This window comes from Rhinopithecus roxellana, chromosome 7, assembly GCF_007565055.1.
Source record: "Rhinopithecus roxellana isolate Shanxi Qingling chromosome 7, ASM756505v1, whole genome shotgun sequence".
NCBI classification, from domain to species: Eukaryota; Metazoa; Chordata; class Mammalia; order Primates; family Cercopithecidae; genus Rhinopithecus; species Rhinopithecus roxellana.
In genome coordinates, this window is record NC_044555.1 from 153,375,320 (window position 1) to 153,447,408 (window position 72,089).

General features: G+C 37.2%; 1 protein-coding gene across 1 annotated transcript; it reads right to left on the reverse strand.

Annotated features, from left to right (window-relative positions):
- Positions 1-25,205: 25,205 nt before the first annotated feature.
- GPR174 (G protein-coupled receptor 174) lies at positions 25,206-54,916 on the reverse strand. Its single transcript, XM_030934325.1, has 3 exons — positions 54,391-54,916; positions 42,765-42,861; positions 25,206-30,090 (listed from the first exon to the last, which is right to left on the reverse strand). Exon 3 carries the CDS (start codon positions 29,533-29,535, stop codon positions 28,534-28,536), a length of 1,002 nt encoding a protein of 333 aa, XP_030790185.1. The 5' UTR covers positions 29,536-30,090; positions 42,765-42,861; positions 54,391-54,916; the 3' UTR covers positions 25,206-28,533.
- Positions 54,917-72,089: the final 17,173 nt, after the last annotated feature.

Here is a 72,089-nt window from a genome sequence, read left to right on the forward strand (position 1 = left end):
TTTTTTGCATCTTTTTCAGTTTGCCCACTGTTGGCATATAGAAATGCTACTGATTTGTGTATGCTGATTTTGTATCCTGCAACTTTACTAAATATTTTATTTCTAATAGTTTTTGTAGTGGAGTCTTCAGGTTTTTCTAATGTAAGAGTATATCAGCTGAAAACAAGCATTATTTTACTTTTTCCTCTCCAATTTGGATGCTCTTTATTTTGTTCTCTTGTCTGATTGCTCTTGCTAGGATTTCCAGTACTGGGCTAAATAACAGTAGTGAAAGTGGGTATCCTTGTTTGGTTTCAGATCTTAGAGAAAAGATTTCCATTTTTACCCCATTCAATATGATATTAGCTGTGGGTCTGTCATATATGGGTTTTATTATGTTCAGTTATGTTCCTTCTATCACCAGGTTTTTTTAGGGGTTTTTCACGAATTATGATAAGTTTTTTTTTTTTTTTTTTTTTTTTTTTTTTTTGAGAGAGAGGATAGGGGACAATTCTGCAGTTTTATTTTTATTTTTTATTATACTTTAAGTTCAAGGGTACGTGTGCATAACGTGCAGGTTTGTTACATATGTATACTTATGCCATGTTGGTGTGCTGCACCCATCAACTCGTCAGCACCCATCAATTCATCATTTATATCATGTATAACTCCCCAATGCAATCCCTCACTCCTCCCCCCTCCCCATGATAGGCCCCAGTGTGTGATGTTCCCCTTCCCGAGTCCAAGTGATCTCATTGTTCAGTTCCCACCTATGAGTGAGAACATGCGGTGTTTGGTTTTCTCTTCTTGTGATAGTTTGCTAAGAATGATGGTTTCCAGCTGCATCCATGTCCCTACAAAAGACTCAAACTCATCCTTTTTATGGCTGCATAGTATTCCATGGTGTATATGTGCCACATTTTCTTAATCCAGTCTGTCACAGATGGACATTTGGGTTGATTCCAAGTCTTTGCTATTGTGAATAGTGCCGCAATAAACATACGTGTGCATGTGTCTTTGTAGTAGAATAATTTATAATCCTTTGGGTATATACCCAGTAGTGGGATGGCTGGGTCATATGGTACATCTAGTTCTAGATCCTTGAGGAATTGCCATACTGTTTTCCATAATGGTTGAACTAGTTTACAATCCCACCAACAGTGTAAAAGTGTTCCTATTTCTCCACATCCTCTCCAACACCTGTTGTTTCCTGACTTCTTAATGATTGCCATTCTCACTGCTGTGAGATGGTATCTCATTGTGGTTTTGATTTGCATTTCTCTGATGGCGAGTGATGATGAGCATTTTTTCATGTGTCTGTTGGCTGTATGAATGTCTTCTTTTGAGAAATGTCTGTTCATATCCTTTCGCCACTTTTTGATGGGGTTGTTTGTTTTTTTCTTGTATATTTGTTTGACTTCTTTGTAGATTCTGGATATTAGCCCTTTGTCAGATGAGTAGGTTGCAAAAATTTTCTCCCATTCTGTAGGTTGCCTGTTGACTCTGATGGTAGTTTCTTTTGCTGTGCAAAAGCTCTTTAGTTTAATGAGATCCCATTTGTCAATTTTGGCTTTTGCTGCCGTTGCTTTTGGTGTTTTAGACATGAAGTCCTTGCCCATGCCTATGTCCTGAATGGTACTACCTAGATTTTCTTCTAGGGTTTTTATGGTATTAGGTCTAACATTTAAGTCTCTAATCCATCTTGAATTAATCTTCGTATAAGGGGTAAGGAAAGGAACCAGTTTCAGCTTTCTACTTATGGCTAGCCAATTTTCCCAGCACCATTTATTAAATAGGGAATCCTTTCCTCATTTCTTGTTTCTCTCAGGTTTGTCAAAGATCAGATGGCTGTAGATGTGCGGTATTATTTCTGAGGACTCTGTTCTGTTCCATTGGTCTATATCTCTGTCTTGGTACCAGTATCATGTTGTTTTGGTTACTGTAGCCTTGTAGTATAGTTTGAAGTCAGGTAGCGTGATGCCTCCAGCTTTGTCCTTTTGACTTAGGATTGCCTTGGCAATGCGGGCTCTTTTTTGGTTCCATATGAACTTTAAAGCAGTTTTTCCAATTCTGTGAATAAACTCATTGGTAGCTTGATGGGGATGGCATTGAATCTATAAATAACCTTGGGCAGTATGGCCATTTTCACGATATTGATTCTTCCTATCCATGAGCATGGTATGTTCTTCCATTTGTTTGTGTCCTCTTTGATTTCACTGAGCAGTGGTTTGTAGTTCTCCTTGAAGAGGTCCTTTACATCATTTGTAAGCTGGATTCCTAGGTATTTTATTCTCTTTGAAGCAATTGTGAATGGAAGTTCATTCCTGATTTGGCTCTCTGCTTGTCTGTTACTGGTGTATAAGAATGCTTGTGATTTTTGCACATTAATTTTGTATCCTGAGACTTTGCTGAAGTTGCTTATCAGGTTAAGGAGATTTTGGGCTGAGACCATGGGGTTTTCTAAATATACAATCATGTCATCTGCAAACAGGGACAATTTGACTTCTTCATTTCCTAACTGGATACCCTTGATTTCTTTCTCTTGCCTGATTGCCCTAGCCAGAACATCCAAGACTATGTTGAATAGGAGTGGTGAGAGAGGGCATCCCTGTCTTGTGCCAGTTTTCAAAGGGAATTTTTCCAGTTTTTGCCGATTCAGAATGATATTAGCTGTGGGTTTGTCATAAATAGCTCTTATTATTTTGAGGTACGTTCCATCAATACCGAATTTATTGAGCGTTTTTAGCATGAAGGGCTGTTGAATTTTGTCAAAAGGCTTTTCTGCATCTATTGAGATAATCATGTGGTTCTTGTCTTTGGTTCTGTTTATATACTGGATTACGTTTACTGATTTGCGAATATTGAACCAGCCTTGCATCCCAGGGATGAAGCCCACTTGATCATGGTGGATAAGCTTTTTGATGTGCTGCTGAATCCGGTTTGCCAGTATTTTATTGAGGATTTTTGCATCAATGTTCATTAGGGATATTGGTCTAAAATTCTCTTTTTTTGTTGTGTCTCTGCCAGGCTTTGGTATCAGGATGATGTTGGCCTGATAAAATGAGTTAAGGAGGATTCCCTCTTTTTCTATTGATTGGAATAGTTTCAGAAGGAATGGTACCAGCTCCTCCTTTTACCTCTGGTAGAATTCAGCTGTGAATCCATCTGGTCCTGGACTTTTTTTGGTGGGTAGGCTATTAATTGTTGCCTCAATTTCAGAGCCTGCTATTGGTCTATTCAGGGATTCAACTTCTTCGTGGTTTAGCCTTGGGGGAGTGTAAGTGTCCAGGAAATTATCCATTTCTTCTAGATTTTCTAGTTGATTTGCATAGAGGCGTTTATAGTATTCTCTGATGGTTGTTTGTATTTCTGTGGGGTCAGTGGTGATATCCCCTTTATCATTTTTTATTGCATCTATTTGATTCCTCTCTCTTTTCTTCTTTATTAGCCTTGCTAGTGGTCTGTCAATTTTGTTGATGTTTTCAAAAAACCAACTCCTGGATTCATTGATTTTTTGGAGGGTTTTTTTGTGTCTCTATCTCTTTCAGTTCTGCTCTGATCTTAGTTATTTCTTGCCTTCTGCTCGCTTTTGAATGTGTTTGCTCTTGCCTCTCTAGTTCTTTTAATTGTGATGTTAGAGTGTCAATTTTAGATCTTTTCTGCTTTCTCTTGTGGGCATTTAGTGCTATAAATTTCCCTCTACACACTGCTTTAAATGTGTCCAAGAGATTCTGATATGTTGTATCTTTGTTCTCATTGGTTTCAAAGAACATCTTTATTTCCACTTTCATTTCGTTATGTGCCCAGTAGTCATTCAGGAGCAGGTTGTTCAGTTTCCATGTAGTTGAGCGGTTTTGATTGAGTTTCTTAGTCCTGAGTTCTAGTTTGATTGAACTGTGTTCTGAGACACAGTTTGTTATAACTTCTGTTCTTTTACATTTGCTGAGGAGTGCTTTACTTCCAATTATGTGGTCAATTTTGGAATAAGTGTGGTGTGGTGCTGAGAAGAATGTATATTCTGTTGATTTTGGGTGGAGAGTTCTATAGATGTCTATTAGGTCCGCTTGGTGCAGAGATGAGTTCAATTCCTGGATATCCTTGTTAACTTTCTGTCTCGTTGATCTGTCTAATGTTGACAGTGGAGTGTTGAAGTCTCCCATTATTATTGTATGGGAGTCTAAGTCTCTTTGTAAGTCTCTAAGGACTTGCTTTATGAATCTGGGTGCTCCTGTATTGGGTGCATATATATTTAGGAGAGTTAGCTCTTGCTGTTGAATTGATCCCTTTAGCATTATGTAATGGCCTTCTTTGTCTCTTTTGATCTCTGATGGTTTAAAGTCTGTTTTATCAGAGACTAGGATTGCAACCCCTGCTTTTTTTTTGTTCTCCATTTGCTTGGTAGATCTTCCTCCATCCCTTTATTTTGAGCCTATGTATGTCTCTGCATGTGAGATGGGTCTCCTGAATACAGCAGACTGATGGGTCTTGACTCTTTATCCAGTTTGCCAGTCTGTGTATTTTAATTGGAGCATTTAGTCCATTAACATTTAAGGTTAATATTGTTATGTGTGAACTTGAACCTGCCATTATGATATTAACTGGTTATTTTGCTCGTTAGTTGATGCAGTTTCTTCCACTCTTTTTTCAAGATTTTTAGTTTCTTTGTGCTGGGTACGTAATTCCTCCTTTAGCTCTGAGAAGTTTGATGTACTGAAGCCTTCTTCTCTCATCTCGTCAAAGTCATTCTCTGACCAGCTTTGATCCATTGCTGGCGATGGGCTGCGCTCCTTTGCAAGGGGAGATGCACTCTTATTTTTTGAATTTCCAGCTTTTTTGCCCTGCTTCTTCCCCATCTTTGTGGTTTTATCTGTCTCTGGTCTTTGATGATGGTGACGTACTGATGGGGTTTTGGTATAGGTGTCCCTCCTGTTTGATAGTTTTCCTTCTGACAGTCAGAAGGACTGTCTGTTGGTCTGTTGGAGATTGCTTGAGGTCCACTCCAGACCCTGTTTGCCTGGGTATCAGCAGCAGAGGTTGCCAAAGATAGAATATTACTGAACAGCGAGTGTACCTGTCTGATTCTTCCTTTGGAAGATTCCTCTCACGGGTGTACTCCACCATGTGAGTTGTGGGATGTCAGACTGCCCCTAGTGGGGGATGTCTCCCAGCTAGGCTACTCAGGGGTCAGGGACCCACCTGAGTAGGCAGTCTGTCCATTCTCAGATCTCAACCTCCGTGTTGTGAGATCCACGGCTCTCCCCAAATCTGTCAGACAGAGTCGTTCGCGTCTGCACCGGTCCCCGCTGCTTCCCCTGTTGGTCTTCAGCTGTGCCCTGTCCCCAGAGTTGGGGTCTACAGAGACAGGCAGGCTTCCTTGGGCTGCTATGAGCTCCACCCAGTTCGAGCTTCTCAGCGGCTTTGTTTACCTACTTAAGCCTCAGCAATGGCGGGCGCCCCTCCCCCAGCCTCGCTGCTGTCTTGAGGATAGATCGCCGCAGACTGCTGTGTTAGCAGTGAGGGAGGCTCCGTGGGCGTGGGACCCTCCCGGCCAGGTGTGGGATATATTCTCCTGGTGTGCCTGTTTGCTTAAAGTACAGTATTGGGGTGGGAGTTACCCGATTTTCCAGGTGTTGTGTGTCTCAGTTCCCCTGGCTAGGAAAACGGATTCCCTTCCCCCTTGTGCTTCCAGGTGAGGCGATTCCTCACCCTGCTTCAGCTCTCGCTGGTCAGGCTGCAGCAGCTGACCAGCACCGATTGTCCGGCACTCCCTAGTGAGATGACCCCAGTACCTCAGTTGAAAATGCAGAAATCACCGGTCTTCTGTGTCGCTTGCACTGGGAGTTGGAGACTGGAGCTCTTCCTATTCGGCCATGTTTCTCTGCCCCTATGTTAAGTTTTATAAAATGCTTTTTTTAGGATCAGTTGAAGTCATCATGTGGTTTTTGTTCTTCTTTCTGTTGACGTGATGTATCACACTGATTGATTTACATATGTTGAGCCATTATTGCATCCTAGAGATAAATCCTAGTTGGTCATGATGAATAATCTTTCTAATGTATTGCTGAATTCAGTTTGCAAGTATTTTGTCAAGGATTTTTGCAAAAATATTCATCAGAGATGTTTACCTGAAGTTTTATTTTTTTTCAATATGTCTTTGTCTGGATTTGGTATCAGGTTAATTCTGGTCTCATAGAATGAGTTTTGGACTATTTCCTCCAATATTGTTCAGAAAAGTTTGAGTAGGATTGGTTTAAGCACTTCTTTAAATGTTTGGTAGAACTCAGCGGTGAAGCCATCACATTCCTCTCATTACTGGGAGACATCTCATTATGGCTCCAACCTCATTATTTGTTATTAGTGTGCTCAGGTTTTGGATTTCTTGTTGGTTCGATTTTGGTAGGTTGTATGTGTCTAGGAATTCATACATTTCTTCTAGGTTTTCCAATGATTTGGAAAATAGTTACTCATAGGAGTAGTGATATTTTGCATTTCTGCAGTATAAAAAGTAATGTCTCCTTTTCCTTTTTCTTTCTTTTTTTTTTTTTTTATTATACTTTAAGTTCTAGGGTACATGTGCATAACGTGCAGGTTTGTTACATATGTATACTTGTGCCATGTTGGTGTGCTGCACCCATCAACTTGTCAGCACCCATCAACTCATCATTTACATCAGGTATAACTCCCAATGCCATCCCTCCCCCCTCCCGCCTCCCCATAATAGTCCCTGGTGTGTGATGTTCCCCTTCCAGAGTCCAAGTGATCTCATTGTTCAATTCCCACGTATGAGTGAGAACATGCGGTGTTTGATTTTCTGTTCTTGTGATAGTTTGCTGAGAATGATGGTTTCCAGCTGCATCCATGGCCCTACAAAGGACATGAACTCATCCTTTTTTATGGCTGCATAGTATTCCAAGGTGTATATGTACCACATTTTCTTAATCCAATCTGTCACTGATGGACATTTGGGTAGATTTCAAGTCTTTGCTATTGTGAATAGTGTTGCAATAAACGTACATATGCATGTGTCTTTACAGCAGCATGATTTATAATCATTTGTGTATATATCCAGTAATGGGATGGCTGGGTCATATGGCATTTCTAGTACTAGATCCTTGAGGAATCGCCATACTGTTTGCCACAATGGTTGAACCAGTTTACAATCCCACCAACAGTGTAAAAGTGTTGCTGTTTCTCCACATCCTCTTCAGCACCTATTGTTTCCTGACTTTCTAATGATTGCCATTCTAACTGGTGTGAGATGCTATCTCATTGTGGTTTTGATTTGCATTTCTCTGATGGCGAGTGATGACGAGCATTTTTTCATGTGTGTTGGCTGCATAAATGTCTTCTTTTGAGAAATTTCTGTTCATATCCTTTGCCCACTTCTTGATGGGGTTGTTTTTTCTTGAAAATTTGTTTGTAGGTTCTGGATATTAGCCCTTTGTCAGATGAGTAGTTTGCAACAATTTTCTCCCATTCTGTAGGTTTCCTGTTCACTCTGATGGTAGTTTCTTTTGCTGTGCAGAAGCTCTTTAGTTTACTTAGATCTCATTTGTCAATTTTGGCCTTTGTTGCCATTGCTTTTGGTGTTTTAGACGTGAAGTCCTTGCCCATGACTATGTACTTAATGCTACTACCTAGGTTTTCTTCTAGGGTTTTTATGGTTTTAGGTCTAACATTTAAGTCTCTAATCCATCTTGAATTAATTTTCGTATAAGCTGGAAGGAAAGAAACAAATTTCAGCTTTCTACGTATGGCTAGCCAATTTTCCCAGCACCATTTATTAAATAGGGAATCCTTTCCCCATTTCTTGTTTCTCTCAGGTTTGTCAAAGATCAGATGGCTGTAGATGTGTGGTATTATTTCTGAGGGCTCTGTTCTGTTCCATTGGTCTATATCTCTGTTTTGGTACCAGTACCATGCTGTTTTGGTTACTGTAGCCTTGTAGTAGAGTTTGAAGTCAGGTAGCGTGATGCCTCCAGCTTTGTTCTTTTGGCTTAGTATTGTCTTGGCAATGCAGTATTTTTTGGTTTAAAGTTTATACTTTAAAGCAGTTTTGTTTCCAATTCTGTGAAGAAAGTCATTGGTAGCTTAATGGGGATAGCATTGAATCTATAAATTACCTTGGGCAGTAAGGCCATTTTCACAATATTGATTCTTCCTACCTATGAGCATGGTATGTTCTTCCATTTGTTTGTGTCCTCTTTTATTTCACTGAGCAGTGGTTTGTAGTTCTCCTTGAAGAGGTCCTTTACATCCCTTGTAAGTTCGTTTCCTAGTTATTTTATTCTCTTTGAAGCTACTGTGAATTGGAGTTCATTCATGATTTGGCTCTCTGTTTGTCTGTTACTGGTGTATAAGAATGTTTGTGATTTTTGCACATTGATATTGAATCCTGAAACTTTGCTGAAGTTGCTTATCAGCTTATGGAGACTTTGGGCTGAGACAATGGGGTTTTCTAAATATATTGTCATGTCATCTGCAAACAGGGACAATTTGACTTCTTGTTTTCCTAACAGAATACTCTTTATTTCTTTCTCTTGCCTGATTGCCCTAGCCAGAACTCCCAACTATGTTGAATAGGAGTGATGAGAGAGGGCATCCCTGTCTTGTGCCAGTTTTCAAAGGGAATGCTTCCAGTTTTTGCCCATTCAGTATGATATTGACTGTGGGTTTGCCATAAATAGCTCTTATTATTTTGAGACATGTTCCATCAATACCGAATATATTGAGAGTTTTTAGCATGAAAGGCTGTTGAATTTTGTCAAGGACTTTTATGCATCTATTGAGATAATCATGTGATTTCTGTCTTTGGTTCTGTTTATATGCTGGATTACGTTTATTGATTTGGGTATGTTGAACTAGCCTTGCATCCCAGGGATGAAGCCCACTTGATCACGCTGGATAAGTTTTTTGATGTGCTGCTGGATTCGGTTTGCCAGTATTTTATTGAGGATTTTTGCATCGATGTTCATCAGGGATATTGGTGTAAAATTCTCTTTTTTTTTTTTTTTATTTGTATCTCTGTCAGGCTTTGGTATCAGGATGATGTTGACCTCGTAAAATGAGTTAGGGAGGATTCCCTCTTTTTCTATTGATTGGAATAGTTTCAGAAGGAATGTTACCAACTCCTCTTTGTACCTCTGTTAGTATTCAGCTTTGAATCCGTCTGGCCCTGGACTGTTTTTGGTTGGTAGGCTATTAATTGTTGCCTCAATTTCAGAGCCTACTATTGGTCTATTCAGGGATTCAGCTTCTTCCTAGTTTAGTCTTGTGAGAGTGTAAGAGTCCAGGAAATTATCCATTTCTTCTAGGTTTTCTTGTTTATTTGCATAGAGTTGTTTATAATATTCTCTGATGGTAGTTTGTATTTCTGTGGGGTCAGTGGTGATATCCCCTTTATCATTTTTTATTGCATCTATTTGATTCTTCTCTCTTTTCTTCTTTTTTAGTCTTGCTAGCAGTCCTTTAATTTTGTTGTTCTTTTCAAAACACCAGCTCCTGAATTCATTGATTTTTTGGAGGGGTTTTGTGTCTCTATCTCCTTCAGTTCTGCTCTGATCTTACTTTTTTCTTGCCTTCTGCTAGCTTTTGAATGTTTTTTGCTCTTGCTTCTCTAGTTCTTTTAATTATGATGTTAGGGTGTCAACTTTAAATCTTTCCTGCTTTCTCTTTTGGGCATTTAGTGCTATAAATTTCCCTCTACAAACTGCTTTCAATGTATCCCAGAGATTCTGGTATGTTGTATTTTGGTCTCATTGGTTTCAAAGAACATCTTTATTTCTGCCTTCATTTCATTATGTACCCAGTAGTCATTCAGGAGCAGGTTGTTCAGTTTCCATGTAGTTGAGTGATTTTGATTGAGTTTCTTAGTCTTGAGTTCTAGTTTGATTGCACTGTGGTCTGAGAGAGAGTTTTTTTTTTTTTTTTTTTTTTTTTATAATTTCTGTTCTCTTACATTTGCTGAAGAGTGCTTTGCTTCCAACTATGTGTTCAATTTTGGAATAAGTGCGACGTGGTGCTGAGAAGAATATATAATCTGTTGATTTGGGGTGGAGAGTTCTGTGTCTATTAGATCCGCTTGTTGCAGAGTTGAGTTCAATTCCTGGATATCCTTGTTAACTTTCTGTCTCGTTGATCTGTCTTATGTTGACAGTGTGGTGTTAAAGTCTCCCATTATTATTGTATGGGAGTCTAACTCTTTTTGTAAGTCTCTAAGGACTTGCTTTATGAGTCTAGGTGCTCCTGTTTTGGATGCATGTATATTTAGGAGAGTTAGCTCTTCCTGATAAATTGATCCCTTTACTATTATGTAATGGCCTTCTTTGTCTCTTTTGATCTTTGATGGTTTAATGTCTGTTTTATCAGAGACTAGGATTGCAACCCCTGCTTTTTTTTTTTTTTTTTTTTTTTTTTTTTTTTTTTTTTTTTTTTTTTTTGCTTGCTAGATCTTCCTCCATCCCTTTATTTTCAGCCTATGTGTGTCTCTGTATGTGAGATGGGTCTCCTGAATACAGCAAACTGATGCGTCTTGACTCTTTATCCAATTTACCGATCGGTTTAGTGCTTCCTTCAGGATCTCTTGTAGGGCAGGCCTGGTGGTGACAAAATCTCTCAGCATTTGCTTGTATGTAAAGGATTTTATTTCTCCTTCACTGATGAAATTTAGATTGGCTGGTAATGAAATTCTGGGTTGAAAATTCTTTTCTTTAAGAATGTTGAATATTGGCCCCCACTCTCTTGTGGATTCGAGAGTTTCTGCAGAGAGATCTGCTGTTAGTCTAATGGGCTTCCCTTTGTGGGTAACCCGACCTTTCTCTCTGGCTGCCCTTAGCATTTTTTCCTTCATTTCAACTTTGGTGAATCTGACAATTATGTGTCTTGGAGTTCCTTTTCTCGAGGAGTACTTTGTGGTGTTCTCTGTATTTCCTGAATTTGAATGTTGGCCTGCCTTACTAGGTTGGAGAAGTTGTCCTGGATGATATCCTGCACAATGTTTTCCAACTTGGTTCCATTTTCCCCGTCACTTTCAGGCACCCCAATCAGACGTTGTTTTGGTCTTTTCACATAATCCGGTATTTCTTGGAGGCTTTGTTCATTTATTTTTCCTCTTTTTTCTCTACACTTCTTGCTTCATTTCATTCACTTGATCTTCAATCACTGATACTCATTCTTCCAGTTGATTGAGTTGTTTACTGAAGCTTGTGCATTTGTTATGTAGTTCTTGTGTTATGGTTTTCATCTCTATCAGTTCTTTTAAGGTCTTCTCTGCGTTGATTATTCTAGTTACCCATTCATCCATTATTCTAGTTATCCATTCATCCATTCTTTTTTGAAGGTTTTCGGTTTTTTTGAGCTGGTTACTTAGTTCCTCCTTTAGCTCTGAGAAGTTTGATTGACTGAAGCCTTCTTCTCTCAACTCATTAAAGTTATTCTCTGTCCAGCTTTGTTCTGTTGCTGTCAGTGAGCTGTGTTCCTTTGGAGGTGGAGATGCACCCCAGATTTTTTGAATTTCCAACTTTTCTGCACTGCATTTTCCCCATCTTTGTGGTTTTATCTGCCTTTGGTCTTTGATGATGGTGCCAGACTGATGGGGTTTTGGTGTGGGTGTCCTTTCTGTTTGTTAGTTTTCCTTCTAATGGTCAGGACCCTCAGCTGTAGGTCTGTTGGAGTTTGCTTGAGGTCCACTTCAGACCCTGTTTGTCTGGGTATCAGCAGCGGAGGCTGCAGAAGATAGAACATTGCTCAACAGTGAGTGTTGCTGTCTGATTCTTGCTCTGGAAGCTTCATCTCAGGGGTGTACCTTGCCGTGTGAGGTGTGAGGTGTCAGTCTCCCAGTTAGGCTACTCAGGGGTCAGGGACCCACTTGAGCAGGCTCTCTGTCCATTCTCAGATCTCAGCCTCTGTGCTGGGAGATCCACTGTTCTCTTGAAAGCTGTCAGACAGGGGCATTTACCTCTGCCGAGGTTTCTGCTGCTTTTTGTTTAGCTATTCCCTGTCCCAGAGGAGGAGTCCACAGAGTAGGGTGACCTCCTTGAGCTGTGGTGGGCTCCACCCAATTCGAGCTTCCAGGCAGCATTGCTTACCTACTTATGCCTCAGCAATTTTGGTCACCCCTCCCCAGGCCTCACTGCTGCCTTGCAGTTAGATCTCAGACGGCTGTGCTAGCAATGAGGGAGGCTCCATGGGCATGGGACCCTCTCAGCCAGGTGTGGGATATAATCTCCTGGTGTGCCATTTGCTAAGACCCTTGGTAAAGTGCAGTATTAGGGTGGGAGTTACCCAATATTCCAGGTGTTGTGTGTTTCAATTTCCTCTGCCTAGGAAAAGGAATTCCCTTCCCCCTTGTGCTTCCCAAGTGAGACGATGCCTAGCCCTGCCTCAGCTCTCGCTGGTCAGGCTGCGCCCGCAGACCAGCGCCAACTGTCCAGCATGCCCCAGTGAGATGAACCTGGTACCTCAGTTTTAAATGCAGAAATCACCCATCTTCTGTGTCACTCACACTGGGACCTGGAGGCTGGAGCTGTTCCTATTCGGCCATCATGGGCATGCCCTCTTTAGTTAGTTTCTCAATCCTGAGTTCTAATTTGATTCCACTATGGTCTAAGAAGCTGTTATGATTTCTCTTCTTTTCCATTTCCTGAGGGATGTTTTACTTCCAATTGTGTGGTCAACTTTAGAATGAGTGTGATATGGTGCTGAGAAGAATGTATATTCTGTTTATTTGGGGTGAAGAGTTCTGTAGATGTCTATTTGTTGCACTTGTTCCAGAACTGAGTTCAAGTCCCTAATATCCTTGTTAGTTTTCTGTCTCATTGATCTGTCTAATATTGATAGTGGGGTGCTATAGCCTCCCACTATTATAGTGTGGGGGTCTAAGACTCTTTGTAAGTCTCTAAGAACTAGCTTTGTGAATCTGGGTGCTCCTGTACTGAGTGCATGTATATTTAGGATAGATAGCTCTTCTTGTTTCATTGATCCTGTTACCATTACATAGTGCCCTTCTTTGAGGTTATGTATACACACACACACACACACACACACACACATACATACATATATCTATACATATATGTTGGTTTAAAGTCTTTTTTGTCAGAGACTAGTATTGCAACTGTACTTTTTTTATGCTTTCCATTTGCTTGGTAAATCTTCCTCCATTCCTTTATTTTGAGCTTATGTGTGTCTTTGCATGTGAGATGGGTCTCCTGAGTACAGCACACCAGTGGGTTGTGACTTTTTATAAAATTTGTCAGTCTTTGTCTTTTAATTGGGACATTTAGCCCCTTTACATTTAAGGCTAATCTTGTTATGTGTGAATTTGATCCTGTCATTATGATGCTAGCTGATTATTTTGTCCATTAGTTGATGCAGTTTCTTCATAGTGTCAATGGTCTTTACAATTTGTTATGTTTTTGCAGTGTCTGTTACTGGTTTTTCCTTTCCATATTTAGTGATTCCTTCAGGAGCTCTTGTAAGGCAGGCATGGTTTTGACAAAATCTCTCATCATTTGCTTGTCTGTAAAGGATTTTATTTCTCTTTGCTTATGAAGCTTTGTTTGGCTGGATCTAAAATTCTGGGTTGAAAATTCTTTTCTTTGAGAGTGTTGAATATTGGCCTTCACTCTCTTCTGGCTTTTAGGATTTCTGCAGGGAGATCCACTGTTAGTCTGATGGGCTTCTTTTTGTGGGTAACCCTACCTTTCTCTCTGGCTGCCCTTAACATTTCTTTCTTCCTTTCAACCTTGGTGAATCTGACAATTATATGTCTTGGGGTTGCTCATCTTGAGGAGTGTCTTTGTGGTGTTCTCTGTGTTTCCTAAATGTGAATGTCAGCCTGTCTTGGTAGGTTGGGGAAGTTCTTCTGGATGATACCCTGAAGAGTGTTTTCCATCTTGGTTCCATTCTTCCCATCAATTTCATGTACATCAATCAAACGTAGGCTTTGTCTTTTCACATAGTCCCATATTTCCTGGAGGCTTTCTTCTTTCCTTTTCACTCTTTTATTCCTAATCTTGTCGTCACACTTTATTTAATTAAATTGATATTCATCTCTGATATCCTTTTTCTGCTTGATGTATTCACCTCTTGATACTTTTATATGCTTCACAAAATTCTCGTGCTGTGTTTTTCAGCTCCATCATGTCATTTATGTTTTTCTCTGGAATGTCTATCTCTTCTTCAGGTTTGAAGGGTATTATTGCAGGATATACTATTTTAGGGTAAAAGTGTTTTTTAATTTGATTTTTTTTCCTCCTCCAACAGTTTAAATATATCATGCCACTCTCTTCTGGTCTGTAAGGTTGTCACTGAAAAGTCTGTTGTCAGGTGTTTTAAATCTTCCTTGTGCAGTATTTGTTTCTTTGATGTTGCTACTTTTAGGATCATTTCTTTACCCTTGTTTTTTGGATGTTTCATTATAAACACTTTGAGGTAGTCTTATTTGGGTTAAACTTACTTGATGTCTTACGACCTTCTTGTACTTGGCTATTGATATCATTCTCTAGGTTTATGAAGTTCTCTGTTATTATCCCTTGGAATAAACTTTCTACCCTATGTCTTTCTCTATGTCCTCTTTAAGGCCAATTACTCTTAGCTTTGCTCTTTTGAGCCTATTTTCTTTCTTTGTTTTTTTTTTATTTTTTTAATCTTTTTATTTTTTATTATTATACTTTAAGTTCTAGGGTACATGTGCATAACGTGCAGGTTTGTCACATATGTATACTTGTGCCATGTTGGTGTGTTGCACCCATCAACTCATCAGCACCCATCAATTCATCATTTATATCAGGTATAACTCCCAATGCAATCCCTCCTCCCTCCTCCCTCCCCATGATAGGCCCCGGTTTGTGATGCTCCCCTTCCCGAGTCCAGGTGATGTCATTGTTCAGTTCCCACCTATGAGTGAGAACATGCGGTGTTTGGTTTTCTGTTCTTGTGATAGTTTGCTAAGAATGATGGTTTCCAGCTGCATCCATGTCCCTACAAAGGATGCAAACTCATCCTTTTTTATGGCTGCATAGTATTCCATGGTGTATACGTGCCACATTTTCTTAATCCAGTCTGTCACAGATGGACATTTGGGTTGATTCCAAGTCTTTGCTATTGTGAATAGTGCCGCAATAAACATACGTCTGCATGTGTCTTTATAGCAGCATGATTTATAATCCTTTGGGTATATACCCAGTGGTGGGATGGCTGGGTCATATGGTACATCTAGTTCTAGATCCTTGAGGAATTGCCGTACTCTTTTCCATAATGGTTGAACTAGTTTACAATCCCACCAACAGTGTAAAGTGTTCCTATTTCTCCACATAGTGTGCAGCACCTGCTGTTTCCTGACTTCTTAATGATTGCCATTCTAACTGGTGTGAGATGGTATCTCATTGTGGTTTTGATTTGCATTTCTCTGATGGCGAGTGATGATGAGCATTTTTTCATGTGTCTGTTGGCTGTATGAATGTCTTCTTTTGAGAAATGTCTGTTCATATCCTTTGCCCACTTTTTGATGGGGTTGTTTGTTTTTTTCTTGTACATTTGTTTGAGTTCTTTGTAGGTTCTGGATATCAGCCTTTGTCAGATGAGTAGATTGCAAAAATTTTCTCCCATTCTGTAGGTTGCCTGTTCACTCTGATGGTAGTTTCTTTTGCTGTACAGAAGCTCTTTAGTTTAATTAGATCCCATTTGTCAATTTTGGCTTTTGTTGCCGTTGCTTTTGGTGTTTTAGACATGAAGTCCTTGCCCATGCCTATGTCTTGAATGGTACTACCTAGGTTTTCTTCTAGGGTTTTTATGGTATTAGGTCTAACATTTAAGTCTCTAATCCATCTTGAATTAATTTTTGTATAAGGAGTAAGGAAAGGATCCAGTTTCAGCTTTCTACTTATGGCTAGCCAATTTTCCCAGCACCATTTATTAAATAGGGAATCCTTTCCCCACTTCTTGTTTTTGTCAGGTTTGTCAAAGATCAGATGGCTGTAGATGTGTGGTATTATTTCTGAGGGCTCTGTTCTGTTCCATTGGTTTATATTTCTGTTTTGGTACCAGTACCATGCTGTTTTGGTTACTGTAGCCTGTTTTTTACTACAATGATCCAGATAACTGGTGCAAATCTGTTAGACTAGACTCAGGCTTGAAATAAGAGATAGAAAGGGATAAAACTCCTAAGACAACTTACCCTCAGGATTATAGACTCAAGACCCACTTTAATAACATCTTTCTTAACTTCATTTTAACCTTTATGTAACTTCTTTAATAAACAGATGAAAATAGTCTTACATCCCTCTTTAATGCCATTTATAGTTTTAAAATAGATTAAGCTGGACACTGTGGAGCATGCCTGTAATCCCAGCACTTTTGGAAGCCGAGGTAGGTGGATCACCTGAGGTCAGGAGTTCGACACCAGCTGACCAAAATGGTGAAACCCTGTCTCTACCAAAAATACAAAAATTAGCCGGGCATGGTGGCGGGTGCCTGTAGTCCCAGCTACTCAGGTGGCTGAGACAGGAGAATTGCTCAAACCTGGGAGGCTGAGGTTGCAGTAAGCTGAGATCAAGCCACTGCACACTCTAGCCTGGGCAACAGAGTGAGACTTGGTCTCAAAAAAAAAAAAAAAAAAAAAAAAAAAGAATAAATATCATGACTAGAAATGAATAAAAGTAATAGCAATTTTAGAAAAAAAATTGTTTTTACCTTAAAATATAAATGCATATATAAATATAAATATAGTCTTCTCTTGGTATCCATGGACAATTAGTTCCAGGACCTCCCCCCAGTGCCAAAAACCAAGGACACTTAAGTGCCTTATATAAAATGGCATAGCATTTCATATAACCCACACACATTTTTCCATATATTTTAAATCATCTCTATATACTTGCAGTACCTATTATAAGGTAAGTACTATGTAAATAGTTATACTGTATTTTTATTTGTCTTAATTTTTACTGTTATATTGTTATTTTTACTGCTTTTTTCCTCAAATATGATCAACACATGTTTGGTTGAAACCAAGGATGCAGAAACCACAGATACAGAAGGTCAATTGTATAATTAAGTTTGACCCTGTGTAATATAGATGGCAAGCTCCCAGTACCTAACTAGTACTTGCCATTAACTGATGCTCAAAAATATTTGTTTATGGATGAATGAAAAATACATGAAACTGTGACAGAAAGGCCAGATTAACGTGTGCTGAGAAGTAAATGCGATGTAAAGAAGCAGAGACAGCCTAATTAGGCAAGTTCTGTAGTTATTATCTTTACATCCTGTTGCCTAACACAAACCATGTTACATGGTACTTATTTAGTATTTAACTATTTGAGTAATTAACTAATAAGAAGAGTGGACATCAGCAACTTTTTCTATCGTAGTTAATGTTGAAAATAGAACATAATGTAGTTTATCATAAATATGAAGTCTATTGCTTAGTTACTAAGCATTCCTTTTCTAAATATTTGTATTTCTCTAGCAGTTTTAATGATCCTCTCTCTCTCTCTAGTCTCCCAAACACACATTTCTGCACCCATCTTTTTCACACACCCATTTTAGAGGAATCAGCTTAGTCATTCCCAGAGGTGTCTCTAACTGAAAATCTAAAATACAGTCAGTGACACAGGTTGTGATGAGGTTAACCAGCAGACAAGGAAACTGAAAAGGGCTTAAGCCTCAATCTCATCCTATTCTGACTATATTTGCTTTCCCAAACCTCTCTTTAGGTGTGAACTCCTCATTATACTGCTAAGTAAAATTCAAATTATCTTTTCAGAGCTGTTACATACAAGCTACTGATTTGGGGTTAACTATCTCATTAGATGATTTGTTAGCAAATGATCACCATGTTTAACTCAGAGGCTGAACTGGGCAGTGGCATTGCTAGTGGTGAGAATTTCCTTGTCCCCATCAGGTCAGGTTCAGGCCTTAAACCCTGTAATACAGTTGGTAACAGGAGAAAAACTGAAGTATTTTGTACTCACTCAGAAATAAGGGGTTAGAATTAAAGTTGGTAAAGAACAACCTAGACTGTCATTTAATTTCTACCTTACATCCAGCATTGACTGGATTTTTTTGTAATGATTTTTACATGCTTTTGGCTAGGTCCCATTGGAACAATAACCAGGCTGGATGGATTGGTAAGGAAGTAATAAATTTCTCTCCTGGGCAATACCTTCGAGAAAACCAATTTTCTCTTTCTGTTTGGGTTTCTGTGTAATATTGGCAGGTAAATCATGATGATTTTCCTAAGCTGATTCCCCAGAACACAATTTTGGCTCAGGTACGGGCTTTAATGAAATCATGCTTAGACAGTTTTAAAATACAAACACATGTGACAGCTTAAGACCAAGACAAATGACTCATTTTCATTAAGGGGATAATACATTTTTAAGGTACACAAAAGTCAAGTATGTTTCTCGTTTGAAAGGCTAGTATTTTCATCCAGAGCTGTGCCTTTTGCAAAGAAAATCAAATTTTGTTTCTTAGCACTGAATCAACTGGTAGAATTTACTTAGACTACTAGTTACTGGTTAAACTACCAGTTTCATCATATTTGCTTCATCCATTGACTTCAATAATCTACTGGCAATGGCAATGATCAAATAAATTAACTCTTTTAATTTTTGCTCCCTGTGTTAAAAAGACTGTTTACCTAAGAAAGAATATAGAAGTTTATTTATAACAACCTCTTTCCTGGCTTTAACCCACAGATAAATGGGGATGGTCTTGCTATTCTTAAGTCCTACTTAATTGAGAGTCAAATATATAGTAATACTGAGATTAGCCTTCTGTGACACCAATTCTCTGACACCAACTGTGTGCCCTATAATTCAGTTGAATTCTGACACTAACTACCCAGATTTAATGCAGAGCCCACAGGAGCAAGTCCTTCACAAGACCACTACCACCTCAGATGCCAGCTGCAAGTTTCAGATGTGCCCAAGCCAATTACGCTTCTCCTTGGTGGTCTACAAATTTAGGGTTTTCTGTAACCTCCTTGGGTTAAATAATTCACTAAAATTACTCACAGAACTCTTGAAAGTGCCACACTGTGACTACTATTTTATTATAAGTGATAAAAACGAACAGCTATATAGGGCAAGGCCAGGAAGGATCCTTAGTGCAGGAGCTTCTGTCTCAGTGGAGACATGATGTGCCAACCTCCTGGTATATTATATGTTCACCAACCAAGAAGCTCCTCTAAGCCTTGATGTCCAACATTTTATCTGGGTTTTATTATGTAGGCATGATTGATTAAATGACTGGACATGTGATTGAACTCAATCTCCAGCCTGGACAAATTTGCTAATAACATGGTTGGACTTTCTGGCGACTAGCCCCCATCCGGAAGCTATCTAGCTGCCCTCTTTCCTTGAGTTGCTTCTTTAGCATAACAAATACACTGTTATCACTCAGGAAATTCAAAGGGTTTTTTAAATTCTATGCAGAGAGCTATGAGCAAAGACTAGACATATTCTTTATTATGCCACACAAACACAAGGAGGTACATATGACACAAAAAAGTTGAACATATTTTCTCTTAGATATGATTTGAATGGCACCTGAAAATTTTGTAAGACCTTAGGTTAGCACCATGAATCTGAACTGTTATTGTATGCTATGAACCATAAACTATCAATTGATGTAGCATTTCATAAAAAGAGTGCTGGATAATAGATTTCTGCTTATTTAGATTTATTATCTATGTATGCATTCAACATACATTTTTTGCATGTTTACTATGTTGCAGGTAGTGGGCTAGGTATTGCAGACACAAAATGAACAAATCTAATATTCAAGTGGGGCAGACATACAATAAACAAATTTTAAAAATAATTACAAATGAAGAGTCATGAGGGAAAAATTCAAGGTAATGTATTAGAAGTAAACTTGTGTCTCTAGGGATGGGGAACTCTTTAGCTAGGGTGTCAACTTTGAGAACTGAAGGACTTTTAAAACTGAAGGAAGAGACAAGACAGCTATTGGAAGAACATTCTGGGCAGAGGGAGTAGTTACTGTAAAACACTTTTGAAGTGATTTTAATTCCTTTGAGCAATTAACTTTGGGGGCAATCCTATGCTGTATATCTGAGTTGACTCGTAGAAAGGGAGTGTTGCCTCCTCTCTGGGGACAGAGCGAAGAAAGCATAGGTGGGACACCGACCAATGCAATCATTCCATATGTCCTCATCTTTGATTTCCCAGCTTGCTGATATTAAACCTTGTTCATACACTGCCAGGGCACCACTATCATCATATTTTCTAGAGGCTACTACTCTTTTTGCTGTAAGTATAGGTGATATTGGATGGTTTGGATAACCAAACGGGGAAGAAAAGTTGTGACTTTATTAGAGGAAAGTGGTGGTTTTAAAAAATGGAATGAACATACTAAGGTCTACTGGGGTTTGCAGTTTAGATGACATCTTTAGGGCAAATGACATTGCTGGTGCCTTTGACATCCCTAGAATGATAGGGACACACTCTGTCCCCATATTTGTTCTTCATTTCTTCCATAATAAAGTAATATCTAATAGCATATGGCCACCTGAATAATGACTATAATTTCTAACCTCCCTTGCAGTTTGGCAGGCCTACATAGCTGATTTTTAGCTAGTAGTTTGCAAGCAGAAAGAATATTCACAATTTCCAGTCATCCACTTAAAGGGAAGAGGCATGCCTCCTTTTCCCCATTTCTCAGTCATACTAGCTACAATGTCCATGTGATAAGATATGATTAAAAGAAAATTTTACACAAATTAAATTTATCAGAGTTTGAGCAAAGACCAATTTGTGAATTGGGCAGCACTCAGAAACAGAAGATGTTTAGGGAGCTTTGCTTTAGCAGTGTGAGTAGCAAGCTTTTATAGGTTGAATGTGGAAGCAAGGTAAAGAAATCACTTGCTTGGCTACAGATAGGAATTTGCTTTATTTGGGGTTGAAAGTCCCTAGTTATAGGGTTTTGGCAGTTTCTGATTGGTTAAGTTTAAGCTTCATTTTGCTGTTACATTGGGCTTCACTTTGCTTATGTAAGAGCCCAAGACACTAGAGCCATTTCTGCATAAGGATCTCCCATTTATTTATTTATTTATTTATTTATTTATTTATTTATTTATTTTAATTTTCAAAAATATTTGTAGGTGGCCAGTCGTGGTGGCTCACACCTGTAATCCCAGCACTTTGGGAGGTCAAGGTGGGTGGACCATGAGGTAAAGAGATCGAGACCATCCTGACCAACATGGTGAAATCCCATATCTACTAAAAATACAAAAATTAGCTCGGTGTGGTGGCATGCCCCTGTAGTCCCAGCTGCTCGGGAGGCTGAGGCAGGAAAATCACTTGAACCTGTGAGACAGAGCTTGCAGTGAGCTGAGATCGTGCCACTGCACTCCAGCCTGGTGACAGAGCAAAATTTCATCTCAAAAAATATACATATGTATGTTTGTAGGTACACAGCAGGTGTATATTTTTATGTGGTACATGAGATGTTTTGATACAGGCATGGTATGTGAAATAAGCACATCATGGAGAATGGGGTTTCCATTCCCCCAGGCATTTATCCTTTGAGTTACAAACAATCCAATTACACTATATAAGTAATTTTAAAATGTACAATTAAGTTATTGTTGACTATAGTCACACTGTTGTGCAATCGGATAGTAGGTCTTATTCATTCTGTTTTTTTGTTTTGTTTTGTTTTGTACCCATTAACTATCGCTGCCCTCCCCAACACCACCCCCATCACACTTTCCTGCCTCTGGTAACCATTCTTCTACTCTCAATGTCTATGTGCTCAACTGTTTTGATTTTTAGATCCCACAAATAAGTGAGAATATATGATGTCTGTCTTTATGTTCCTGGCTTATTTCACTATAATGATCTCCATTTCCATCTATGTTGTTGCAAATGGCAGAACCACATTCTTTTTATGCTGAATTTTACTCCATTGTGTTTATGTACCACATTTTCATTATCATCCATCTATCGATGGACACTTAGGTTGTTTCCAAATCTTAGCTATTTGTAAACAGTGCGCAGCAACAAACATAGGAGTGCAGATATCTGTTTGATAAATTGATGGCCTTTCTTTCAGTTATATACCCAGCAGTGGGATTGCTGGATTTTATGGTAGTTCAAGTTTTGCTTTTTTGAGGAACCTCCAAACTCTTCTCCATAGTGGTTGTACTAACACCACTATGTATATTCCCACCAACAGTGTATGAGGGTTGCCTTTTCTCCACATCCTTGCTAGCATTTGTTATTGCCACTCTTTAAGGAAAAAAAAAAAAAGCCTCATTTTAACTGGGGTGAGATAATATCTCATCATAGTTTTGATTTACATTTCTCTGATGATCAGTGATGTTGAGGACATTTTCATATGACTGTTTGTCACTTGTATGTCTTCTTTTGATAAATGTCTATTCAAAATTTTTGCCCATTTTTGAATCAGATTATTAGATTTTTTACTATAAGGTTGTTTGAGCTCCTTATATATTATGGTTATTAATCCGTTGTCAAATGGGTAGTTTGCAAATATTATCTCTCATTCTGTGTGTTGTCTCTTCACTTTGATGATTATATTCCTTGCTGTGCAGAAATATTTTAACTTAATGTGATCCCCCAATTAATTTTTTAAACAGTACCTTGCACCATTTAGATTAGAAGAATACCCAAGAAATGTTGGTGTTACAATCCAGAAGTCTATGTCCAAAACATCTTGCAAAGAAAAGCCACCATGCTGGCTAATACTTTTCCATGAAAGAGAAATATATTTGTATGTAGTTTAAGCTACATTTCTGTTAACCACAGTTGAACCCATAGCCTAACTAATCTAATCTTGTCAGAAGAAATTGAAAGGTAGAAAATGTGTAATGCTTGAGGGAAACTTTATAGAAGTCTACCCACCTATCTACGAGCAGTATTCACAGAGTACAAATAACTATCGCATAAGCTTCAGAAACATTGCTGAGTGTACATTTACATAGATGCATTCTAATACTACTCTATGAGTATTGTTTAGTGGACCATTTTTACTACAATGTGGAAATGTAGTCTGTTAACATTAGTATTTTTATATTCAGTGGAGCTGAGTCTACTGGACTCCTTCTCACAGGAGCCATAATTTGGACCAAGGAGACCCTGAACTGAATTCAACATTAGTCTTCATTACATTTCTGCAGTAGAAGAAACACCTACCTAAAAAAATAAAAAAAAGATTCAGGTTAATAAATGATATTTTCTGAGTTTAAACTTGTTCAGATTAATCAAAGGGAAATTATTCTGCTTTTCGGAATTTAGTGTTTGATGTAATTACTGAAGACATCTAAAATCAGTTTTTATTCCTTGGCACCTTTTGATCATACATTAAACAGTTCATTTAAATGATACTGTGACTTACTACAGTATTCATAGATTAAATTATATAAAGGAAATACACTTTAATATAATCTGGAGTAGGGGATTGGATGCAGACATAGAAGAAAGAAGACTGGGCCATGTGTTGATATTGCTTGAATTTCAATAATGGGTGTTCATTGTATTTATTGTTCTTCTTTTGAAGATGTTTGAAGTTTCTCATAGTAAAAAGTTTACCGAATTACTTTTTTCATAGTATTATCTCCTTATATACATTTTAGTAAAAAAGTTAAACTCGTTTAATGACAGAGGGCAATAATGTGATTTCAGAACATTTTTAAGCTGTTATTATGGGTTTTACTTTATGCAAAGATGGTGTGGGTAATTTATAGTATGACTACTTCCTCTATGCTTCCACACCAGTGCCATAACTTGAACCATCATTTCTTCAAACTTTTTTTGTTTATTTTTGTCCTTTTATTAGAGTAGCATTTTAAAAGATAATGAATGCTACAAGTCTTCTTACAAGTTGTAGATACTCAACATTGCTTAGAAAAGTCCAAAAAATCTCACTATTATGGGCCCGAATCAAACTTCAAGAACTCCTGCAATAAAAGTAAATGCTGGAGTCAGAAGGGCAGGCCTAATGACAGCCTTGCCTATGGAGCAGTTGTTCTATTATTCTTTGAAGAGCTACAAGAAGGCAAGTGGAAGGCGTCGAATAGGGCTATGCCTGTAGCTGAATCAGAAGATTTGCATTGTAGTAAGAAGCAGGATGAAGATAATTATTCAACAAACAATAGAAACAGTATAGTATTGGCATATTTATATTACTTGAATTTTTTGGCAAAATCAAGTAGTGGTTAAGGCTGAAAAAGTTCTGAAGAAGAGGAAATGGTCTGTGAAGTTCAGTAAAATTACAATTCTCTCTCCATCCCCGTACCACATTCTTTAATAACTAAGTAATAAGCAAGTCAAAATAGCCACATTTACTTGAGAGTTTATCTCATACTCCTTCCTCCCCTGCCTCCACCACTCCATCAAAATATGGTGGCAAAGACAGTGAAGTTGTTTCTGGACGGACTTCAGGAGGGCACAGAAGAGGTCTCTATAAAATGTGAGGGCATTTGAAGCATGGGGCATGTCTGATATCTATATCCCATTATCTTATTCAGGTTTATCAAAGCATCAAAAATTCTTCCTTGGGAAACCCTTCACCACTTCCTAGGAAAATATTTTTGCAACAGCCAAAATGTGTAATTCCTAAAAATTTGGTTATTATGGAAGATATTTGGGGTCCTGAAAGTGCCAGGGATATAGGTGAGATGATGAGGGAGTTACTGAAGTAGAAGAAAGAGAGCCAGGCTGAGGAAAGAAAGGGTCAGAGACAATTTTCCTGACTTTACACATTTTGTTTGTTTGTTTGTTTACGTAGATTTGTTTTGAGAAGAGCACGGGGGGAGAGTAAAGGATGAGATTTTATTTTCCCCTGACAATACAGAGAAAAACTCAGACTGTCACATCTTAACAACCCTTAAGACTAAGAAGAAAATATTCTCTCTGTTCCATCATTACAAATGTAGAGCTTTAAGTAGTTCTCAAAAACTTGGTCCACAGTGAAGATGGGGAATAATGTTTAGCAGAATATGAATATAAAACGTCTATCTATGGATGGAGTGAGTGGCAAGAGTGGGATAAAGTTGGGGATGTAGCTTATCTTTCCTTTCGAGAATAGACTGCACCTCTAAAAGAGAGAAAAAGCGAGATTAGAGTCTTAGGGGACTTTTATCCATGCATGTGAGAACACTAACAAAGATCATCAAGTCTATCAGTGTGTTGAAAGAAGTGACTAAGTACACATTGACTTCTGGAAGCAGAAAATTTCTATGTAATTACAAAGACAATCTTTATTATTAAAATGAATATTATAAGTTATAGCCATAAATAAATTCCAAGTGCAACATTTTCACAGTATCTTGGGAATAAAATCAAAATGGGGCATAAAATGTAAGTTGCGCAAGAGTTCCACAGATGCACCCTCTCAGCCCAAGGCAGCTTGTTCTGTTGATCCTGGGGCAGATGGCTTCTCTTTGTGGAATTACCAGTTAATAGAATTGGCTGCTTAACTGAGTGACAATGAAAACATATAAACCATTTGAATTCAATAACAATAATAATAATAATAATGACAATATTTTTACATAGAAATCACTACATATTCAAAGTTTTTCTTATTGGAATACTTATGCATTTTTGAATCAAAATTCAACAACTTTATATAGGAAATGTGGAATTATTTATCTTGAAGTATACATTACTATGGTTGAGGGTATTTTCTCTTTGCACCACAATTTCATGGAACCCAGAGAGTGACAAATGAAAAGTCTGGAGGAAAGATAAGCCATGGAATGGAGAAGTTCAGAGAAGAGGCTGCTGTCTGGATTGTAGCTGCAGCAGTACTCTTAAATTAGTAAGCTACTAGTTTAGACTTTCCCCTGAAAATCAGGCCCAGCATAGGAAAGGAGAGTGGCAAAATGAAAAGAAGATGAGCAGACATCTGAGAAACTGATAGTCATGTTCATGGATACATTTCTTAATTTCTTAAAAGTCAGCATTCTCATTATGGCAAGCAAAGTAGGTGTTTGCTTACTATATGCAATATGAAAGGCAGTGCTGTAGCACCCACTTTCTTCAAAATATCTTTCCTTCCAGTCTGTCTGCTTCAGTAGGTATTAGCCCTCCATTGAAAGTCACCACTTTGGTTTAATGCCTAGTCCCAAAGCCTGGAATTCAGATATTCCTGGGTAAATTAATATTAATCTAACATTAGTTATTAGCACCATGGTGTGAATAAATTGATCAGGTTGCTGCCTGGGAGAGCAAGGGAATCAAGCAGAAGACAAAACATATTGATGGGATAGGGAGTGAATAAAGTAAATCAGAGCACTGAATACAAACTTAGATGAGCAGGCCTGGGGAAAAAGGGTGTCCTCAGCTCAGCAGCATAAGAACACTGAATACTTGTTCTTTTTTGGAATGATGTAAATGGGCTGCCTAACAAATGAGTCCTACCCTCAACCATTCTTCTAAGAAGGTCAATCATCTCCTGAAAATATTTCCCTTCCTCTTTAAAAAATATGTAGTCAAAGTGAAATCAATATGTTAGTCAAATCAAATCAATCATCTTCCAAAGTGACCTTAAGAAGTGTAATTCATGCTAATCTAGGCAATAGTAAGCACAAATGGTATAGATAAGACTCTCACACTACAAGTACCCACAGTTATTTCACAATTCCACAAAAATTGTTACTTGCAATTCTATTACAACACTAAATTATAGTTTAAAAATAAGACACTTTAAAGCAAAGAGACAAGACACAGTTATAGTTACGCTATTTAAAATACAATTTAACACTTACTTAAAACTTATTTAACACATCAAAACATATACATTACAATGAATTGTTAGAAGACACATAGATACACTTGCTAGCAGCACAAAGTCAGTTTTCTAATAGGGTATTATCTTAATAACAACATATGTGTAAAATCAACACTTGTCCAAAGAAAACTTTAGAAAACCTTCCATCAGTCTAGATATTAGAATTCATTTTGATGTCACCAGTTTTCCCCTGATGTATTAGTATCATAACTGCATGCCTGAAACAACCCCTTTCCTCTAAATATGATAAAGCCTTTGATTGGGTTCTACATTCCTTCTGTGAGACATAGAAGGGATCTTCATTACATAGCACACAGATTTTAAGTAGAACTTTCTTAAAGTTAGAGATTTTTGCTAAAACATGTTTCAAAATATTCTCATACTTACAACCTAAGGTTTAATTACGACTAATATCCTGGGTCTGTTTCCCGCAAAACAGTACCAAACAGGTAGTAGGCAAGTCATTGGCCATTGGTTGCCCAAATTAATCTTCTATGCATTTTTCAAAAGGTAAAATAATTGCCTTCCCCAGCTGCTAAGAGCTAGACTTTGGAGGCTTTAGAATGGTATGTCTGGGGCAAAGCTAGACCAAAAGAAATCAATGTGGATTCTGGGGTCCATGTGACTGACTGCAATATGTATGCAATGATGGGGCAGAGAGACTTACTCTGGCTTGGGTAAGTGACTTGGCAGTCTAAGCTAAGTGTCCTTATATTAGAGTAAGAAATAAAATGTGATGAGAATTTTAAAAGGATTAGCCAACTTTGCTTCATCTTTGCATTCTGGCCTAGGTTTAATGATTCATTAGTGCACTACTTCTTCCATAGGCTCAGAAAGTGCAGGAACCTGTCAACACTACCTCAATGTATCTCCAGAAACATGATTAAAAACTTCCTCTACTAGGCATGTCCATACATCTCCAGAAATGTTCTTTAGAAAAAGTGTAAGAGAGCCAGAACTATGATTGTCACCTTTCTGCTTTCTCCTGGGCTTAGAGGCCATTTGAGTCACCTTGTGTGGACTTTGACAAACTACCTGTCCTAGGTAGATGCAACACAGCATCTTTATAGTCACAGAGGGTTATCATAGGTAAATATGTATATTGTTCTTAGTTTAAATATGCCAGAGACCTGAGTTCAGATTTTCATTCTGTGAACAGGTGTGACAAATAATGTTTCATGTTGACACAAAAATGAAGAAAAGAGCTATTCTAGTCTTCAAACTCTGAAATGTAATCACACTTGAGAGATAAAAATGATCTTATGTTTACAACATTTTCTTTACACAGGGTAATATATCATCCATTCCACAAAAATATAACCAAACATATGAAAATGGCATGTAAACTGTGATTACTAATATAAAAAGACACCTACATTTCCTCTGAATATAAAGACTCAGTATCTGCTGTAACAAAACTAAATGCTTATGGTGGCTCCAAGCTAATACTCTTTTTGTGCCTGAGGGTCACAGATAAAAGTACTGACTAGAGTTGACAGCATATGTTTGTAGGACGTCACAGATATTTGATATTTTAAGATTTACAGACTTGATGAAAAATTACTACACGGATATGTCAACATCAATAATGGTGGATCATAATGCTCCAAATAGGTCCTGCTTTGAAGAAGTGAATTCCCCGCAGCAGTAAGATAGAGCAGAACTGAAAAGCTGTGTTTTTTTGTGAATTCTTCCCCGTGGTTTGGGTATTGCAGATATGTTCTGAGGTACTTGCATTTCAGGTCATATTCAGCTTGGTTTTTTGTTTTAGCATAATTCAGTTGTCACAGTGGAAGCTGTATGGTTACTCACAAAGGATTTTGCATGGAGTTGGATGCTGTCATGCAAATCTTGTCTTGAAAGTCGTCTTCGGAACTCGTTAGTGGAAAAGTAGTATATGACTGGGTCAAGACACGAATTCAGACTAGCAAGACACAATGCCACAGAATGAAATATTAGAATCACCCTTCTGGCTAGGCAGCTTTTAATTTCATTGGACTTCACCAGGAAATCTAAAGGAAAACTGAAATGATAAGGTGCAAAGCAAATTAGGAATACCCCTGCACAGGTTAGAATCATCTTCAAGGCTTTCTGTTTCTCTCCAAGATCTTGGGCCATGGGATATTTATCTTGCAGTGATAAAACCGTCTTCCAGGTACAATACAGGACAATCAGAAGCGGAGTTACAAACCCAATCAACTCGCCAATGGTCATCATAACAACGGACTGGGCCAGGTTGACATTCCTGGTAGGAAGATCCACAAAGCATTTGGTCCTATTGCTAGGGGTATCATCGCTAGTTCTGAGGAGTGGGAAGAGTACACATGCAAGGCAGATGACCAGCCAGCCAGCAATGCTGATGTACAGGTCATATTTCTGTTTGCAGTCATGGAAGCGAAAGGGATACATGAGAAACCAAAATCGTCGCACACTGATGCAGACCAAGAAGTAGATGCTTGCATACATGTTGACATACTTCAGGTAGAAACAGAACATGCAGAGACCAGGCCCAAATGGCCAGTCATGATTCAAGTAGTAAAAGATCCTCAGTGGCAAGGAAAGAACTTGTAGTAAGTCAGCAATGGCTAAGTTTATCATAAATATCACAGCTCGTTTTGTTTCTTTCATATAACCATAGAATACCCACAGGGCTAATATATTCCCTATGAGACCTGGCACAAGAATGACAGTGTATGTCACTGCATAAATAAAGTAACGAAAATCTGTATTGTCTCCATCTGGCCCGGTACATGTGTAATTAGCAGGCATGATTCTCTCTAGAGAAACTATCTTTGCCTAATGGTGGTTCAAAACCTAAATTCACAATCAACGGCTGTTCCTTCCAAAAGATTGCTTGCCAGTGGGTTGGAGATACCAAGTATAAAATAACCTTCCTCTTTTTACCACATCTGCCTGAGTCTCTACATATTAGTTGAGGATTTTTCAAAGAACTATCTGCATTTTTTATTTAGATTTCTCTAGAGTAACTACATGGAAGTCTAGTGTACAAGCACAGATGACAAGCTGTTACAATTTCCCTCTTGTTTATTTTAAGGCCCTCTGGGACATCATGAGAGCTGATTCTCTCCCATTTGGAAAAGGAATGTACCATATAGCAGTTCCTCAAATTCCTATATGACGATAGCCTTCTCTTTACAGGTGTCTGGCAGGCTGTTTTTCTTTTTTGGCTCACATAGAAGAAAGGATTGCTTTAGTGCACAATGAGTCCGCCACTCTTCAGGGATGATTAACTTGGAAAGATCAGCTTTCTGGGACTTTTTCAGCTATATGTCAAAAGCCAAAAAGTAGGAAACAAAGGCAGAGCTGCAAGCAAAATAAAATAAGTCAATTATTTCCTGGCCCAGCTTTGAAAAAAAAGAAAAGCCTATGTTCAGAAAAATATTCTAGTTTGAATGAAAAATTCTTATGTAAGGGAAGGGTATATGGTGCAGTTTCTACAAGGCACTTTATAATCACAGAAAAACATAGCTTGAAAGAACATGAGAAGTAATCTAGCCCCTTGTTTTATATAAATATATATAATTTATATAAATATAAATTAATTTATATTAGTAATATAAATCAAAATACATGAACGAATGAAACTTGGGAGCTTGTTACAAATTCAAAATCTCAGGCATCACCCTGGACCTGATGCATCAAGATCTGTGTTTTAACAATGAACTCGGGTGATTCTTCTGCGTATTAACATTTGAGAAACTATGATTTGGATTATGGCTTTACTAACCTTACTGATTGTCTGAATCATCTGGGGAAGGTTAAAAAATAAAATAAAAGCTTCTGGGTGTTTCCTCCAGAGATTCTGATTGAGTACTCGTGGGGTACAGTATGCCATTTGTATCTTTTCAAAGCTCTCCGTTTGGTTTTGATATAGCGAGCCCAGCATTTGTCCTTGAACCATCATTTTATCAAAATCATTCCTATATGTCTAAAAATAAGTGGACAACCAGCTTCTCTTTAAATAATCCCATTTACTGGAGTCATTTAGTCACCTCTTAATTACCTGAGACAGCAGATGTAGCCCCAGAACAGAGAATCAAATCCATAGAAAGTTGACTCAGTTGGGTCTATGACCCTTGTTCTGAGGTAAATAAATTTTAGTTTAGGTGACTGGATAGTTGCCTCAAGGCTACTGAAATCTAGGAGGACTTAACTAACTTTAAAGATACGTGTGGGAAGAACAAAAATGAAATGGGAATTACGAAACATCCTGCTTTGAATGATCAAATCCATGTGGTTTGAAGTGTGCTTCATTGAGCGCCTGAACAAATTATTATTGTTATTTTACTTCAATTTCATGGTAAGTGAAACAGCACATTTTGTTTACATTTTAGGGTGTGAAGCCCTGTCCAGAAACCATCCCATCACAGGTAACAAGCAACCACTTGCTCAAAATTCAGCTTTATATTGCAGTCTGGTTAGGTGCACACTTTATTAAGCCCAGAAAAAGCAGACCTAGTGTGCTGTAAGTGACTGCAAATGATGTTAAACTGAATAGCTGTGTGCACGTATATCAGAGGAAATTGTACCATTATGACACATGAGTAATCACAAGTTCTGGACAGAAGAGAATAGAACAATTTCCTCCTAATTCTGATCAGCACACAGGCAAATCTCAGGGCTTCATTTTTATTTTTGAAAATCTTCAAAGTAATAAAATGCTTTGAAAAGTATTTGCCTGGCTAGTTCTCCTAGGAAATTCACTAGTTTTGCCCTACTGAGTATTCTATCACTTTTTTAAAAAAATCAGTTTTAAAGAGAGGTGCTCCTGGATGTCACTTCAAACCAGGCTCCCAATTTATCTTAGCTTCAACATCTACAAGTTTCCCCAGGTCAATTTCATGAAGACAGGAAACACATATGTGTAGACAGACAATACAGTTATTGTGAACATTGCCTTTTTGCCAGGAAGTTATTTTACTTAGCTAAGTGTAAATTTCTCTGCTGAGATCTGAAAGCCATTTCCTCTTAGTCAGACTGCATTCTGTGTCTCTGCTCTGAGAAGTACTCTTTTAATTACTTGGAGACAGCAAGAAGGTTGTCACTCAGCCTTACATCACCAGTCATATTGCCTTTTCTCATATATCTTAATTTGTGATCATTTCATATTCTGGAGAATAGGGAAACCAACTAGTATTGAGGACCCCACAGGCTATTCAACCTGTACAAAAATTAACAAGACCTTTAGCTACTATTCGCTTCCCTGCCCCTACCATCCATTGGAAAACAAAACAAAAAAAAGTTAGGCTGTGTATTCTTACATTGCTTTTACCTCTCAGGGTCTACTTTTATTCTTCTCCTTTTACTTAGGCAGGATTTTTCAACATTTGGCACCTAGGCTAACTGGAGTGCTTATTAAAGATGTGCATTCCCAATGGACGACTGAATCTTATTTGTCAGAGTAGAGCCAAAGGATCTACATTTTAACAAGCATCACAGATAACCAAATTGGAGAGTCTTAAAATCCGAGAATCTTCATTGAGTGATAAAGGGCAATACCAAAACCAGTTCAGTTATTTTGTTAAGCTGCATAACCAAACTGAAGTTTTTGCGGGAATTCACTGTTTTCCTATCTTCATTGCCTGTGTTTTTGACTTTCTCTCTGCTTAAATTGCTCTATCCCATCTTTACCTGTTGAAATCCTGCCTGTCCTCCAAGGCCACTATCTTAAAATGCTGCCTTCTCCATGAGACTTTTGTGATATCTTGCCTAGTTGTGATCATACCTACCTGTGAACTCCCAAAGCACTTTGTGTCAGAAATATGTCCCTTTCTTATTCATTCCACAAAATTGTGAGCAGCTTGCCAGCAAAGACAGTGTTTTCATGACCATTATAATCTTCCACCTCCAAAGTGCACAGCTACTTTGCATGTAGAAGAAACTCAATTAGATTCAACTAAGTTTAGGTCTAAGTTTAGATCTAAACCAGAGCCTAATGTAATAAGAAAAACCCTTTAGGCAGGGCGCAGTGACTCACGCCTGTAATCCCAGCACTTTGGGAGGCCACATCTGGCGGATCACAGGGTCAGGATAGAGACCATCCTGGCCAACGTGGTGAAACCCTGTCTCTACTAAAAATACAAAAATTAACTGGGTATGGTGGCGCGTGCCTGTAATCCCAGCTACTTGGGACACTGAGGCAGGAGAATTGCTTGAACCCAGGAGGCAGAGATTTCAAGGAGGTGAGATCGAGCCACTGCACTCCAGCCTGGCAACAGAGCGAGACTCATCTCAAAAAAAAAAGAAAAAAGAAAGAAAGAAAGAAAGAAAGAAAGAAAAAGATCCCTTTAAGTCTATACATACTATGGTCTTTTGCAAACAATATTATACAGCCCCATTTTGTTGACTACTGTTTAACTTGTGATTTATAGTGGTTCACACACCTTGTTTATCTATACATGGTTAAAAGTCTAGTGAAAATATTAAATCACTTTTGATGGATACTATAAAACACTGAGCCGACAGTTTAGGATTACATGTAGCCAAATATCTGGCTGGCTATCAGTGTCTTCTGCTTTTAGCACTCCAGGTGTGTATACTCCAGCTCTTAAGAGACAAGTCACAATTTTACAAAGTTCCATTTTGCACTTTAAATTTCAAATATTTCCACTTAGTAGAAGTGATGAGAAGATCACAAGTTAGTATGTTACAGTGGGAAAGCTGTATGTTTCCTGTTCTCGGTGCTGACAGGGCTGTGGGGATTTTCCTCCAGCTTTTCTGAATGTTCACCTTGTGTCTCAGAGAAAACATGAACATTTGGACAAGAAACAGGATTTTTAAAGGACAGTTATGGGCTTCCAAGCTCACATAAAATAAACTAAGGTCCAAGATAATCAGATTCTTCTGGCCCCTTTCACTTTTTTGCAGTCCTCTTGCAGTTTTCTCCTTGAGAGTGTGCCCTATCCACTACTCCACACGATTAATAGCCTGTGAAAAGGGAGGAGTAAACCAGCCTTATGGGGTCTGGTAGAAAGACCAAGCATGGAATGGAAAATGAAACCAGTTATCAAGGCCTCACTCCAGGCTCTGGCCAGAATTGTTGGTATAGGTGGCTACCCCATATGGTGTGATTTTAAGGGACTGAAAATCCTTATTTTAAGAAGAAGGAGGGTAAACATTCTTTCCTACTTGGTTTGGGCCCAATTTCCTTTTTGCTTGAGGATAAGCCTTTTGTCCTAGAGAGTTTAGGCTGCAAATGCCAGACTCACACCTTTAAAGATGGGGCCCAGGAACTTAAACTTGGCAAACTTTCCCTGGAAATGTCAGTGCTTCACACAAACTAAGAATTTCTGGAGTATGTACAATATGTCCCAGTAGATTCCAGAGCTTTTGCATCCTTGGCCTTTATGCTCAGTTACTATATCAGCTTTTTTTTTTTTCTTTTTGTCTTAGTGCTTGGTTTTATTCCTCCACATTTACTTGTTCTTTACTTATATTTGGGAGTCATTTTCTTCACAATATATTATCCAAAATCTATAGCATTTCATTTTAAAGAACAACAACAACAAAAAAAAAATACAGAAGTCTCTAAGCAGACATTAGGGTTTTCAGAAACTTTTAGAAATAATCCTAATTAAAATGATTTAAAATTTAAAAATGTAAATATTAAAATACAAGTGACAAAAACGAATTGTTGGCCTCTCAGTAATTAATCTATAAAGTGCACACGGAGCTTTCAGAAAATACACACAAAAATATGCCCATGAAACATTTGTGTATCAGTAACTACACAATTAATTTAAAATACGGGTATCTCATTCTTACATTTTAAATGACAGACACTAGATTCTGTCCTTAGATTAAGTTTTGAGGAAGGTATGGGTGAGAGGTGCAAAACATTGACCACTGTTATTACAGATGATTGAAAATAAGCCTCCCTTAGTGGCACAGTTTTATCTTTTGCTAGACTTGTATTAATTTTCTGGATCTTGGTAGCATGTTTCCTCTGCTACTCCTACTAAACAGGATTCTGGTTCGTTATTTCTCAATTTTCTACCATTTTTCCTATACTTTTGATTGAAAAATCAAAAAATTGATTTTTCCTATCATCAATTAGGCAAGACTTTGGAAGAATTCACTTTATCCCTCAATTCAGAAAATAAGCCTCCATTGTCATTGAGCAGTAACGACATGCAAGGAACCAGTATTGTGGGCCTATATTTCTCCTTCCAGTGTCATAACCCTCCTGATTAGTAGAAACAAACCAAACATTTTGGCAACTTGTGGCTCTCAGAACTATCCTTCTGATTAGTAACACTGGAGTGTCATTAAAAATAAAGATGTCTGGAGTCTTTAAGTAATCTTCCACCAGTGATGACAACTCTATGTCTGGCACAAGCCATCTGGATTTGGTGGAAGCAGAAGGTGACACATAATTTCTAATGCATCTCCTACATGGTCTTTTTCTTTTATAAGCTACTACAGTTGAGAACAGAGTTATAATTGTAAAATGTTAGAGTAGTAGGAGGTACCCTGGAACTATCTCCAAAGGAAGGTATAGGGGTGTAGTGGGGGCGGGGAGAGATTCCTAGATTAACCTTAAAGACTTGTGATAAATCTATTGTACCCATGATCCAAGTACCCAGGTAATGACATATTCATTTGGAGCTCACTCTACTACAAGTCTATAATAAGGATGCTCCAAGTATGAAATATCAAAATCAAATAATAATGTAGGTCCTCATCAGAACTGTTGTCACATTTTTCTCAGATAGCATCATATATATTGATTGGAAGGGAGTGGTGAAAACCATTCATATGGGACCATTTCATATGACTCCCTCTGTTCTTCCCACAATAATCTTTTAGGTACTAGATTCACAAAGGCCCACACATTTTGCTCTCCTGTATGAGATGTATAAAGTGTCCTAAAGGATAGCAGACTTCATCCCAAGTCATGGCTGAGATCATGTGAGGCCCTAGAGCTTAATGCATGGACAATATTTGAATGGAATGGTACATATTTGTGTCCACTGCACAGTATTCTGTTACTAAATAAATTTTCAGTAATTTACATTATTTGCAATATTTGGTTCATTTTTGGAGACTCCTTATTTCATAGGATAAAAAGTAATATAATTGATGTTGGGATCTAATGAAGGAGGACTGGCAGGTCAATGTTGTCTGCTTTTGTTTTTTGGCTTTAAAAACAGAAATATATTATCCCTTCTTTTCTTGTAGTCTACAGTTTTAATTACAAAGTATCTAGGAAACTGAGAAAAATCCCTTCTTCCCAATCTTTCCAGATGTTCTTGCAGAAAGACAATGGACCTCCATTCTGGATTAACTCAAAGGACACAGTGTTGTCTCCTACCTAAAAGTAATAGACTAGTAAATATCCTGCTCGCAAAAGTAAACTTTCTGTACCTTTTTAGCATAATATCAGTAACACTCAGCCGTATTTCAGAAGGCAAAAACAAATTCACGTTTTCTCTTTTTATAAAATTTTCACATGAGCAATTGCCCTACTTCCTTTTTTAATACGTTAAATAGCAAGACTTTCTTATTTTAGACTGACGTATTTCTGCAATTGCCTTTATCAGATACCGGTTGAACTATCTTATTAAGTTGTGTAAAATCTTTCAAGTATCCACACTACAATGGCCTAAAAAATCTAACATTCTAAGCCTTGTTCTGCCTTATAGCCTGATTTATTATTACACCTTTTCAAATGCCCTAGGCTCCCACCATGCCACACTGTTCTAGCATACAGCATGTACCTCGATGTCTCTGTCTGTCTGACTTTAACTTGAACATCCTTATTTTCCAGCTTCCCAGCAATACTTTATCACTTTGATGGGTGGGAAAATGTTGATTCTCTAGTAGGAGATATTTTGATTATCTAATTTCTTCCCATAAATCTTCCTTGAATCATTTACATTGGAATTGGCCCTTCTTCCTTTAGATTCCCATAGCATGTTGCATGTACCTGTGCCATAGCCTGATATGGTTCAACCTCTTTAATGGTATAGATAGTTGTCTACACAACCACTAGATTGTAACCTCTTTGAGAGTAGGAACACTGTCCCATTAATTTATGCATTCCTTGCAATAATTAGAATAGATCTTTACTAAATGCCCATTAGTAGATCTTTAAGAAACACCTGTTAAACAGATACCACATCAGCAAGTTTACAGAACCATTATTTTAAATTGTCTAGTTCTGTATCATCTTTGCAGCAGAGCATTTAAAGGTCATTCAAGTTATAAAATCTAAAGGCATATTTAGTAATTGTTAGCTATTGTTTTATTTAATGATATTGGCCACTGAAAAACATTTACATTTGAAAATCCCAAAGTCACTTTTAAAAATTTTTTTTTTTAACTGATAATTGCATTCAGATTTTTCTTTTTCTTTACACGCTTGTCTCTCCTCTCCTCTCAAGCTTATCTGCTGGGAAATTTGCTCTTCCTTACTGGTCACCTGCCAATGGATAAAAATAACTGCTTTGAACACTGCCCATTGAACTGACTAGGATTTCCTGCATGGTTTCCCCCAAATAATCACAATGTGTTCACTTAAGTGTTTGTGAAGCAAACTGAAATAACTTTAGTAACAAGCAAAATAAACCACCTCCTTTGCAGCAACAATGACCCCTCTAGCTTCACGTCCATTTAACCTTTAAAAAAATCTTCCAGCTAGAAAATTACCATCTTTATCTGCAATCCATTAGCTAAGGCAGAGTACACAACTCAAAACACAGTCATTGCCTCATTTAAAAATCTCAACTCTTATGGAGATACATTTATGCAGCCACATCGGATTACAATCAAAGAAAGTAAAAACGAAAGCAAGTCAGTTAAAAAAAAAAAAAAAAAAAAAAAAAAAAAAAAAAAAAAAAAAAAAAAAAAAGCATCACCTCCTCTCCACATACACGCACCAAAATGGAGTAGACCACACTTCTTTGTGGCCATGTAGTGCTATTTTTATTTTCCCTGTCATAGCCTGCTGCCTTCATATGGCACGAAATGACAAGTCCCTGCCCACCATAGCTAAAGGACTTGGCAAGTAGCCAAAAAAAATGTTGAACAGACACTGGCCTCCAAAACCTGCAGTTTAGAAAAAAAATAATATTTTTTAAATTAAATGTACCTGCTGGTTTGCTCCCTTTTATTTGTGTCACAGGCTGATTGTTTATCCCCTACATCATTATTCACTCAGAGAGTAAGGCTAGATTCCTGAACACCAGTGGCCCTATGGAATGAATTTGGGCTAGGGTGACTTTATATGTAAGTTAAGCATTGGCTTGCTATTTACTTATTTCTAACTTCCTTCCCTTAAATATACAGTGTGAAAATCTAAACAGAGAAAGTATTTCTAAACCATAACTTATGACCATAAATAAAATAATTGTTAATGTTATTTGCAATATTTGGTTGCTTTTTAATGATTTTATTTCATTAGAGTGAAAACTAAGCAACTAGCCAATTCTTGAAAATGATTTAAATCAAGTTCAATGTATTTTTTGTCTGTTTCTTTTGTAAAATTTAAACAAGTTTTAGGGGAATGATGCTTACCTCTAAGCTATGGCAAAGAGCCTGAGTTCAGATGTCCCTTCGGTGTACCTACCAACATGAGTATTTGTCAGGTGCAAAGAGATTAGAAACATAACTCTGGCGTTCAGAAACCCAATTGTTTGTTTCAGCGATTGTATCAATAACAGTTTAATTACAAATATGCACTTTCTGGTTATTTTTATTTTAAAATAACCATCAAGTGGTTATATACTTTCATCATTTGTTCTGTGATAGACCTCTAGTTTAGTTACCTACCTAGCTGTCTATCTGTCATTTAGACAAGCTTTTCCAGATGGGATCAAGGAAGGTTAAAACAAATAGCTAGCAACCTTAAGTGGAAATTTATCTAAAACTGGGACACTTCTATTTCCCTGCCCTTCCCAACATTAGGAACATCACTGATACCACTAATAGCTCAATGTTTCAACTCTGAAGTATTCTTTAATTCCTCCCTTCTGTCTTCAATGCCTTCTATTTAGACTTCTACTGAGTTTGTCTGACCTTCTCCGTAATATTACTCTGATTTAACTTGTACTTTGCCTATTTTCTTGCTCTACTTACCTGAATTATTTAACTCTCAAAACCTCTGTAGGTATGCTATCATCACATTCTATATATCACACCAAGGTATACGTCTTCATTAAATCTCTTTTGCCTGAGAGGATGAGTAGTAATCTTCATTTGGAACCTCTAAATCTGAGAAAAGTTACCCAAGAAACACATCCTACACACCACACACACTTAGTATTTTCTATACTTCATAACTGAGTTGAAACTTTTAGGACATGGGATTCCTCACAGTGATAATGTTTTCTTTATATAATAAGTTTATTAAAAATCAGGAATCCAAATGAGTTTGTCTCTCCAAACTTGTCACTGTGAAGGTCTATATGTGTATTTCAATTTTTGGAATTCTCTTTTAGAATTACACTCAGAACATATTCTTTAGAATAATTTTATGGGTGACAATTCTTTGATTTTTAAGGGTAGGTAAATTATTGGGAAACAATCAAAAGCCATTCATAGCCAGTCTGAACAGTGAAGTTAGAGATCAAGTAGAAAAAATGTCATTTTTGTTCAAAAGCATGATATGATGACATTGTTTAAAGACTCATTTGTTCTTGATCAGATCAAACTAATTCCAAAGACAATTTCAAAGAGTATGAGAATATTCGGTGAAATACAGCGTCATTAAGATAAGCATACAGCCTTGTGAAGTCACCTTCAAAATGATGACATTTATTTGAAAATATAAGTTGTGGTCTTTACTTAAATTAGTCATAGACTGAGAATGAGAAGTCTTGAATTCTTATTCTACCTCTGCAATTGAATGCCTGTGTGACCCTGAGAGAGTAACTTAATTTCTCTGGGTCCCCATTTCTTCTTTAAACTAAGCATGTTAAACCAGATAACTTTTAAAGGGAATTTTAGCTCTAATATTTTGTCATTTTACTTCTGGGTTTTAAATAGCCTTGGTTCTCCATGCCATATACATTTATTCATATGTGTGGGTATATAATATTATATAAAATCCAAATATTTGATAAATAATAAGGCATGATTTACAGTAGGCAAGATGAGCATGGACTCTGGAGCCAGTCTTACTGGATTCAAACCTTGTCTCTGCCACTTCTTAGCTGTGAGGCTTTGGGCAGGTTATTTAAACATTTCTGTGCCTCAGTTGCCTCATCTGTTAAGTGAGATGATAATAGTACCTACCTCTATGAATATTTAATGAGTTAATATTTATAAAGCTCTATAGTAAGTACTATATAAATATATAAAGTAGACAAATTCTTAGCATTTTGTGCAGTGGAAGATAACTGTGTGCGTACACAAATGTTGTGGCCAAAGGCTGAATGCTATCTAATGTATCTAGGAAAAAATAATTTAATAAATTTTCATGAATATCTTTATACATCTATGAATAAATGTTTTGCTGTTTTGGTTTGTTTTGTTTTTTGTTTGGTAGTAGTAGTGGTTGGTCTCTCTCTTTTACTCTCTCTTTCTGTAACTAGACATCATACCTTGATTAGGGATTTTCATGTCCATTAATAAATGGAAATGCACTTGAATTTCCCCCAGTTAATTTGAATTTTGTATCATAACAGGATTGCAAAGTTGAACCGGCAATTTCTCCTGTTAATACCTCCAACAGAGGTATAGTACTTCATTTTAGCCAATAGATTATTACTTTTTCCTATGTTTAATCTTTAAACATTTTTCTGGGTACATAGTAGGCATACATATTTGTGGGATACATGAGATATTTTGATACAGGTATGCAATATGAAATAAGCACATCATGGAGAACGGAGTTTTCATCCCCTTGAGCACTTATCCTTGGAGTTACAAACAATCTAGTTGCAGTCTTTACATTACTTTATAATGTACAAGTGATCATAGTCACCCTGCTGTGCTATCAAATAGTAGGTCTTATTCACTCTGTTTTTTTTTTTTTTTTTCTCATTAACTTTTAACAATAGAAATACGCCACTGTCGGCTGGGAGCAGTGGCTCACACCTGTAATCTCAGCACTTGGGGAGTCTGAGGTGGGTGGATCACGAGGTCAAAAAAAAAAAATAATGGGTGAGAAAACCCTGAAAAATAAAAAAATAAAAAAAAATAAAAAAATAAAAATAAAAAAAAGAAATCGAGACCATCCTGACCAACATGGTGAAACCCCGTCTCTACTTAAAATACAAAAATTAGCTGGGCGTGGTGGCACATGCCTGTAGTCCCAGCTACTCAGGAAGCTGAGGCAGGAGAATCGTTTGAATCCAGGAGGTGGAGGTTGCAGTGAGCCGAGATTGCGCCACTGCACTCCAGCCTGGCCAGCCTGGCGACAGAGCAAGACTCTGTCTCAAAAAAAAAAAAAAAAAGAAAGAAAGAAAGAAAGAAAGAAAGAAAGAAAGAAAAGAAAAGAAATATGTCACTGTGTAGGCTACCCTACCTAACATGAATCACTAATATATGAATGTTACAAACAATATGCTTCAGACAGGTGCCAACTTTTTTATCCCTGTCTCACTGAACTTTCAACCGTACTCATCCTGATTACATCAGGGGAAAGGGCTCAATTGGTCTTGAACAGAGGTTCATTTCCCTTTTATGAGAAAGTCTCACTGGAAAGAAATAAAGGTGTGGCCTAAATGAAAAAAACAAAAAACAAAAAAAAAAAAAGAAAGAAAGAAAAGAAAAGAAAAGGAAAAAATGGGGCTGCTTTAATTTGGCTTCCAGATACCCATAAACCCATATATTAGTTTGGTGCAAAAGTAATTGCGATTTTTGCCATTACCTATATTAACTGCAAAAACCACAATTATTTTTACATCAAACTAATATTAAATACTTGTGTAAATCATGAAGGGGATATGTGCACTACAGGAGTTTTATTAGCTGTTAGAACTCTTGCCTCCTGGTTTGAACTATAACATAATGCTACAATGATTGGGGTGTTTTTTCCCCCACGTTTAGGTGAACTGTACAGTCATTTTGTTCATTATTTTTCAAACTAGGCTCAAGCATTAGACATGTTCCTTTACAATGATTAGATATCAAGGTTTGTGCTTGGGCAATACACTTCTTCTAAAAAGAGATTCCAGACAAAGAACTAAAAAGCAAACAGCATAAACACTTGCTGCTCTGAAATCTGCATCTTCCAAATCTGCCCCAAACTAATACTTACCAAACAATGAATAGAAATTTCCCAAACATTCAAGTGATTCACCTATGGCTACTGTAATTTTTCTTGTCCACAAGCAGCATCACCTTTCTCAACATACACACATATTATAATATTGTATGCATGTACAGTGGCCAGTGTGTGCTGGGTGAGATTATATTATATAAGTTTAACGTTGAAAGCATGTATTTAATCTGTGCATAGGCTTACTTTCAAAATAGGAATAAACACTGTGTACCCTAGTTTCCCAAATCACCTTTTGAAGCTAAAAAGTAGGTCAAATAGCCCATAAAAATCAGCGCCAGGACTAGTGTTAGATGAGTGAGGCACTTTCCTTGGACACAAAATTTAAGGGGTTGAAAAACAACTCAGTAATGAAGAGAAATAGTATTTCAATGCAGTATTTTGTAAATTGAAATGGATGGAAATATTCACAGTAAACAAAATGTCAAGATAGTAAATAAAGACAGGCTCAGTATGACTGAGTTTTTTTTTCTTTGTCTCAGGCAAAAAAGACTTAGCAGAGCACTGTTGAAAAGAATGCCACATTTTATCAAATACTTCAGAAACTACAGCTTTTCATGTTCTGTAAGAGTGTACATCTTGATTGCTAGAACCAGGATATTGCCTGGTAATGGTAATCTATCAAGTAGACCAGCAAATGTGCAACATGTGGCTAGCAAAGGCTCTAATTATCTGTCCGGGGCCCACAGGGTAAAACAGTATTATTTTTAGGAAAGATGCCGAAATAGAAGTCAAGATCATATTTGACTACCTGCTGTTTCCTTCGGTGCTGATGGAACTTCTTAATCAGAGCAATAGGGTCTCCTGAGGAAGCGTTGGAGAATCTGGCTCGATTAATTCATTCATGCCTTAAAAGACATAGAAAAGCAATGGTCAGGTGCAGCATGGAGAAGACGCTCAGAGAGGGCTGGGAAATTTCAGCAAGTGGATGCTGAGATCTCACAAATCAATTACTACAGGAAAAGGAGAGTATAGAGAATTACACTTAGTCATTAGTGGTAGTGAAGTAGAGTGAGTGAGAATCCCTTTAGCAGTTGACATCTCTTTTTGACATGGCAGCTTTTGGAAAGAGTGAGAGAAGGTAGGAATGTTGGTGGAAGGGTTCATGTGTCACTTCCTGGTCACAAGGAGCCCTTAACTATGGTGAACTATGTTAGAAAACTCCCACAGCCTCTTGTTAAACTCATAATAAAGTTGAAGGGTAAAAGCTGTCTTTTTCTCAGTTAGTGATCTTTTCTAAATAGTTGGCATGACCACAACTGTTTCATTGATTATTAAGTACATATGGAGGGAGATCCAGCTGGCCAGTGGTTGTCAGCACAGCTGATGCTAGGAGACAAATTAATTTCTACACAAAGCTGTCTTACATGTACCCTTAACATGCTTGTAGATAGTTTCTTGCGTACAGTGATTTAGGGACACCAAAAACCATACCCCAGCTTCCTCTGCTATGCTTTACCTAATGATCACTTGCTGAAGCTTGTCATCTTGCCAGAAATGTCCCATTATAGATTCAATCCTTTGAGAAACTATGTGTCCAGAAATCTACTGATAAAGTGAAAATACTAAAAGAAAGGGTTATGTATTAGCCTATTAACTGTAATCAATCAGCTAAGCTAGGTTTTCCTTTAGAAAGTGGAAGAAATGAAATACAAAGAATACATTTTACTTGGTAGAATGAATTAAAGGAACATAGAGTGGGACAGTCGTAGGTGGGTAACAGTAGGATTACTTGAGATGCCAGATCATAAGGGTTAGCAAAGGATCCTGCAAAGGGAAGGAGAAGGAGAAGGCAGGAAAGACAGAGGGAAGGCATCCAATGCAATATTTTCCACCTACACAAATTTGCTTCAAGCTAATCCTTTTAACACGATGATTTTTATTTAGAATGATAACTCTTGAAGGAATCCTTTGAAAGAGACTTGCATTCTAATGCCAGCTTCAGTTGAGTAATCTTGAATCAGTTGTTCTGTTTTTCTCTGTTTTTCTCTCTCTCTCTTTCTGTTTCTTCCTCAGGTAAAATGAATAAAATAATAATGCCTACTCCTGGGAAACATTGTTAAGATTACAAGAGATATCATAAGTAAAAACCAATAAGTCAGGGCTTGGCACATAACAAGTGCTCAATAAATAAATACTACGTATCCTTTTCTTTTTTCCTCTAGCACCTAGTAAGTAGAGTACTAGACACATTAAAACACCTTAATAAATCTTTTTTTAAAAGATGGAGGAGGAAAAAATAGTGATCAGGATTTAACACACAGTAAAGTTATTTTTAAATTATTTTTGTCTTTGAGAGAGGGTAACAGAGTGGGAGAAACAGATCAAGTAGAAGATGAGAAACCAAAAGGCAGGTCCAGAGGCCCAAGAATCCAAAGCAATCCAACTCAATCACCACTTTAGTGTGTCAGATATTTGAGATCAAACTAGAGTAATAGTCTGCAGGGACAGAGTTTAGTGATTGAGCAGGATCATAGATTAATCATAAACACCAGACAAACGTAGCTGGCTAGAAGCAGATTTTATTGAAATAGTGAATATTCTTAGGCGCTTTTTAATTTTTAATCATTTGATTTGTTATACTTTATGAACAGGAGTCAGTTAAGATATCAAAGAATGGATTTTGTTTTAGAGAGCACTTCATTATTTTTTTTCCAGGATAGCCATATACTTTAAAATGAATCTGCTTTACTTGCAAGCTTTTTCAAATCCCAAGATAGGTCATTTAGGCTGAGAGAAACCGGGTATATGGAAAAGAGCACTAATCAGAGACATATGACACCTACCTTTTAGTCTTGGTCTTATCACTAATTAGTGGTGTGACCTTGGGAATGTCCCTTCTATCTCTTGACCTCGGTATTTCATCTGTGGAATGAGGGAGCTGCTAGATTATCCCTAAGGTTACTTTGCGCTTTTACAGTCTAAGTCTAGTAGAAAGGTTGATTAGACAAATGGACCCAATTCTTGATAAATATTGGGGAAGATGCAAAGAAACCCTGTGTTCTTCCTCCCCAGTGCATTATCCTTCAGGCCTGACTGAATCATCACACCACAACTTTAACTGCCTAGGCTCCATATCCAATCCAAGACCCATAGTCCTAAGCAGGCTTTTCTAGTTGGCACAGATTTGTTCCTTTCATGGACTACGGCCCATCAAAATATCCCTTATAGCCAGTGTTTCTACTTTTATGCTTAAAACTGTTGAGATGTGATAAGTGGATTTAAGCTAATACATTAATGAGAGAACTAGAAAATAGTATCCAGGACATTCACAGGGAGTGTGTAGGAATTTTCCTAGCAGCCTTTCTTAAATAAAAACATAGGTACCATTGCAGTTCTAGACCAAATGGAGCAGAGCAGCATGAAAGGAGAGTAGGGGAGAGGTTATAGTACGCTTGAATCCCTCATATCATACACTGGAGCCTTTTCAACAGCCTATGTATGGAGTAATTAAACAAGTTCAGTCAGCGCATATTTAATGAGCACCTTGGGTAGCATGTCGTATCCACTGATAAGTTCAATGGTGATGTAGATAACGATTAATGAGCCTTATAATATTTTCTCATTTTCTGGAAGAACTGAATCAGCATTTTAAATAAAATTTAGACTTTATCAATCTTGATTAAACCTTCACTAATTTTGTATTAAGTTCTATGAATGCTCTGCTTTATACAAACAAAGTAACTGAGGCCCAAAGAAAGTAAAACTCATCCTGAGTTATATAACAAGTTAATGGCACAAACAGAACTAGAACCTAAGTTTTAATTCAAAAGGCTTTTGTTCATTTCCTCACATCGTATTTCCTCCCTACTACTCATTCTATACTATGTATGTAGCTATTTCTCTTTCCTTCATATGATCAGACTATCTAAATGTAACTTTTATGTTGTTAAAGACTCAGTTTTTTACGTCAAATACCAGCGTACAAATCACCAGCAACAAGTGTCCCTTTGTTTTTTTTTCTACAATGGTATGGAAACCAATATTCTTAACTGTATGCAGAAGAAACCACAATCTATTCCTGTCCGTTCCCCATCTCTCTCTCTCTCTAACTCTACCTTGCCCCATACAGAAACAAAGATATTCTCTTTACATTGAGTTCATTCATTTCTGCTGGCATTCAAGACTGGAAGAAAGTGACTAACATAAGACAAATGTTATTTTTACTCTTTGGCCCATTTCCTGCTGCTGCAGTTTGCTAAACTATCAAGCTAGGACAAAAGAATGGAGTGATGAGATGAACAATGCCTTGCTGTAAATCAAGTCATCATGCTATATATCGCAGAAGATAACAAGAAATGGGACATGGCCCCCGCCCTGGAAAATCTGGCAGAAGTGACAGAACAGAAAAAAAGAGAGATGTGTAAAATCAATTGCTAGATTGGGCAGGTCAAATGTTAAGCTTTGTAGAAAGCTGCCATATATTTAGAGTAGAAACATACAACAGACCTTAAAGTGGTTGGATTATTCCATACAGCATTTCTAAAAACAACAATTCACTGATCCATAAAAGTTATGCCTCTCTTTCTCGTTTATTCAGCCGCAAGCCTTAGAACTATTTTGCTCCTCATAAGCACTTCAATCTGCAAGCTTAACCAGGCATAATTCTGACATGTGCAAAGGGAAATTTGTCAGGTGAAAGGCAAGTACAACTCAATGTTCCTAGAGTGATTTCAATCCAGTAGCACAAGGTATTTTGCAAATTGCACAGAGGAGCTCTGGCAAAAGAAATACAAAGTCCCTGTTCAGTATCTACATGGTGATCCATACCCTTAAGAGATAAGTGTCCTCAATTATACCATTTTCACAGATAGAGAAACTGAAAAATGAGGGAGCTTAGTGCCTTGTTCAGGTATATACTTCTAATCAGCCCCAAAGGAGCATGAGTTCAAGCTTGTGATTGGTGCCTGCTGAAAGCATAATTTAGAAGAGGGTTTAGAATTTGATGTCCCAAGGTTCTTCCTCTATTTCCTCTTGGATAGGGAGCACAGACAGAGGAGGTGAGTGTGTAGAGAGCAAGAGAATGTGCTGGGAAATAATTAGCATTATCAGGAGACAGACAAGCCTAAAACTTTGTTATTGTGTTTTTGTTCTTTTAACTCAAGATTCGATAACTCACTGGATCAGATGGTTACCACACTGAGCTCCTAAACTTAAGTATGCGATTAGATTCCAGTTAATTCTCTCTGCAATGTAGACACAGAGTATGCTCTGAAACAAGAACAGGCATCGTATAACTCTAAGTCCTTGATCCTAAGGAAAAAGCTTGCTCGCAAATATAAAAATAGTTCTATCCTCTTTCTGATGGTTGATGTGTAAACTTGATTTACATATGAAGGATCCCATGTTTTCCCCCAAATTCAAATTCCTTATAGCCAATATAGAATGCACTAGGAAGCCAGCAAACAAGTAAACACATAAATTAATCTATTGCTGCAGACCTGTTTAGGAGAGCCTCTGTGTACAATTTTTTGAGCCCTTTCCTTTTGTTGATACTAACTTGCATCTAAAACCACACATTCTGTTCTAATTTCTAACACAGGCTTATATCTGGAGTTCAGAACCTTTGCTCTTAAACCTTAGCATGCCATAAATTAGATTACACAGAATAAAGCAAAAATTCTATATGATTTTCTTTTTACATTATGTCAGCTTAAGTGTAGATAAATGGTGATTCTGTTTAAGGCAAAAAGTTCCATGAAGTCACACACCTTCTTCCTAAATCTCTTTTGTATAATCAGAATTAATTTGTGTTAGCTTATCCTCAAGTAAATAAGTTCTAAGAGGGCATGGGTTATATCTTGTAAAAATAGAAAACACATCATAAAGAATGGTTGAAGACAAATAAAACATTTAATTTTTGTTTTTTACAATTCTCAATTTTATTCATTTTGTTCCCTATTCCCTGCCTCCTTTTCCTTGTTCACCTAGCCTAAATCCAATAAAAGGACAACCTGTTTTGAAATGGGTACATCTTGAATTCTTCTATTACCACCTCTCTTGATTCTCAAGTGGAAAGGGACAAGAGAGTGAGTTATAGCATTATCATATAGAAACAGCATAATATAAAGAAAGAGCTTTGGCAATCAACAGAATTGGGTTTGAAACTCAACCAAGATAGGTATGTTTATCGCATAGATTGTGGTGGTGGTTTCCCAGGTATATATTTATCTCCAAATTCACCAAGTTATATATATTAAATATACACAACTTTTTGTATGCTAATCATACATCAATAAAGTGGTGTTGAAAAAACAGTTGCATATCATTGGACAAGTTATGTAATTTCTTGAACATTAGTTTCTTAATCTGTAAAATGGAGAAAATAAATATAATTGTTGTCAAAATGATGTAAGGCATCTTGCCCAATGCTTAGTACATCATTAGTGTACAATTTTAAAAATATATATTACTTTTGATGATAGGACACTAAAAATAAAAGAGCCAGTAGTAGATAAGCTAAAAAAACCTGCTAAATCTTAGTTTCTGAGTAGCTGCTTAGATATTTTATAGCTTTCTCTAGAGTTATTACTAAAAAATATACCTGATTTAGAATACAATATAAGCTCTACAGGAAAAAAATCTGTATCAAGGATGGTTTGAATCTGATGCTGACCCTTAGTTCATGATGAGGCTTTGGACCTGCCTTGAAAATCATGTATGGAGCTGTGAGAAGGCTCTGGGAACTCATACATGTACGTCCAAAATCCAAGATCATATTTGAAAACTATTATTTTCCCTTTGCTAAAGAAACTAGACTGAACTCCCAGAGATACGGGAATAGGAAAAGGCCAAAGGCTCAGAATTCCCCATGAAGAAAATAAAGTCATCACGCTTATGAGTGAGACTGAGCAAACCAAACCTAATTTTCGTTCTACAATAAATTATTACAATATAAATGTAATTCCTCACTCAGGAAAGGGTTATATGAAATTAAACTTTTATTTTTAAAACAAATTTTCAGATATGAAACCAAATCAATTCTTTTTAATTAATGTGCTGAAATTTTGCAGGAAAATATAAAGAACTGATCACCACTTCTTAGAAGTATTTCATATTATTTGACCCAATATGACAAGTGGGTTAAAGCATGCAAATGTTAAATAGATTAAATTTAAAATTTTCAAAGCAACATCATACAGTCTTTAGAGGGTCTATATTTGGGTGATTTACTATCGATTTGCATTTCTGTTGTGTGTCCAAAATTTTTTCAATGAGTGTCCAAGTGTGTCACTAAATGAAAATTATGAAGAGAAGATTGCATCTCTATGTATTGTGTTCAAGAAGCTCATACAACAGAGGTTCCACAGCATTTGAGGAGGGGCCAGCCTAATTAACCACCATGCCCATATTCTCCAGATATTGATTTAGCCTATAGTTTTACTCTGGCCATTCATGTTTGGCCCAAGTACCAGTCAAGGAATACCTTATAACCTGGGGTGATCAACTTTAATAATTTTTCTCTATTGGACTATGTCACAGATATTTTCAAATTTAATGATTCCCAGAGATCAGTTGGTTTTAAAGTTTCTGAGTAAATTTTCCCCTGGAAAAGACCCAAACAGACACAAAGATAATATTTCTTAATGTAAAATTCTTAAAACTGTAACTTAGAACTAAAGCAGTCATTAACAAGTAATTATACATCAAATATAATCCAGGTTATAGTCTCTATTCTGAAAAACAGCCCTTTTCTCTCTGCAGGTTACAGAATGCCCTCATAGGGTTTGCTTAACCAAACTTCATGGAAAAAAAAAAAAAAAAAACACTGAGGGAGGTTTACTCTATTCTCTATAATCAAAAAAGTCTTTCAGCAAGATGTCAGAGCAAAACTGGGTATCCCCAAATCCAATATATGATCACTCACTCAGGATAACTTGGGCCACAAATCTGCCTTCCTTAAATAAACCGGATGGCTTATCTAGACCAACCACTTTACAGTCTAGTCTGTTATATTCATACTCTGCTTCAGCTAGGTGGAATTATCTTTTTAACCCTAATAAACTTTTAGAAGTCATAGCATTTCAGAGAGAAAGGTATTACTGTACCAGATGTCTTCATATGCACTGTGACTGCTTTTGATACACAACTCTATTTCTACGGTCAGTAGTTCTTCTTCAGAGAGACTAATGCTAGGTCAAATCACTGAACTTTCCTTTGTTAAATTGAGTTAGTTTTATGAAGTATTACAAAATCAGTACTACGTAGTTTTAGCCCTAACTTTCTTAGAAGAGAGAGAGGTCAACGGGTAATTTATAATTACAAGGTGTAAACATAAAGGGGGAAAAAAGGTAAAAATAAAAACAGATCCCAATAAAAACTGGACCAAAGAACACAGAAGCAGAATGCTATTGTTATAAGGATGTGGGAAAAAAGTTAAAGAAATATTTCTTTAGAAATTTAAATGAGCAAGTCCTTCAGTATGAAAATTTGTAGGGGCCATGAAACTATAGATTAAAATAAAATGCAAATTTTAAAAAATAGACTCTGTGGCCTTTTCGTCTCGGAATATATTTTGCTTATAATATTTAATTGTAAAAACGTATCTCAGAAATAATAAATCAGTCTATCTTCTACATGTCATTCATTTTTCAGCACACCATTTGGCCTGACACTTCAAATAGAGTAGACACCTAAAATAACACACTTTTAGTTTTAAAGAAGAAGTAACTTATAGATCATCAGCATTATCTAAAATAGATTAAATACTTTGAACAGTAAAGGATTTCATCACCATCATCCTTTACTTAAGTTGTTAGAATTATTTTATCATACAGAAATATGTCAAGTGCAGGGGCTCACACTTGTAACCTCAGAACTTTGGGAGGCCAAGATTGGGAGATTGCTCAAGGCCAGGAGTTCCAGACAAGTCAAAACCCTGTCTCCACAAAAAAAAGTACAAAAAGTAGCCTTGCATGGTGGTGCGTGTCTATAGTCCCAGCTCCTTGGGAGGCTGAGGTAGGAGAGTCATCTGAGGCCGAAGGAATCAAGTCTGCAGTGAGCTGTGATCACGCCACTGCATTTCAGCCAAGGTAGCAGGGTGAGACCCTGTCTCAAAAAAAAGTCATTTATTTATAAGAAATATCTGGTAACATGTGATTGACTTATAAGAAATACTTGAATCTCATCTGCCAAGTAAAGCTGAAAAAAAATTTAGCTAAATAATAATAACAATATTAAAGCCTTTCATCATTGCTGAGAATGTAGATAAAATCTTATTTTCTGCCCTAAGTAGTGTGACATTTTGTAAAAGCTTTTTAAAGAAACAAATATTATGTCAGGAAGTAGGAAAGGAGATGACGGGCATTTTTGACTTGGTGAGACATTTGCATATATTTTAGGTTTCCAGTAAGGTAGTATTTATGCTATCCAAGACACAACTGAGTCTGAATTGGCAACCCTGTCTCCCACGGTGGACACAAGTCATGCTTTTGCATGACCCACGTAACAGAACCTGATAATGGTTAAATTTTAGTTTCCTCACTAGATAACTAAATTTAGTGAACTTCTTGACCCATAACCAAGTTTCTAGAGTCTATACAGACTTGATTTTGGCTAATATCTTGCATATCTGATTATTTGTCAGGAGCTCTGTCTGCATCTTGTTCTCTGGCTGCTGCTAATGCAGCTGTTGCTGCAAAGTAAAGTGATGCCTCTGGAACACACTCTTTGTTAATCTTTCCAAGACTATACCAGAAGAACCCACTTTAATTTTCAGATCTCAGATAGCCCTTGGTTATATGACAAACATTAGTAATATTCAAGCCACTAATTACTGTATTCTTTTTCAGGATTCACATACTATAACATACTGTATGTATTTATCTTCCTCACGCTCTCACCTTAGTTGATCAACCGCATGTGCCTGTTTCTGTCAGACAAGATACCCTAAAATCTTCACTCCTTTCTCAAATCTGGAATCTCCTACACCTCAGGACCTCCTGGATACTCTCTCTTGTCTAATGAACTGGCTGCATTGTTGCTCTGACACTCAATACAGCACATACACTTCCAGTATATAGCCAGGTCTTTCTTAATCTTGTATTACAGCATCTAGTATCAATTTGCACTTTGTTTTTTTTGTTTTTGTTTTTGTTTTTTTTTCTATGAGCACAGTAGGAAAAACTCTTTCCTATTCTTGGAAGGAAACAGTGGTAAAGCCCAGCAACTCAAGGTCTGTTACAATATTAGGGCCTTTGGGAGAAACCTGAAGTGTGCCTGATATTGAGAGATTCTTGAATGCTCTCAAAATGAAATCTTTTAATATTTCCCAGTGAATAATGCATGTCTCTTAATCCATAAACCTTGATAGTCAGCAAGGAGAAATGAACATAGCACTGGACAAGGTATGAAGAGACCTGGATTCTACCTTTCTCTCTGTCACAGACACACAGAGGTACTTGACCCAGTCACTTCACCTCTATGAGTCTCATTTCTTCCAACTGCACAATGTATACGATGAACCTACTTTACTTCCCAAAGCATAAAAGTCTCAGATGTTTGCCATTGCTCTGAAAGTGACAAGAGCTGAATCTGTTTCTGACAATTTCTTATTCTCTGACTAGGGATCTGGAGACTGATTCTTGAGACCTATAGCATAAAAAGAAGGTTTTGGGTGGAGAGTCACTTTAATGGGCAAGGGAAGAGGCACCTACTGTGCCCCACTTTTATCAAGATTGGGTGGAAATCAAGAAAAGGAGTTTACTTCCCTTTTTGGTTCTGGGTAGCTGATTGGTGCCAAAGTACCTATGAGCGGAATGCAGGTGTTTCTTTGTCCTCTTCCTTTCAGTTACCTAGTACAAAGGGCCATAATGAAGTGCATTCATTCCTAGGTGTCTTCGGGTGAAATTCAGTGAGATATTGGGAGAAGTCTATGACTCACTTTGTGTTTATTCATCTTTGCATTATTCAGCATCATATTAATCTGGCCCCAACAAAATAGATACACTAGATGGTTCCTGTCTCATACACATATTATTACAAACATAGAGCAAAGCAGAACAGTACATGTGTTCACAAGTTCAAAGCACATTATCTGTAATTAAAAGTATATCCTCCTTGAACACAAACTTCTTGGCATACCCAAATGTTTGCTAGTGTGACTGGTATAATCTTGCCCTGGGTGGAAGAACTTTAATCTTCTCTATAAGTTTAATGTTTTTGTGTTTATATCTGATATTTGCAGAAGCTAAAGGAAAAATGAAATACTCTTTGTTGAACAATCCAAAGCTCTCTAAAGCATATAGTTCTGCTTATTGAATAAAATTATAACTTTTTCTTTTATGAAAAATTTTGAGCAGTATAAAATAAAGTCCATGTACATTACTGTTGACAGGAGAGGAAGGAGCAGGAAAGTTATTTGAGATTTAATCATGGGTCATGTTGTAACACATCCCTCCTCATTTCTATCTCTCTCTCACATAGGAATTCATGACTTTTTCCTTTTAGTCTCTGAATGCAGCTCCTAGCAGTTACACACCATTTATAGTGTCATCATATGGTTTAAAGTCCAAAGGCACCGTCCTAAACATTTCCTCTTGGAGCACAAAAAGGAGACAACATGCAAACAAGGAAATAATTTCACTTACATTTTGTCAAAGTCAATTTTGAGTATCTAGAAATGTAAATTAAATTCAAAATCATTTTAACCGCTATTGATTTTTTAATGTGCTGATTACTTACTTTCACAGATAGAGCTTATCTATGAAAAACAGAGCAACTGTGCCTGTTATCTTTCTTATTTCCCCTTTCTCTCATTATAAACACGTTTTCTTAAACATGTTTGAAAGCAGAATCTTTATATCTATCATTAATTACAACAATTAACTTTTATAGTGAAAATGAGTAAACAAGCTGATAGGAACATGCATTTATATTAGCTAAGGTCTTGAAATATTATATCTCTCATTTTTCAAATAATCATTCATTTTGAAAAGGACACAAAGTTAACCAGTTTAATTATGCAGCAGATAAAAATAGCACCCCCAAAGAGTTATAGCAAAGAGTAGATAAAAATTATCCTGCACCTTTATGTAAGCAACTCTACTTAATACAAATGGGTTAAATTGCAAAAGTTCACAGGACTATTTTATTCAATATCAATTGAGCTAAACACATTATTAAAAATATCTCCATGTCAAACTTAAATTTTCCCAAGTTTAAAGTTGCCTCCCTCCTCCGGCAGCCCATCATATACTTGTTTTTGTTTCTTCAAATACCAAGGAAATGACATTTAAGGATGATCCAAGTTCATTATATCCATAACCATCCTTAGACTTGACAAGTTATACAGATCTTTGTGTGAAGAGTCCAGTTCTAGATATTACGGGAAAAATGCACAGATGAGAGCTAATTATGCATAAATAATTAGAACCTACCATTTCAGTTTCTTTCTGTTTTCTTCAGAGATCTCCAAAGAATTCATGTGATGCCCACTCCAACAAGGATGCTACTGATCTGTGCATCAATATAAGCTCCCTGTTCTGAAAATGACCAATCCAATTCTCCTTCACTAGCGAAAGAAAGAAAGAAAGAAAGAAAGAAAGAAAGAAAGAAAGAAAGAAAGAAAGAAAGAAAGAAAGAAAGAGAAAGAAGAAAGAGGAATAAAAAGAGAAAGAAAGAAAAGGAAAAGAGGAAGGAAGGAAGGAAGGAAGGAAGGAAGGAAGGAAGGAAGGAAGGAAGGAAGGAAGGAGGAAGGAAAGAGTGAATACGGGAGAGAAGGAGGGAGGGAAGAAAGTAAATAAAAGTAAAAATAATACAAAATAAAAGAAAGCCGAAAGAAAAATTATGAAAGCAAAAGGAAAAAAATTAAAATCATCAGGAATATCTAACCACTATCATGTTGAACATAGTAGTAAGATGTCAGAGTGAAATATGCAAGCCACTCTCTGTGTACACTGAACATTTCCGTTTTCCAGGGGGCAGCCAGTGTGCTCTTTTGCTTTCATTCTCTCCGCCCCCGCCCACCCCCGTTAATGATGCAGGGCTACACTACAGGCTGCATGTAGAGCCTGCAAAGCTTCACACTTAGGAAAAGAAATTCTTCTTTCTAATTCTAGGGCCACATTTCATTGTCTTCTGTGGTTGCACTCAGCTTTGAGCTCATGATAACACACAGCCTATTTGCCTATGGAGTCCTTTGCTGAAGCTAGGAGCCCTCGAGTTGCTTCCATAGATAGTGGACCACCGCAATCTTAGGGTGATCCTTTCTCACAGCCTCTCACTTGCATTCAGTTACCAAAGTGAACATTCTCAAGAATGTTCCCTAGAAAGCTGCCAATAGAAGAGGTAAAGGTGAACATGATCTCTGCCTAGGGCATTCTTGAATACACAAACCTCTAAAATTCTCACATTGAATTAAATACCGCACTCCTTAAGAGGAATCTGGAGCTATAATCCACCTTCCACTTCCTGTCCACCCACTTCCCATTGCCTTCAGAGTCCCTGTTACCAAGAAGTGCAGGTAAACCCCCATTTCTTCTTAGTAGTTAGGCAGGAGCCAATGAAAAAAGGTTGGTTTTCTGCAGCCCAGACCCATTGCCACAGGCTCTTGAAGATGGTATTCCAAGGAGTCACAGAGTTGCAGACCCCTGAGACCAGTGTCACACTGTATTAGTCACTTAACACCCCCTTTCTCCACTCCCAAAGGTAGATGAACAGGAAGCAACTTGAGGTAATACCCATGATTTGGGTAATATCTCTAGATCAGAGTAAAGGGACTTTTCACATAGGCCATGGAAGAAGAAAATATGTTATTGCAGGTCTAGTCTCATGCCAGGACATACCTGTGTGGTACATTATAGGGAATACCTGGAGGGTTCTCCACCTCAAAATATTACCTCCACTTTGCCTGAAACACCAGTACTCTAGAGGCAAGAATTTCTTTCTTCCTGAGGTCTTGATTTTAAAATTCTCATTCTCCTAGAAATATACTAATTTGAAAATCTTGGTATGAATGAGTTTAGAACTGTAAAGGTAGGAGTACATGTTGAGAACAGGATATAAAGGAAAACTGAAGAGATCCAAGGATAGGAAAACCGAACTGCCAAAAGCAAAATAACGATTTTGTCATAGGCTAGCTTTAGTGAGAATAGTTTTGAGCAACTGGAGAAAAACATAAGGGGAAAAAGGTTGTTGTTGTTGTTGTTGTTGTTGTTGTTTTAGGACAACTTCTTGCTCTTTCACCCAGGCTGAGGTGAAATGGCCTGATCTTGGCTCACTGCAACCTCTGCCTCCTGGGTTCAAGTAATTCTCATCCCTCAGCCATCTGAGTCGCTTGGGATTACAGGCATGTGCCACTACTCCCGGCTAATTTTTTGTATTTTTAGTAGAGATGGGTTTTCACCATGTTGACCAGGCTAGTGTTGAACTCCTGGCCTCAAGTGGTCCACCTGCCTTAGCCTCCCAAAGTGCTGGGATTATAAGCATGAGCCATTGAGTCCGGCCAAAGAGTAAATTAATCTAAATGTGTATTGGGCCACACACATTTACAACAGAGAGAAATATATTGCCCTGGCATTGTCTTCTGATTCTGTGTTTTGGGGTCTGGCAGATGATGTGGGTAATACTATGTTTGTTTGTTTACAGAAATATTTTTTCCACCTGCTTTAGTGTGTCTAGAGTTTATTGTGATGCGCTCTTTCCTCACACAGCCTTAGCTCCATTCAGCAAACATATATTGAATAACTCTTAACTATAGAGCAGTGGATCAAATTCAACTGGGGAGGTGAGAATAAAGGACAGAGTGGCAGAGGGCTGATGGCACTCAGGATACCATGTCCCAGCAACTTTTTAGAATCCAATTAAGCAGAATAAGATTTCAGAGAAGTCAAGGATCTCAGAGAACTATAGTAATGGGTACAATTTTATTATAGAAGTCAGGCAAGTCTTACAGGAGAAGAAGGGTTTGGGCTGCACCTATTAAGAACCACAAGATTTTAGTAAGTAAAGAACAGAAATATCATTTGTATTTCTTAAAACCCATAGCTCTTGACATGTTTTACTGGCTCACCTCTTGGTATCCTCATTTTCCTCCTGCTTGCTTCCACCAAATAAGTTTTGGATGCAGGCATGTCTTTCTCCTTTTGTGCAACACATCTTTTGAATTTTCAGCCTCAGATAGAACTCACAGGAGTCAAAATTCTTGTGTTTTGAAATAAAACATTCAGTGGTGAAATTCCCTGAGTGATACTCTCTTATCTTTTCTATTTACGTCAGGAAACTTGAGCCTGACTAGAACCAAAGGAAATAATCCTACAGGAACTTCTGAACTTTCACTCCAAATTTATTCAGTTACAACATATCAGAGCTGAAGGGGATATGAGTGATGTTATAGTCTAAGCTCTCATTTTAAAGATGAAGAAAGTAAGAAAGAAGGAACCCAGTTCAAGTCTCACAGTTAACTAATGATAAAGTTGGGATCTGAAGCAGGATTTTTTGACTCTTAAGAGAATGTTTTTACCAAAATCATTTCCATCTGGCCAATGTCTCATGGCATCTATGAAACAGGTGACTTATTTGTAGTTACATTATCTGTGGCAAGGGTTTTTCTTTAGTTACAGAGGCAAGGTCAAATATTAAGTGGACTCAAAAACTATACTTCATGACCTTGCATATATATATATATATATATATGTATATATAATTTGTGTATATATGTATATATATTTGTATATATATGTGTGTGTATATATATATATATATATATATATATATATATATATATATATGAAGGAGACGTTTTGACTCATTTAGATCTTCTTAAAAGATCTAGAAAAAGAAAAAGAAGAAAGAAAAAGGTTAAGCCTTCTTAATTAAGAATAGAGACCCAGATAATTATTTTATTCTTTCCCTATAGAGCAACTCCAAAATATAAAATATATTAAAGTGGAAGCAAAGTAGAATTTCAGCTCTTAATATTGGTTTGAGGAAATAATTTCCTTTATAATGAATGTTTCATTATTATTTAATGTTTACTTTGTGATTCTAAAATTACTAGGTCTCAAGTTGACTTCTTTGTTACACTGTAAATAAAAGATTACTTGGTACAGCATACATTATGATTAATGTAATTTTTCTAAACAAATTCATACCATCAGGCCTACAATTTTAAATACAAGAGATACTCCCATTCCAAGAATTTTTAATATTTTTAATAGCTATGATTTAATCATGACTAAAATTTATTTAGCATTCTGTAAAGTGCAAAGTGCTTTATGTCTGGCCATGCAATTAATTCATCAAAACAATGCTATATTTTAGATTTAATTCTGACCCCACTTTATAGTTGAAAAAACAGGCTCAGAGATGTTAAGTAACTTTCCCCAAATTACACAACTTTGATAGAAAAAAAAAAATGCTCAGTATGGATTTGGAGTTTTGAAATTAAGGAGATTTCAAGCCAAAAATGTCACTGCCGATACTCAGGTTACAGTGATACCTTTGGTAAAGTGCAATCTTGCAACAGAATTTTATTAATCATTATTTTTTTTTAAATCAGAAAATAAAGGAAGAACTTACTAACATAGATTCAGCGAATTCACAGGGCTAAGAGAAAAATCCCCAGGCTTGGGATGATGGGGTTATGGCAGCATTAGAGTGATCCTGTATTTCTCAGTACCACAATTTCAAGCAGTTACAGGGTAGACCACCTGGTAAACTCCTTCCTACCTTGCCAAAGTTTTCAGTTCTATCTGATACCGGTATGTTTTGTTTTCCCTTAAGGGATAGTCTCTGAATTGATTACAGAAGATGGTGAGAAACAGAATTTATTTTGCAAAAATACACTGAGTCTAGGAACAAAGTGAAGGGGAATAAGTGGAAAGTTGTTTCTATACCAGATAAATGCTCCAGTGTCCAAACGCAAAACGCCACTTTACTCAAGATCATGATTCTTTGCAAAACCAATGTAGTAAATTTTAACTTGCTAATTGAATTTCTATTTTTTATGCAAAAGATAAAAGAAGGAATAAATGGTTCAAAATACAGTGCCCAAAATAAAAATTAATGATGTGACTGTATGTTAGGGCAAGTTTGCAGCCTGAAAGGAACCTAATATATTATTGGAAAAATGTCCAGAATATATTATACTAAAAATTATAGTTTAGGTGCAAAAGAAAACTGGATTTTTCAATCGAAAGTAATACTCAGGGGAATAGAGCAAAGGAGTTTTGTTTGGATCTACATACTAAGACAAGAATCCAAGCCAGGAGTGGTTTTATTTTTATTGATTTTAAGTCCTTGCAATTAGCAATAAGCAGAATTTGGTGATAGGAGATCCAGCTGGAGCCCACAAAAGTCACTTTATACAGCCTGCATTCCTGTATGCACACGTGGACAAGGCCCTACAGAGAAAGGAACACTGTTATGAATAGACAGAGTGGAAGGTCATCTATCACACACAATAAAATACTCAATGCAAGTGTTATAACCCACAAAAACCTACTCACATACCTGCCACTGGTTTGAAAAGCTAGTATTTCAAGTGTGTTCTTTTTGACTATCCCCCTTTTGTGCCCTTTTTGCAGAAGTAAACTCTTTTGGGAAGGGTAAATGTGTAGCCTCAAATTCCTCATTAAGATTTTATTTTATTAGTAGTTAGTGTAACTTTATCAGGTAAATCCACTCTCAGTAGAGACCCTGACAATTTCAGTACAATTAACAAGAAAGGAATACTAAAGAGAAATCAGAAGAGTATGGAGAAGTATTTACCACACAATTTTGTCTTAAGCCAAACATGCTGACCACATTAGAGACTTGTGGAATACTGGAAGTAAAATGATTCTTAGACATCTTACTGGGCATAGGTTTTTACTGGTGAGCCTTGCGTAGATTTCAGACTGTCCTTAAATCCCTGAAAGCATTTATGAAATCTTCTGTTTGCACTCTTACGTGCATTTTTCTTAAGAGAAAGTTCATAGTTTTGATCAGATTCTTAAAGGAGTCTGGGATCAAAAACATGTTAAGCGTCACTGTACTAATGAACATTGCCACCTCAGACTCTCTGCTATCAGGAAGTGCAACCTGGCAGGAAGGGCCCAGCATAAGGGTTTTCAGATATTAATCCCCCAAATGGTTACAAACCGCTGATCTGTCCAACTTCCTCATTTTACAGGTGATGAAATTGAAGCCCAGACAGTTACAAACCTTGTCCAAATATGGCATAATCAGAGTTAGTTCAGTGTTAATTATTTTGAGAGACGATCTCTCATATGTACATCTTTCTAATTGCCTTGATATTTCTTCTGAGAGTCACCGTCGGTGCTAAAGTGAGTACTTCTTGTTTTAGATACAGGCTTATGATGGTACTTTCAGATCTGAGTAAAGGCAGGAGAGGATGGGTGATAAAAAAGGAAAGAAAATATTGACTACATTGGCTATATCCATGATATTCAATGCCGAGACCAGATCGGTTGGGGAGACCCTAACCCAGCAGCACTAGAGGAATTAAAGACACACACACAGAAATATAGAGATGTGAAGTGAGAAATCAGAGGTCTCACAGTCTTCAGAGCTGAGAGCCCTGAACAGAGATTTACCCACATATTTATTAACAGCAAACCAGTCATTAGCATTATTTCTATAGATATTAAATTAACTAAAAGTATCCCTTATGGGAAACGAAGGGATGGGCCAAATTAAATGAATAGGTTGAGCTAGTTAACTGTAGCAGGAACATGCCCTTAAAGACACAGATCACTCATGCTGTTGTTTGTGGCTTAAGAAAGCCTATAAGCAGTTTTCTGTCCTGGGGGGGCCAGGTGTTCCTTGCCCTCATTCCCACAAACCCACAACCTTCCCCCTTGGGCGTTAGACCCATTATGAACATGTCACAGTGCTGCAGAGTTTTTTTTATGGCCAGTTTTGGGGCCAGTTTATGGCCAGATTTTGGGGGACTTGCTCCCAACAATTTAGTGTAATTTTAAGCTTAAAAATCTCAAATTGTACAAAAATGAGTGTGTGTGTGCATGTGTGTGTGAAACAGAAACTCTGTATGTATTTTACTAAAAAAGGTTTTATTTCTACCATAATCTTCTTTATAGTACATGATCCAAAAAAAGTTAGAAATTACTGACCTTATTTTAAGATAACTAAGGCCCAGAGAGAAGAGACCCACTCATTTTCTATAGCTTGGAAGTGGAAAAGTCAAGACTAGAACCCAATCTCTCAAATTTGCTTTGGTTGTATTTACGGTGTCCCAGACAGTCTCTTTCTTCACTACCATATCTCTCTAAATAGTATACATTTTGGCCTTTCCCCTATTTAATATTTGGGAAAGGATCTGATCAGATGTCCTTAAGACTAGGGACACCATTGACAAAATACAGAAAGGAGTTTTTAAATAATAAAGGATTTTTAAATGAGGAATATTTTTAAAGGGCTTATTTAAAAAGTCCTTTCTGTATTTAGTCTATGGTGTCTCTAGCCCTTTCTGTGCAAGGAAGTCTTCTGAGCTCTAAATCATTCTACTGATATATTTTCAAATAACTCTAACCACTATTGCTGGGGTAAAAGGTTTAAGTTACATAGGTTAGGTTTTTAATTATAGACACTCTAAAATGAACTCTATTTAATTTAGACAGAAAATGATTAATTAAAGATGATTAGATAAATCACCAAATCTCTAGGAAAGACAAAGAACCAAGCTTAAATGTCGCTCAGACAGGAACAACTTAGCCAAGATCAATGCCCAGTATGAGAGTATTCTAGCAAAAACACTAGTGTAGTCAATATCCACCATTCAATACTTATGACATTTGGGAATGCACGTAATAGTTTTCCCAGATTCTCTAAAGGAATGAAATGACTCACTCATAATTATTTCCAGAATATTCAATCTTCCCATAATGGCTCCAGCCTCATATTGCTTTCTTCCATCTCCAGGTATCATAAATATTTCTTCACTTGACCAAACCTGAGTAACTTGATTATATGTCAGATACATATATGTATGTATATATACATACATATATGTACTTTGTATCCATGTAATGTAGATTTTAGTTTTTCTGACTTAATAGTACAAGAAGCCAACCTAGAAAGGTGTTGAAATGAGTGTTGGGGACCCAGTATAGAATGTTTTCTATGAGAGCTAAGATTGGTCAACTCTATTTTACACTGCAGCATGTAACAGGGGCTGGGATTAGTGGGAGAATAAGAAAATCCTTCAAGAAAGAATTTAAAATCAAAATTGACTTGTTGAGGACCCTAGGGAATTCCTCAACCATCTACCTTCATAGTGAATTGATCTGATAGAAAACTTTTTGGAATTTTAGCTTAATAGGATTAATAAAATAAATATCCAAAAAGGTAAATTAACTTAAAGCCATATCTTCAGTCCTTAAATTGGAATATCTGTTTTTTAAATAATTGTCTGTACTTCTGCATGTGCCCACAAATAATTGATTATGTCAGCTGGGTGCGGTGGCTCACACCTGTAATCCCAGCACTTTGGGATGCCGAGGTGGGCGGATCACGAGGTCAAGATATGGAGATCATCCTGGCCAACATGGTGAAACCCCTTCTCTATTAAAAATACAAAAATTAGCTCAGCGTGGTGGGGCGTGCCTGTAGACCCAGCTATTCAGGAAGCTGAGGCAGGAGAATCGCCTGAACCCAGGAGGCAGAGGCAGAGGTTGCAGTGAGCCGAGATCACACCACTAAACTCCAGCCTGGTGACAGAGCAAGACTGCATCTCAAAACAAACAAACAAACAAACTAAAACAAAGCAAAAGAACAACAACAACAACAACAAAACCAGAATTGGCTATGTCAGGAATGTAAGAGATGAAAGAGGCAAAACCCCACCAACTCACGAATGCTTGCCTGGTCCTGCTTCAAAAGTACAGTGAGGTAAAAATAAATTAACAGAAGAAATAGAATGAGGATAGATAATTGGGGGCTATGTATGAAGGGAATACAAAAAGACTGAGAATTGAGGGAAAGAAAAGATGAATTAATGGTGGAGATGGTGAACAGATCCATTTTAGCCAGAGTGAAGAATAAGAGAGGTTCATAGGCAACATTCTCTGCATCTGTGCAGAAATCTGAAAAGGGACAGATATTCTTGGATGACCAAGGAGGTAGAGCTGACTGTAGGCTACATTGTATTGATTTTTCCACCTTGTACCCTAGCTCTGACTTAAAGGGTCAGAGATCAGTAGATTTTAAAGATGGTTTTTTTGGGACATATGGAGGTGAAGTATTTTATAGGTATAGTCTCCGTATATTACTTAAACGCAGTAGAAAATCAAGAATGATCAGGAATAAGCAATTCTTCCTTGGGTTAGAGAACTGGGCTAAGTTGGATCTCTTGCTCCCTTCTAATCTCAAGGGTTTGCTGAAGCTCCTTTTTTTGGGGGGAAAAGGAAACTAATTTGAAACTTTCAATTAGAGTAAAATAATCACACCCAAAATAGCTGTTCATATTTCAAGTCTTTTGTGCACATCACCAGTCTCCATCTTTAAAATCTGGAATGCACCTACATGTTTTGAGCACATTTTCCCAGTGTTTTTGCTTTGGAAATTATACTCAGCAAAAGATGATATCTTTGATGTTGACCTGCTTTCTAATTTTTATTAGATCAATGCTACCTGAAACCATTTATCAACATTTATTAGCATTTATCATTTTATTTTTGCTTCCCTTCACCTAATAAACAAAGATCATGTCTAGAGACCCAGATAGAGCAAAAACTCAGTTCTTTTCTGTTAGCCCGACAAGATGCTAGTCCCACAGTAGTAACTAAGATGCTCCCCTTACCCCATGTAGAAAATAGCTGAGTCCATGGTTTCCCATCCCAAAAGGCCATATTTTCTGACAAGTTATTAATCAGCTATTCAATAGGGGAGCTCCAAACCATCTGCCACTTTCTGGAGCCTCCCCATGTATCCGTCTCATCCCTGTTCTTTTTGTTTTGTTTTCTATATGTCTTCTGTGAGAGAAAAAAATAGTAGGCACTCTAATTCACAGGGATTATTATTACATTGACCCAGTCATTCTTTGACCAATCCCAGATTTCAGTCAGGACTCTTTCATATGCAAGTGACTGAAATCCAATTCAAATTGCATTTACCAAACAAAAATATGTTGGCTCATCTACCTAAGAATTTCAGGACTTCAAGCATTGCTGGATTCAGGTGCTCAAACAATGAAAACTGAAGTATGTTTCTTGTCATATCTTGTCTCTTATTTCCTCTTTCCAATAACCCTACAAGACAGAGCAGATTACTATACTCTCTTTATACATGAGGAAAATTAAGCACAAAGCATTTAAATTCTTAGGGGACTCTTCAAGGTGATAGCTAAGTAAGGTGTGTATTAGATACTTCCCATCTTTTCAGACCTACATTTTATTATGGAGCAACCAGCTGCACACAGATATAAGCTGACAACACTGTGTCTCAATTGTACCATGTGTCTCACTTTTTGCCTCCGTATTTCTCTGTTCTACAAGAAAGGCGTACCAGCAAACTTGGAACTGTGATGGAGCTTTGGTAAGTTGTATCATTGCAGATCCAGCAGGATCTTAACAAGGGCTGGCTACAGTAAAATGGACTTTAAATAAGAAAAGTGTACACTGGGGCCTATCATGGGGAGAGGGGAGGGAGGAGGGATTGCATTGGGAGTTATACATGATATAAATGATGAATTGATGGCTGCTGATGAGTTGATGGGTGCAGCACACCAACATGGCACAAGTATACATATGTAACAAACCTGCACGTTATGCACATGTACCCTAGAACTTAAAATATAATAAAAAAAAGAAAAGAAAAGAAAAGTGTCTTACTTGACTCTCATATCAAAAAAAGAAAAAAAAGTGAATGATCACTTAAAAATAGGAGAGATGTGGGTAAGCAGTATCTCATGTAGAAAAGATTGATAAATTACAGCTGACTCTTAGCTCAAGCTCAGTGAAAAATGATCAGTAGCCACCAAAACCCACAAAAAACTAAATATTACCTTAGTGTGCATTAATAAAAGCAAATTGTCTAGAACAGTGGAGGTAATAGTTCTATCCTATTCTAATATAATCAGACCACTCCTAAAATAGCTTATGAAGTTCAGGCAGCTACACTTCAGGAGAGAATACAATAAGAAAGCATCAAAAATGGTTAAAAAAAAAGTCTTCACAAGATAAAATAGTTGAAAAAACTGAGGATGTTTAATGTGTGGAAGAGAAGAATATGGGAGTTTTGAATGGAGCATATCATAATTACCTATAAATATTTCAGTGTCTGTTAGACAAAATAATAATAATACCTTATTGAATAAGTACTATACACCAGCTACAGAGCCAAGTCCCTTAATGTGAACAGATTTATCAACACAATCCTAAAGGGAAGAATTAGAAGCTGTGTATACAAATTCCCAAAAGACATACACTTGCTGAATGTAAGAAAGACCATTCAAATTATTATTTTTGTCAAAAGCTATTAATAACAAGGACAGCATAGGCAAGCAAATACTTGTCCTTCTCATGAACATATTGAAACAGAAGCTAGAGTATTTGTGATTGGGATTGCTATGGACTGAATTGTGTGTCCCTCCCCCAAATTCATTATGTTGAAACACTAACCCTCAATGTGACTGTATTTGGAGGTGGGGCCTTACAGGATGTGATAAAAGTTAAATGAGATCATAAGGGTGGGGTCCTAATGTGAAACAGCTGGTGGCCTCATAATAAAAGGAAGAGGCACCAGAGCTTGCTTGCCTGCTCTCTCTCGTTCGCTTTCTCTCTCTCTCTTCCATGTGATGACATGGTAAGAAGGTAACCATCTGCAAGCCAGGAAGAAAGCCCTCATCAGAAAATGAACCCTGCTGGGACATCGATATTGGACTTTCTGGCCTCCAGAACTTTGAGAGAATGAATTTCTGTTGTTTAAGCCACCCAGCCTGTGGTATTTTGCTACAGCAGCCTGAGCAGACTAAAATAGAAATATTATAGAAGAGATTTAAGTAAAGGAAGAAAATTTAGGCTACATCACATTCTCAAAATGTTTGAAAAATCTCTGGGGGATCCACAAAGGCAGGACTCCAGGCCATCAACTCAATGGGTTCCATGTTAAAATGTTTTACATAGATAATTTTGGCCGGGCGCAGTGGCTCAAGCCTGTAATCCCAGCACTTTGGGAGGCCGAGACGGGCGGATCACGAGGTCAGGAGATCGAGACCATCCTGGCTAACACGGTGAAACCCCGTCTCTACTAAAAAATACAAAAAACTAGCCGGGCGAGGTGGCAGGCGCCTGTAGTCCCAGCTACTCGGGAGGCTGAGGCAGGAGAATGGCGTAAACCCGGGAGGCGGAGCTTGCAGTGAGCTGAGATCCGGCCACTGTACTCCAGCCTGGGCGACAGAGCGAGACTCCGCCTCAAAAAAAAAAAAAAAAAAAAAAATGTTTTACATAGATAATTTTTATGTAATATTTTATTTGAATAAATATTTTGAATAACCTTAAACTATTTGAAAAAATAGTTGAATTTATTAATCTTTTTTATCCTTTCCAAACTTGAAATCATATGGTCATATAGCACAGTGGCTAAAATTAAAGTGTCTGGAGTTCTACTTGTATTCCAAACTTGGTTCTGTTACTCATTAGCTCTTTGATCTTGGACAGGCAGTTTAACAACTCAATGCCTTATTTTCCTCATTTGTAAAATGTAGATAATATAGAATCTACTTTAAGGCGATGTCGTGAGGTATAAGCAAGTTAATATAAACAAAACACTTAGCAAACTTTTAATATATGTTAGTTATTATTAACATTATTATGTGAAAAGCTACCATGTTAGTGTATAGGAATTTACAAATTCACTCTGACTGTGATTACATAGTTTCTCATTCTTCAGGTATCCATCACTAATATAATCTCTTTGCTACCATATACAGGGATCTCATCACCTTCCTTCTGAAAAGGACAAGACATGTATTTCAGTAGCACATGACTGTGAAGGAACTAAAATAGTTAGCAATTCTAATGCTGGATGTATCTTTATTGAGGAAAAGTAAGAAAATCTACTTTGCTTCACTTTCTTTCTGTATTTGTATATATTCACCAATGTGATGTGTCTTAGAAAGTACTAAAGAATTCCCTTCTCCAAACCATTTTCCTATCCCTGCCTATTATTCTTTCCTGTCCCACTAATTGGAATTCTACTACTTAGGTCAGGAACTGGTAAAGTATGACATACAGACCAAATCTTGCCTTTATATACCATAAATAATCTGTTTAGAGTATACAATTCAATTATGTTTACAATATTTACAGAGTGATGCAACTATCATAATAATGAAATTTTGGAACATGCACAGAAGGCTAAAAATAAACCACAAGCAGTCACTCCCTATTCTCCTCCCCTCCCCACTCCTGGACAACAACTGATATACTCTCGGTCTTTATAGATTTGTTTTTCCATTCTGAACATTCCATGTAAATGGAATCATACTATATGTTGCCTTTCTGTAACTGAATTATTTCACTTTTGTAATGTTTTCAAGGTTCATTCACACTGTATTACGTATCAGTACTTCGATATGTTTGTTGCCTAATAATATTCCATTTTATGGATAAATCATATTTCATTACATTATTTGTCAGTGTATGGATATTTGCATTGTTTTCACTTCTGAATTATTATGAATAAAGCTGCTGTGTTAGGCCATTTTTACATTGCTATAAATAAATACCTGAGGTTGGGTTATTTACAAAGAAAAGGGATTTCTTCAGATCATGGTTCCTCAGACAGTACAAGAAGCGTGGTGCCAGCATCTGCTTCTTGTGAGGGCCTCGGGAAGTTTATAATCATGGCAGAAGGTGAAGCGGGAGCAGGTTTCTCACATAGAAAGAATAAGAGCAAGGGTCAGGGGAGGTGCCACACACTTTTAAACAAGCAAATCTCAAGTGAACTCATTTCACCTAGGGGATGATGCTAAGCCACTCATGAGGGATACACCCCCATTATCCAAACACTTCACACCACGCACTACTTCCAACACTGGGGATTGTATCTCAACATGAGATTTGGAGGGGACAAATATCCAAACCATATAATTCTGCCCCTGGTCTCCCAAATCTCATGTTCTTCTCACATTGCAAACTACAACAATCCTTTACCAATAGTGCCCCCAAAGTCCTAACTTGTTCCAATGTCAAACATAAAGCCTAAGTCTCATCTGAGAATCATCCCCTTCCACCTATGAGCCTGTAAAATCAATACAATATTTTTACTTCCAGTATACAATGGTGATACTGGCATTGGATAAACATTTCCATGTCAAAAGGGAGCAATCAGCCTAAAGAAAGGGGCAGTAGACCCCATGCAAGTCCTAAACCCAGCAAGACAGTCATTAAATCCTAAAGCTCCAACATAATCCTTGACTCCAGACTGCATCCCTTGTTAGAGTTAAGTGTCTGTGGCTTTTAGAGGCAGAGGGTGCAAGCTGCTGGTGAATCTACCATTCTGAGGTCTGCAGGACAGTGACTCCCTTCCCAAAACTCCACTAGGCAGTGCCCTGGTGAGTAGTCTCTGTGGGGGCTCCAGCCTCAAATTTATCTCCAACCTATGAGAGCACAAGGCGGCCTGCAGCCTGCAAAGCTACAGAGGCGAAGCTGCCCAAGGACTTGGGAGCCTACCGTTTGCACTAGTGTGTCCTAGATGTGGGACATGAAGTCAAGGATTATGTTGGAGCTTTAAGATTTAATGGCTGTCATGCTGGGTTTAGTATTTCTGTCATTGCTCCACCTCTGTGACAAACTTCTGCCTGAGCACCCAGGCTTTCTGATACATTCTCTCAAATATAGGTGGAAGCCACCACGGTTCCTTCATACTTGGCATTCTGAGCATCTGCACACTTAACACTATGTGGAAGCCACTAACGCTTATGGCTTGTGCCCTCCAAAGCAGTGTCCTGAGTTGTACTTCGGGCATTTTGAGCTATGGCTGGAGCTGAAGCAGCAGGGATACAGGGTGCAGCCTCCTGTGGTGGTGCCCCAGGACTGTTCAACAAAACCATTCTTTTCTCCTAGGCCTCTGAGTCTGTGATGGGAGGAGTTGCCTCATAGATCTCTGAAATGCATTTGAGACCCTTAGCCCATTATCTTGGCTATCAGTACTTGGCTCTGTTTTTGTCATGCTAATCTATCTAGCAAGTGGTTGCTCCACAATCTACTTAGACTTTTCTCCTGAAAACAGGCTTTTTTTTTTTTTTTTCCCACCACATGGCTAGGCTGCAAATTTTCCAAACTTTTATGCTCCGCTTCCCTGTTAAATAGAAGCTCCAAATTTAAGTCGTTTTTTGCTCTCACATCTGAACTTAGACTGTTACAAGAAGTTAGACCACATTTTGAAAATTTTACTGCTTAGAAATTTATTCCACCAGATACCCTAACTCATCACTCTTAAGTTCAAATTTCCACAGATCCCTAGGGCATGGACAACAGTGCAGCCAAAATCTTTGCTAAGGCATAATAAAGGTGATCTTTGCTCCACTTCCTAATAAGTTTCTCATTTCCATCTGAGACCTCATCAGCTTGGACTTCACTGTTGATCGACTGTCAGCATTTTGCTCACAATCATTTGACCAGTCTCTAAGATGTCCCAAACTTTCCCTCAGCTTCTTGTATTCTTCTCAGCCCTCCAAACTTTTCCAACTGCAGCCCTTTACCCAGTTCCAAAGCCACTTCCACATTTTCAGTTATCCTCATAACAACATTCCATGCCTGGTACGAATTTTCTGTGTTAGACCATTTTTGTGTTGCAATAAAGAGATACTACAGAAAAGAGATTTCATTGGCTCATGGTTCTACAGATAATAAAAGAAGTGTGGTGCCAGCATCTGCTTCTGATGAGGGCTTCAGGAAGCTTACAAGCTTGGGGGAAGGCAAAGGCAGAGCAGTCATCTCATATGATGAGAGCAGGACCCAGAGAGAGAGTGGGGAGGTGCCACACACTTTTAAACAACCAGACCTTGAGTGAACTCACTCATCACCAAGTGGATGACTCTATACCATTTGCAAGGGATACAGCCCCATGATTTAAACACCTTCTACTAGGTCCCACCTCCAACACTGGAAATTACATTTTAACATGAGGTTTTTAAGGGACAGATATCCAAACCATATCAGCTTCTATAAACATCTATTTGTGTATGAGATTTTACATGACTATGTTTTCACTCACTTAATGATGGGAAAATGTTCTCAGAAATATGTCCTTAAGCGATATATCATTGTGCAAAACTCATGAAGTATACTTACACAAACCTAGATGGTACATCCTACTACACAACTAGGTTATATGGCATAATCTATTGCTTTTAGGCTATAAATCTGTACAGCATGTTACTGTGCTCAATACTGTAGAAAATTGTAATTAAATGGAGAGTATCTGTGTATCTAAACACAGAAAAGGTCAGTAAAAATATGGTATAAAAGATGGCACACCTCTATAGGACACTTATCATTCATAGAACTCGGAGGGGTAGAAGTTGCTCTGGGTGAGTCAGTTAGTGGTAAGTGAATGTGAAGGCCTAGGACATTATCATACACTACTGTAGTTTATATGAACTGTGTATTTAGGCTACATTAAACTTATTCAAAATATTTTTTCTTCAATAAGTTAACCTTAACTTACTGTAACTTTTTTACTTTACAGACTTTTTAATTTTTAAACATTTTGACTGTTTGGTAATAACACGTAGCTTAAAATACGAACATTGTACAGCTATACAAAATTATTTTCTTTCTTTATGTCCTTTGTCTATAGGCTATTTTTCTACTCTTGTTATTATTATTTTTACTTTTCAAACTTTTGTTAAAAACTAAAGTCACAAAACATGCACATTAGCTTGGACCTCAAAAAGGTCAAGATCATCAGTATTATTGTCTTCCATCTCCACCTTTTGTCCCACTGGAAGGTCTTTAGGGACAATAACATGCATGGAGCTGTCATCTCCAATGATAATAATGCCTTCTTCTGGAATACCTCTAAAAGTACCTGCCTGAAGCTGTCTTACAGTTAATCATTTTTCTAAGTAGAAGTATATGCTAAAATAAAGACAGTATATACATCCTAAAATGAGTAGAATATATATATTAATCATAAGTCATTTGTTATAATTATTAAACATCATATAATTTACATAATTGTATGTGCTATACTTTTATATGACTGGCAGAGCAGTAGGTTTGTTTACACCAGCATCACTGAAAACGTATGAGTAATGCATTGCACTATGATGTTAGGGTGCCTATAATGTCACCACGTGATAGGAATTTTCAGCTCTGTTATAATCTTATGAGAATACATTCACATATGTTGTCTATTGTTGACTGAAATATTATTATGTGGTTCATGATTGTATATAAAAAGGTGGAATTGCTGGGTCCTATGTGTTAAACCTTTAACCTCTTGAAGAATTGGCAGACTCTTTGCCAAAGTAACTGCACTGTTAAACAATCCCTCCCGTAATATATAAGGGATCCAGTTATTCCATATCCTTGTTAACACTTGTTGTCTCTCTTTTGCATTATAGTCATCCTAGTGAGGGAAAACTGGTACCTTCTTATGTCTAGATTTGCATTTTCCCCAGTGGTTAGTAATACTGAGCATCATTTCATATGGGTATTGGTTATTTGTTTATCTGCACCAGAGAAATGTCTATTAATGTTCTTTGCCAACTTTTTATCCATTTACTTGTCTTTTTCTATTGAATTATAGGAATTATTTATATATTCTGGATATAAGACATGTAGGAGATACATAATTTGTCAATGTGTTCCCCTAGTGTATGAATTATCTTTTTGTTTTCTTGATTGTGCCCCTTGACATATAAAGATTTTTTCATTCTGATGAAGTCCAACTTGTCAGTGTTCTCTTTTATCATTTATACCTTCCTCTCTTGTAACCAAGAAGATATTATCTAAAACAAAATCATGATATATTGCTATGTTTTCTGCTAAGACTTTATAGTGTTAGCTATTACATTTAGGTCTATGATCCATTTTTATTTCATTTGTTTATATCTAATACTTTTACATGTGAATATCCAGTTCTCTCAGCACCATTTGTTTAAAAG

Excerpts from the sequence above, each read along its gene's own strand:
- GPR174 (XM_030934325.1), bottom strand. The coding sequence starts at position 29,535 with ATGCCTGCTAATTACACATGTACCGGGCCAGATGGAGACAATACAGAT.